This window comes from Caretta caretta, chromosome 9 (genome assembly GCF_965140235.1).
Source record: "Caretta caretta isolate rCarCar2 chromosome 9, rCarCar1.hap1, whole genome shotgun sequence".
Taxonomy (NCBI): Eukaryota; Metazoa; Chordata; order Testudines; family Cheloniidae; genus Caretta; species Caretta caretta.
The window spans coordinates 8,728,534-8,799,415 of NC_134214.1; the positions used below are offsets into that span (position 1 = coordinate 8,728,534).

The following is a 70,882-nucleotide window of genomic DNA, read 5'->3' on the forward strand; positions in this document are numbered from 1 at the left end:
CACGCCCAGGGCATGGGGTGCCCTGGGCCTGGCCCCTCCGCCTCCCCTGGGGAGCAAGCGAAGGAATCTCCCTCCAGGCAGGAGTGGAGGGGCCAGGGATGGGTGAATTAACAGGCTGAGACGGCAGAACATGGAGCCAAGATTTGAAGCGGACATGGGGTACGCATCAGCAAACCACTCTCCCACGCTGCCCTGCCCAGGCAGAGGGAGGGGCCAAGGGGTCCGGCTCAATGCAGCTGCTTCTGGAGATGGGTCTAGCAGCCCTGGGCCGCCCCAAGAGGAACCAGCACACCAGCTCCTGGGCCTGTATATTAGGGACAGCCGCTAAGAAGCCTTTCCTTGGAGAGCTGTGGGAAGTGGCAGGGCAGGTTCTGGTGTCACCTACCCCTTTATCTCATTGGCAGGTATCCAGGTGATGGAGCACTGGGGCAGCTGGGGCCAGTGCTGGGGGACCTCTCAGCCTCTGGGGGTGAGCGGGGGGTACAGTGCCAGCTAACACCACAGCCCCTGGGGGGTGGCAAGCCTGGAGAAGGGCTAGGGCTGAAAGCTCATCTTTGCTGCTTTATACCTCAGTTTCCAGCCCACCCCCCGCCCCGCCCCGGTCACTCTGGGGGGTCCAGCTCACTGGTTACTATGGCAGCACAGCACAGCACAGCCTGGATTTTACTTCCCCAGTCTCCTGTTCTTCCTGTCCCTCCTTTACAAAGCCTGGCCCTGGGAGGAGCAACCCACAGCAGGGGTTGTACTTAAACCACTGCAGGTTACCGAATGCAACTGACGCAGCACCGTGGGGCTGGAGCTCAGGACTAAACCCCCTAGCAGCTGCTCTTAGCATCAGAACAAGGTGCTCTGGGAACCAAATCCTTGCAGTATCGAGAAATTGCTTCTCCGCAGCCCCTTCCAAGGGCCTGCGTAACACAAAGCTGGGGAGTGCAGAGAAGGGGGACCTTGCCCCCGGCTTATCGGCCAGACTCTGGGCCTGATCACCCTTGCTCGCAGGACTGGGAGCCACATCCCAGGCTAGGGGATGTCCCAGCTTTAAACCTTTCCCTAATTAAACAGAGCTTCTCTGTGGCTGTACAGATGCAGCTCCCAGCTATTGCTAAGGCATTTATGTGGAGCACCACAGGCTGCCCCTCGGCCTGCAGCAAGCCCCCAGCGTAGGTGATTAGGTTGTGCAGGGCATAGCATGAGTAGAGAGGATTGGGGCTGGGAGATGGGGCAGACGGTGTTCTGAGAAGGGATGGCCCAGTGTGTAGAGAGCCATTGAGAGTACAGGGACACCTGCTAACAAGCAGCAGGTCTCTCTCCTAGCAACCTCCTTTTGCTGGGAAGCAAGAATCCAGCAGACACTGGCTGAAATGGGGACAGCACACCGGGGATAGTGAATAGCAAACAGCAAGGAAGAGCAGGACCACAGCTCCCTGGGGAGCAGCCTTATGTGGAGCCCCCTCCACTAGCTGGTCTCCCCCGAGACCAATAAACACACACAAACCAAGGAGCTCCATAGATTTCTTAAATAATTTAATTGAAAAAAGTATTTCTTTAAAAAATATTTCTACAAATGCACGATTGCATCATTTGTTTCTTTTTTTCTTTTGTTTTTTTTTTTCCTTTTTCACCATTAAATACATCTCAATATATAAAAACGGTGGCAGGTACAGTACAGGAGAACCAATTGGGGGGGTGGGGGACACACTGACTGGAGCCCCCCCCCGAGCGTCACCAGGTGCAAACCAAGCTGTGCTGAAACAGGACTGGCCGGGGGCGGGCTGGGATACGAAGCTCGGGTTCAGGAATGCTGCAGTTGTACAGGTGAGAGTCTGACTCTTCAAGGACTGCCGCCAATCAAACTTCAGGTAGGGAGTCACAGATGCTGTCCCACCAGATAGGGCTCCCACCCCATCTGAAGCCTGAGAGCTGGCGTGATGCTAACAGCGGGGTGTTCGGCAGAGGAGCATGGGCAGGTCAAGATAGCAAAGAGGATTACGGCATTGGTCACTTTGTTTTAGAGCCAGTGAGAAGTAATTTCTCTCTAGTTTAACAGGAGCAAGCGTAGCTAGTGTGAAGCTCGGAATCGGAGAGGACCAAGAACTGGTGGGCACTGAGGACGCACCGTGTTTGTTCTATAAATGGATCTGAACCATGGCCCGGACCAAGCTGGCAGAACTCACTGCCAGACCCGCACGCAGAGGTGGCATGGGAGGATGAGGCAGAGATGCAGATCTCAGAGGTACAGCGTGCAGTGACAGAAGGAGAAGAGGTGACCAGAGTACAGGACTGGGGGGGTGGGGCGCGGGGGTCTGGGCAGACTTGGTGCGAGAGGAGAGGAGACGACTGTATAAGAGAAAGGGCTGACGGACAGAGCAGAGTGAGGAGTAGAGACAGTACCAAGTTCTGACAGATCACTGTAGCAGTCAGGGCTGCGGAGTGTGCATTTGCTCTGCAGGGAACAGGGCAGCACACGGCCCCCCAGAAAAGAAAGCTCAAGAGGTAAGGCAGGGGCTAGAGAAGACCAGAGGCGGGTGGAATGAGCCCACTAGTCATGACAGGGAGCAGCTGACTGGGAAGAGCAGTGGGGCTGCAGAGAATTGGGCTAAAATGCCAGGAGCTGGAGCTGGAGATTGAGCCAAGTGCACAGAGAACCGCAGCAGCGGGCACAGGGGAACACGGTGGTGGGAGGATGCGGTGTGTGGGTGGGTGCCAGCGATGGCCTCTCTGTGGAAAGGGCCAGGCATTAGACTTATATTGGTTAGCTGGGGCACACGGTGAAGACAGGACCCAGGGCAGCAAGTGGGCTGAGCACCAGGGAGACCGTGTAGGGCACCCACACCGGAAGGGAGAGCCATTCAAGGTGGAATAAGGGACACCATGAAACAGAGGAAGATCTCTTCTGAGGCCTGTCTCCCTCCCCTCCCCACTACTGTCTCTCTGCTGACTGAGGGCTCAGTGCTTGGGGAGGGACTGGGCCAGGGGGAGGCACAGCTTTGCAGCAGGCGTTCCCCCCCTCAAGTCTGCCCCACTCTGCCCTTCAGGAGGGCTGCATGATCCCAGGCCCCCCACCTCCAAAAGGGCACAGCACGGTGTGCCTGGAGAACGGAGCTCGCTTTGTCACATCACGCTTGGAGTGCAGGCTCCGAGGCGGTTCGCTATTCGAGATAGCGGGCTCCCGGCTGCTCAGATACCGTGTGTATCCAGGCTGTTAGCGTCCATCTCCGGGGGTGGGTCCATCACGCGGATCAACGGTTTCCATCTCAATTCACCCTTGACTGGAAGGGTGGCCCCCGGGCAACATGGTCCCCAAGCCACTGGCAGCTGTTTCTGGGAACTCCAAGGACAGGCACATTCGCAGGAGTGGGACGCGGCAAACAGCCTCTGCTCTGAGGGAGGTGCAGGGAAAGAGACAAATCAACTGCTGAACGGCTGGAGGAGTCGGTGCCGAGCACCCAGAGGAAAGGGACAAAGAGGCAAGATGCCTTTGTCAGAAACAAACCAGGCCACAAAGGAGCCTAGTTCCTTCCCTGGGCAGGCAAAGACGCTGATTGGACAGACAGGGATGGCGCTGTGGGAGAGCCCACCACACATGGCGCATTTCACGCCATTTTGGAAAGGATCCGCTTGCCCAGCTCCACACCATGTGCTGACAGCTGCTGCGGGGAAGCCTGTTGCTAGGCAACTCTGGGCCCCCCAGCACTGGGTGGCGTTAAGCCAGGGGCGTATCTACTCATCGGCAGACCCATCTCGCCCCGACAAGGCCCTGCTCTGGGCCAGGCTGTGAAACGGAGTGATCTCGTTTCAAAGCTCGGCCCCGGCTTTGGTGCCTTCCCCCCGGCAACGGCGGTCGCAGTTGCAGAGCCCAGCCTCAGGGCACGAATGGGCTTTGGAAGGAGTTTTTAAAAAAGCACAGCAAAATTAAATGGACATTTGTTTCATGCCACACGGAAGAGGAACCAGTACAAAAATGGAACAGAACAACCTTTCCCACCCCTTACACCCTCCCAAGGAGCAATCCAGGACTCCCCCTGAGCTGAGACCTAAGCTATGCAATATTTCCATCAGTGAGCGGGAGGGTTAAGAGGCAAGGTCTCTAATGAAACTCAGCTGACGATGACGGGAAGGATCCCAAATGCTCAGAAGGACTGAATTAAAATATAGCCTGAGCTTGATAGAGTGAAGGAACAGGCTATAAAACAAAACCCGGAACAAAGTGCCATGCAACAGAAGTCATATAAAGCAGAATAGGCCATGATCCTGGCGCGAGAGCTGGTCCCGCCGTGGAAGAACTGCCAATATGGAACTGCCTAGTTGAGCTGTAGGACAGACTGTCACACACAAGAGGAGGGAGGGGATTGTCCAGCCCAACAGGGTGGACCGAGGGTGCTATTCAACCTCGCATTCGGTTCTGGACAAACTGAGGAGAGTTCAGAGCATGGTGACACCTGATTAAGGTTTGAGGAGTGCCAGGGTGATTCCCTGGCATTATTCGGGCTGGACAAGATGATACTGGCTCCTTCTGGCCTGGGTCTCCAGGAAGCTAGGATTTGAGGAAGAGCTGAGAGAAAAGGCAGGAGATTCAGACTGGTAGGAGGAGAACCATCCACAGATGCATCAAGGGATGTCAGAGAGGAGCAAGCCCAGTTGTACTCACTAGGCTCCAGAGACCCACCAGGCAGAAATGGGCTTGAACCGCAGCAAGGAAAACCCAGGTTTCCATCGGCACGTGTTGATGCCATCCCCGAAGCTTTCGAAGGCTATGGGGGACATTCCTCTCCCAAGGATGGCCCAGGGATCGTCAAGTCAGCGGCGCCACAGTGCAACGAGGCAGCTAATAGAGAGGCCAAGGTTACGATGCGACAGACATCTCCGCCCCAGAATGAACGGCAGCCCAGGCACTCCCAGTAAGAGGCATGGGCAAGCAGCCAGCGGCACCTGACACTGGGAAAAAATGAGCTTTGGGTTCTCCAAGTTCTGGCTGCTAGGAGAGCAGAGTGGAGGGGTCTAGAGACAGGACTCCCCATAAAGGGCAGGGAAAACCCCTGAAGAGATACCCAACTCCAAGCCTTCTATGGTGTTTGGACAGAGGTAGCTGGCTCCAGCTCAGCCTACTAGGGAGCACTTGAGGAAGGGCGTTTGCCTTGAACGACTTCACCTCCCGCTGTTTGAAGTCACTGTGTTTCTCTAGAAGCCATCTTGGCAGCTGTCCCATGTGGGAGGTGTCCAGGCTGGACAGATTTTGATTTGTATTTGGTCGTCACTTGGACTGATAATATCCAGGTTTCTTTTGAAGCTTTTTACTGACTTATCAATTTAAATTTTCACAGCTGGGTGAAATTATGGAGGGGGGGAGGGGTCAACATCACATGTCAAAATACAGGCCATCAATACCCTTAAATCGAACTCCAATGAGTTCTCAAGCAGCATCTATCTGTAAATTGCCATGATCACCCATGGAAATATTTCTTCCACTGGTCTGCGTGTGCGCGGTGAAATCGAAGTTCACTGACATTTGCCGATAAACATCGAATCCTTCCAAACCTAGATGTGGAGGAGGATCAGGCATGAATTTTATAGCTGAGTCACGGGCGTAGCTAGTTGCTGCACTCCACCCAAGTTGTCCCGTCCTTACGCCGGGCTAAGTAGTCCCAAGGGAATGCTGGGATGCTGGAGGACTGAAGTTCTCCAGCGAAGAGCAAAGGTGGGCAGAAGAGGGAAGATGGTCTCTAACAGCTCTCTCCTTTTCTGTCTAGAAGGGCTATCAGCAAGAGTGGCCAATAGACAGGATAGAACAGGGCCTGGCTCAGCAGCCAGGAAAGTCAGACAAGCCCAGCCAGCCTGGGCAGTTTCTCCAAATTTGGGGTTGGGCCCAGGCAGAGCTCCTGGCACCGGTAACAGAGGCTCTGCTCCCAGCCCACTGGCTGCACCCGCTTGGCTGGTCATGCCTGGCTTTGACTCTAGGTTTGTTTTGCACAGTTCGGTTCAGGCCGAGAGGGTTAGAAACCAGCACCGTATAGTGCCCTACATGCAGCTCTTCATGGCCACGCCTGTGTGACCCCTAAACCCAAGCCCCACTTCCTGCTAGCCCTCAGGCAGGGTCGCCCCACTCCCTATGCGGCCAGGGGACAGTACCCTTCTCCTTGCCCTTACGGACTCCCGCAGGGCAAGGCTCCCTAGTAAGCATGGCAGGTGAAGGGCGGGGAGAAGCTGGTGGGTTTGTGGACACAGCTGAGGAAGTGGCTAAGACCCTGTATGACCATCATGGCATTGGGTGGCAGGACAGCTACGCCTGATTGGCAGGGAAGGGGGTTATACTAGTGAAGCCAGCCCTTCTGCCAGCTCCCTGTGATATTTACAGCCAGGGGCCGGAGCACAGGGCTAGGGGCAGGGAAGGACCATGCCCCGTGCTCCAGAAGGGGGGGAAGAGCACTACGCCTGTACAAAGGAAGGAATGGGCTTGTGCTCCATGTCTCTTGGGTTCTGTACAGCGGCAGAGACTAAGCGAGCGAAGGAAACTCAAGTAAAATTCTTATTGCCTTTATTCTGCCCATGCCCTCACCCAGCTGGCCAGCACACATGCACGCACGCTCGTGCTGGGACTCTCCCCCCTCGCTCGGGACAAGCCGAGCGGCCAGGAAGAGTCAAAGCAGCAGAAGTGAGAGTCTTTTGGCAGCAATCACAGCGTGCGTCAGGAGATGGCCGCGCTCTGACAAGACCCGCTCCTTCTGCACAAAACAGGAGACTGGGGAGAAGCCGGGCTCCGCAGCCAGCTCGGCCTGGCCTCCCTGACGGCGCTCCGAACTCTGGCTGAGCAGGAGCAAGGCTGCCTTTGCTCCCCTGGTCCCTGTGCAAACTCGCGCTGATGGCCTTTCTCCGCAGTCCAGATTCGGCCATAAAACAAAGAGGGATGAGAGATCTGGAGTTGGTGTGTCCAACTCCCTGCATAGTAATCTCACTGCGGTCAGGTTCCGGCGTCCAGAGGCAAATGGACCGATACCCCCCCCTTCCGACACATTCCAGTGCAGATCCCTGTATGGGGGCAGCAGGGGGACATGATTGTCTGGGGCTGCACAGGAGAAGGCCAGGTCGGACCCCGCTCCATGCCCTTCACAGTCGGGCAGCTGCTGTGTATGCTTGTATCCCCACAACCCCCTCGCTAGGCCACAAGCTCGGGAAAGTGCCCGCAGCGTCTCCAAAAGGCGCGTAGCGAGAGGAGAATGTTTGTGACTTTGGGGTTAAGGAAATCCAAGAAGCGGAACAACTCCTGAACCCACGGCGCTGTGTGCAGCGGAGATGGGGCAGGAAGAGGGGGTGAAGTCTTCATCCGATAATCTGTCTTCAATATGAAGACTGCATCGCCGGCTCTGTTCCAAACACAAACACAAGGCTGGTCTCCCTCTCGGCCCAAGTGCCTTGGATTCACGGAGGCGTGTCCCATCCCGTGTGACTGTCAGAGGCCGAGAAGCTCCACGCAAAGGGGAAAACAGGAAGCCGGGCCGCACCACAAACTAGAATCTTATTGACAGATTCCCTCAGTCCATTCCAGCCCCAGAATTTCCTGTGGTCAAACCTGAACAGGGAGGGTCTGGTTCATTTGCAGCCTCATGTCCTGAATACTGCTCAGGATCTTCTTTTGATGTCCTGCGAGTGTCACCCCTATCCTGAGCAGGTCTCTGAAAGGACAAGAGGAGGCAAAGCTCGTAACAAGTCTACACACTCCTTGGAGAGCCCTGTGCAGGGGCATTTCCACTGCAGCATTAACCACTGGCTGATGGAGCAGACAGATATTCCCCAGCTGTGTTTAGAGGGGCCCAGAACACGGCAGCAGAAATCCTTTAATGCCACTTGGCCTCCTGGCCAGACACAACAACAATCTAGTCAGGGTCTGCACCCGTCCCAGCTTCATATGAATCCCCTACACCCCCAGCCATGCACTGATCTTCGTCTACTTCTCATGGCCACTACACTGCAACGAGTCTCAGAGCCTAGGTCGATTGACTCTGGATCGTGGGCCTCAAACGAGCCACATACACATTTGGCTTAGGGCTGGAGCACGGGCTCTGAGACCTGGCCTAAGAAGCTACTTAATTCTAAGAGCAGAGGTGCTGGACACTGATCACAGAGCTTTCCCAGCCCAAGAGGGAAAACTTGCGCACACTTCATTGTTCTTAGGCAGGAGGCATCTACCCTCAGAGCTGCTGAGTGCTCTTCCTCCCAGCAGTGCCCTGTGACCAGGCCCAGCTCCCAGCCCCTTCAGCCCCACTCACTCCGCTGTCATCTGTGCCACCAGGTCGAAGGATGCAAATCCAGCGTTGACAAAGCTCTCCTTGTACCGTCCCATTTTGATGGCATCGAGCCAGTCGCCCACGGTGGTGAAGGTGGTGTAATCCGGCACGGTGCGGTCCAGGAGTGGCTGAGACACGCTGCGGGGATAAGAGCGAGCCCAGAGTTAATGCGGGGAGGACACAGGGTGCTGTTGGGCTGGGGTAGGTACAGACCTCTGCCAGGCACTGGTGGATAATGGGGTTCCCCCCGGCGCTGTCTCCACCTGGATCCCCACCTCTAGCCCTCTAGGTTCTAGCTCAGCCAATGCCTGGCTCCAGCCCATGCGAAGCAGATTCCCCAGCATTCCCTGCACTGCAAAGGGACGAGCGGCCTGGCGGGGTCGCTACCGGAGCAGGGAGGGGAGGGCACTGACCCAGACTGGACGCTGGCGATGACCTTCAGGCTGGCTGCGTTCCGGATGAGCTTGTCCAGCGTATTCACTATCTGTGCAAACTTGGGCCGTAGGTTGCGGTCACGCACCCAGCAGTCCAGCATGAGCTGGTGCAGTGCCGTGGGGCAGTCCATGGGCGGCGGCAAGCGGTAATCCTGCTCCACAGCGTTAATCACCTGCCAAGACACACAGGCACGCACGCGGTCAGAGCGGCTGCGAGTCAGCCAGGCGGCCAGCCCCCCGGGTGCCACCAGAGCCTGGCTCCCACCTGTGGTCGCACTTACATCCTGGTTGGACATGTCCCAGTAGGGCCGTTCCCCATAGGACATGACCTCCCACATGACGATCCCGTAACTCCACACGTCGCTGGCCGAGGTGAACTTGCGGTAGGCGATGGCTTCCGGAGCCGTCCACCGGATCGGGATCTTACCACCCTGTGGGGAGAGACGCTTAATTCCATTATTTAGTGTCTACCTCAGGGCGCCCCCGCGGCCCTGCCCTCTGCGGCCGGGCAGAGGGTGCCGACAAGAATCTCACATACCAGCGAGCTGGTGTAGGTGGGGTCGGCGGGGTCGTCCTCCAAGAAGCGCGAGAGCCCGAAGTCCGACACCTTGCACACCAGGTTGCTGTTGACGAGGATGTTGCGGGCGGCCAGGTCGCGGTGCACGTAGTTCATCTCCGCCAGGTACTTCATGCCGGCCGCGATGCCGCGCAGCATCCCCACCAGCTGGATCACCGTGAACTGCCCGTCATTCAGCTGCCGGCAGACATTGGGGAGAGGTCAGAGGGGTCCCAAAGGTGAGCCCTTCGTTCCCTGCTTCCACAGGGGGCTTGGGGAGGGGTTCTGATCTCCCCCTAGAATGGGCCAATGAACCTGCTTAGAGGTTCTGGCTAGCTGCGCCTCTAACACTCCCACCGCAGGAAAGGGAAGAGTATATGTGGGGGGGGGGACCCTAACACACTATTACTCTCTTCATAAGGTGCCACCTACCTCCCGCCCACCGTGCTCCTCCAACAGGGCCCCTCCTCCCCATCCCAACGTTCGAACCCTGGGGGCATCAGTGTGAAATGCAGAGAAGCAAAGGCATGTGAGAGCCGAACGGGACGGGAGCGGCGAGTGCAGAGCAGAGGGCTGCCCAGCCAGAGAGAGAGAGAGAGGAAGGGGAGCGATTCCATTCTAGCCTCCTGTCCTCCCACACCCCTGGGGCACAGCCTGCCCCGCATTGCAGCAGGCCTCACCCGGAGGAAGGAGTCCAGGGCGCAGTTCTCCATGAACTCCGTGACGATCATGACTGGCCGGCTCTTGGTCACCACGCCCTCCAGGTGGATGATGTTGGGATGGTCAAACTGCCCCATGATGCTGGCCTCGCTCAGGAAGTCCCGCCGCTGTCGCTCCGTGTAACCCACTTTCAGGGTCTTGATGGCAACAAAGATCTCCCGCCGGCCCGGCAGCTTCAGGCGGCCCCGGCAGACCTCCCCGAACTCCCCTGCAGGGGAAGAACAGCGGAGCGGTTACGGACAGCGAGAACTCCCTGGCAGCCCTGCCACACGAGCCGCGCCCGGTCAGGTGACTTGCCTGCTCCAATCACCTCCTCGATCTTGACGCAGGAGATGTCGATCTCTTTGGCAAACTCCCGGACTGCCTCGTTGGGGTCCTCGTAGGTGAAGGGGTCGATGTAAACCTTCATCCCGGGAGTGACTGCGAGAGCAGAGCAAGTCAGGCCCAGTGGGAGGGCGCGGTCCCAGCAACACCCCTCAGCCCGACCTACAGCGTCATAGGACATCCTGGGGCCCAGGCCAGGAACTCTAGCACCAGACACAAAGCCCCCACAACTAAGGAAATCATCCCACTCTCGCTGCCCTGCACACGCGGGGGTGCAAGGGCCGGGTCACACTCCCGTACTGTTGCAGCACGCAGGGCTTGGGGGCAGGAGCATGCACTAGGGGCTGGGGTCACACTCACTGTATTGTTGCAGCTTCTCCGTGTACTCCGAGTCCGTACCGCTCCGCTGCTTCCTGCCCAAAGGAGACAAGAGCCATTTCAGGACAGTCCATGCCTGCTGCGTGCCGAGGGGGCCACAGGTAAGTCCGCAAGCCAGCAGCGGAGCAGATGCCCCGCTCCGGCACTGCACGGTGTCAAGGTCAGCGCCTTTCCTCCCCTTCTCCCTGTATCGTCACCCTCAGCCTAGAAGCAGGGACATAGGCATGAACTGCTGGAGGGGACATTTGCTCTGGGCTTGGCTGCCCTGATTCATACTGGCTCAGAGACCCTGAAAGGTTTGCAGCGGGCAGGGTGAGATCTCACAGGGGCACAGGGCGTGTCATGAAGCCGGCTCCACCTGAAGGCCCAATGAGGGCTGCAGTGGTAAAGGTAGGCTGAAGGCTGGCTCAGGTTGGGGGCGGGTTGCTAGTCGCGTACAACCCAGTTTGCATCCGATGGCCTCTAACTGCTGAAGAACAAAGCCGTGGGGAGGAACACTCACTGCCATGCTCCATGGGTGCAGACCTGCTGCCCAGGGAGGCCAGGTGGGAGCAATGAGGTTTGGGAGGGGCACCTGCTCGGCTGATGTTCCTCGACAGAACATCCTCCCCTGCCGGCTTAACACCCATCTAGCACCACATGCAGAGGACAATGGAGCCTGACGGGCCTGGAGCGATGGTTATTCTAGTGCAGTGGGAAGGGTTCTGCTAGAACCCCATGCGGACACTGCACTCCGCGGTGGAGCGGCCCCGGGTCTGGAAGGCCTGGCCCCCTCACTCCAGAACCCGGCATGCAGATGGGTATTTGCCTTAAAACACAGACAGTCTGAGGGATACCCCAAACACTGCAACAGGGACAAGGCCCTGCGGGACTCCTAGCCTGGGGCTCACACCCTTTCCCCGCCAGAGCTGGTACCTGAAGCAGACAATAGCAATCACCACCACAGCGATGACAAAGACCAGGCCTGCGGTGGCCGAACCCACGATCAGGGGCAGCTCCTGGAAGCTCTTCCCGCTGGAGCCTGTGGGAGACACGGGAGGCCGATCAGAACAAGGGGCTGAGCCGGGGTGTGGGATGGGAGCAGGAAGGGGTTCCAGTCCCAGCACATACCGTCTTCTGCAGGTGTCTGGAACTCCACAGGGAGGCTGTACCGGCCATAGCCGGCCACAGTGCGGGCCCGAACCTGCACTACATACAGGGAGTTGGCCGTCAGCCCATCCAGCCGCACTGTGTTCTGCTGGCTGGTGACGGTGTTCGCGATGCCGTCACTCTGGCCCTGCTGTGGGGCAGGAAGATCAGGGTCACTTACAGCGGTTGTCACAACCCCAAGCACCATCCTACCCCCTGCACCGGGGTTACCTCTATCACCATTACCCGCCCATGCACGTCCTGCAGGCAGCAGGGCTGGGGAGCGGGTGGCCTGGGCTCTCCTTTACCTTCTCAAAGTACTTGATTTCATAGTCCAGGATGATCCCGTTGGGTCTCTCTGGGGGCGTCCACGACAGCATCATGCTGCTGCCAGTACTGCCGTGCAGCTGAATTCTGGGAACGGCCGAGGGGGCTGCAAAACAGAAGGAAGGGATGGGCCAGGTTAAGCCGCAGCATTCGCAGCCCCATGCCAGCGGAAACATGTCGCCAGTCACTGAATTCATCCCCTGGGACCCCCCACAACGTCCCCCAACCCACATCCGTCTTCTACGGCTGAGACTAAACCAACAGGGCAAAGATCCCACCAACTGCTGATGAGACCAAGATCACACTCCTCCTGCTCTCCATGGTACCCTCCTCCGCCTCAGGGATGATGCCCACGAATTCTGCTCAGTGAGTGGCAGCAGTAGGTTTCCAGTGCATTGGAGCGGAGCCCGATGCAGGGGAAGGTGGAGAGGGACAGCAGAGAGCACACCACATGCTCTGAAGGTTTGGGAGGGTCCTGACCTTAGCCAGGCCCACAAGGGAGAAAGCCCATCTGCCCCTGCAAGCCGGGAGTCTCTGGAGCCAGGATTAGAGAGCTAGGAGCATCCACTAGGTCAGCCCCCTATCTTTGTTTGCAGGAGTTCTGATCTCATTCCTTCCAGGGACACTGATTTAAAAACAGAGAGAAATAGTCACCCAGGGGATTAGATGCAGGAGCTTAGAGCCAGCAACGCTGCACAAAGGGCATGAACAAAGGACAATGGCCTCAGAGAGACTTTCAGCAGGAAACCCTGCTCTGGTTACTGGGGATATTACAGGAGCAGAGCAGAGATGCACCCTCTCCCCGGGCAGCAGCGGCTCCAGCCTGCAGCTGTCTGTACTGACCCGCCTGGTTGGTGGTGATGTTGACGGAGGCGAACTGGGGGGAGTGGGGGCTCTTGTTGGACACGCCGTTCACAGCCTGGATCTCGAAGGTGTACTGGGTGTGCGCCATCAGGTTGCTGATGTAGATGTGCCGGTCCGTCAGGCCGAGCTGGCGGGGCACGAACTCCACGTTGTCATCGCAGCGCGTGCACACCCGGCGCTCCACGCTGCACTTCTTGCAGATGACGTTGTACAGCAGGTCGTCCCGGCCCCCCGAGTCCCGGGGCTCGCTCCACTCCAGCACCAGCGATGTCTCGTTCACGTTGGAGATGACGTTGAGAGGAGAGGATGGGACGCCTGCGGACGAGACACTCACATCAGAGCGGAGAGCGCCCCGACGAGCCCCCAAACCCAGCCCACACCCGGATTTGTGGGGAGGTGGCCCTTTGGACCTGCAGCTCTCAGGACTGGATTCACTGCCTCTCGATCTGGCCGTTCATCCTTTACAGCGAGACGGTTATCCAGGACACCCCACTCCCCCAGCAGAGGAGAACTCAAACCACACTGCTGCAGACTGGGACCCCGATCCTGTCCCCCAAGGTCAGGGTCTGAGTGATCCAAGACGTCCGCTACACAGGGACAGACTTACTGGTGCAAGCACTGTCTGCGGAGTCTGCATCTGCCCGGAAGTAGCCGTTCCGACAGGTGCAAAGCATCGCTGCCCCAGAGCTCGTCCGGCTATTGGGGGGGCAGGGTGAGCAGAGACCTTCCCCTTGCTTCGACTTGAAGGTCCCGGGACCACAGGCTGCACGGAGGGGAGAGAAGGGAAAAATGAACTTTGTTAGTAAAGCTCCCGGACAGAACGCCTGGCCTGGGTCATTAGCCCCGCACAGAGAGTGCGGGAAAAGCTGCGGAAACCCGGAAGCTCCCAGCCCATCTGCCCTGACAGGACAATACGAAGATGCCCCCTCAGCCTGGGAGACTCCCTCGGAGCAGCAGTGGGGTTCAGAGTTACAGCAATCGAGGCTGTAAATCTTTCCCAGTGATGTTCTCCAGAGCCCAAAAGGCCAGGATGCCAGGTGCCCGCCTCAGCAGGAGACACTGGAGAAAGAGTGATTCACCTCAGATTCCTTCTGAACAGAGCGCTGACCCAAGGGACCGGACTGACTGCTGGGAAGGAGCCCAGAACTTTCCTCCTCGGCTCTCCAGCCCCGGACGTTCACTGCAGAAACCAATCCAAGCCCTAATATGGAGCTACCAACAGATCCCGCCCCAACATCGCCCTCCCTCTTAGCAACCCCAGCCCAAACCTAGTGACTCTGCCTGTCACTGCGCTCTGGGCCCAGGGATTCAAAGCAGAGTCTTCTAATCCAGCGCTCAGCACGGCCAGCTCTCTAGGAACTGGTTTGTGATGGGAAACATGCCAAGCGCACCTGAGCTGGACGCAAGGGGCTTGCTGGCTGGCGCAGACGAGTGATTGTCACTAGCCCAGCTCAGCTGAACTCTTCTGGGCTTAGAGTAGCACCTGGGCTGAAGATGCCTCCAGGCATGGACAGAGGGCACCTTCCTACAAACATCGACACCTTTGAAACACCAAGGAGGAAGACCACCTAACCAGGAGTTACTGGCCTTCCAGGGAAGTGGAGTAAATCTCAACTGGACAGAGCCCCCAGGAAGGGTATAGGGGAACAATCCTACACTGGAAGTCAAAGATGGCAGAGATATCTAGGGTCCCCTCTAGTTCATCTCCTGGGTCAGGGTAAGACTGGTCCCTAGAGCATGTCCGCCATTGCTTTCTCCTGTCCCTTGGGAATCCATGTCGCAGATCGATATATCTCACTGACAGTCAGCCCAAGCTTCCCCTCTCATTCTCTTCCCATTAGCCCTAGTTCTAGCCCCTTGTACTGAACTGGACAGCCTCTCCCTCCTTGGCACTTAGCCCCTTCAAACACACAGGCATTCGGCGGTGCTTTGCCCAGCTGTGTTTTCAATCTTTCCTTCCAGCTCTTCGCTCTGTTCTGCTGACTGTCCCCGAATCCCTGCAGGGCATGACGGTGCCCAGAAGCGATCACAGTTCTAGGCACAGTCTCACTTCAGCGGGACAGAAGAGGACCCCTGCTCCCCCTTGAGCTGTGTCCCGAAGCCGCTGCATGCGCAGCCCCAAGGTCAAGCACCTCCCTTGCAGCTGTCCCCCCGGGACTGCCCTCTCAGCCTTTGCTGCTTTCCAAATGCCTCCTTCCCCAGTCAGTCTGCATCTCAAAATTATGACACCCCGTTCGTGCCAGCTGTTCCGTTTGCCCAGCGTGACCCCCAGGACAGTCCCAGGCACTTCAGTGGCCAGGTCATTAGTTCTCTGTTCCCGCTGGTTTTCCTCACCCCCCGAAGTTCAGTGCCCATTGCACATTTGACATGCTGTTCACCCCTCTTCCAGAGGAACTGAGCTGTTTGGACAGGACTCTGCATCAACTCCAGTGGCCCATCCCCAGCCCTGCCAGTTTTCAGGCCCCGTGACAGTGTCATTCCCCAGCCAGTTTAAAGTCATTTGTCAAGTAAGGTTAAGCCGTTCTCCTAGACGCTTTGCTAAACAGCTGCCTCTGCTGGGCTGCCCACGTCTGAAAACCCTCCCGATTCTCATCACAGCCCCTCACTGAGCAAAAGGCCTGGATCCCAGGCCTGGTTTGAACAATGGAGCGTTTAGCCCTAACAAGGGCTCTGTGAAAAGACGAACCCAGCACTTGAACCCGAAGGAGCCCAGCGGTGGCGAAGTGCCATGAAACTAACTAACCCAGGTCTCGCACTGTCTCATTCACACCTGCAGTGTGGCTGATCCTGTCCCACGAGAAGGCAGGTCTCTCTCCAGGACCCTTCCTGAGCTACCAAGTATCAACAGCACTAACAAGGCCACAAAATAAGTTCGACCTCAGTGCACTGAAATGCTGGAAATTCATAGTTACAGCTGAAAATCTCTGCAGACAGCCCCCTGCTATGCACTGGCATCATAGCTCATGGAGCATGTCAGTCACCCATCACTGAGCCACAAATGTGTCCCTCAATAGCCATGGGCTTCCCAGGAGCTCAGAGATATCCTCCCCTCCCCTCCTGCCCCTCTCTAACCAGAGAGCCCTCCCTGCGCCACAGAAGACACGCTCAGAACCGTACCTCTCTTCCCATCCACCCGCTCACCCCGAGGTGTCAAACTGCCTTCAGTTATCCCTGTTCATCTCCGGCAGCTCCATCTCACCAGACGAGCCTCCTGCTCTAGGCCTGCTACAACGCATCACCCACAAGATGAGAAGACTGAACAGCTCCATCTCTGGGGAGGCAAAAGCAGTTTCCGTTTACGAGGCATTTCCTACCACCCACAGTGGGAAGTTTTACAGCTGGGAACTGCAGCCTTGCACACAGGGTGTGGGGCATTTCGTAATCACACAATGGCTTGTTTTTATACACTTGCCCATCCAATCCTCCAGATTTACTACAGACACTAATTTCTTTCAGCAGCCATCAGCACAAAGCAGACACCTGGGAACCAATACCAACGTCTTTCCTAAGTTCACGCCACATTGCACCTTCATCCTCATTGCTGCTGCCGGAGAAAGATGGCCCAGCACCACAACCATTGACCCTTGATGCTGTAGTAGGGTCTCACGAGCGCAGAGATTCAGATCCAGAGCCACTGTCTCCCTCTCTTGGTCTTCAAATCACCCCACTTTGTGCCTCACAAATGCTGCAGAGTCTTGTAGACCCACAGGTCCAACAATCACAGGCTCGCAGACAAAACGGAGTTTTCCATTGAGAACTCCCTACACTAACCAATACTCCACATGACATCAGGGCCTGCCCTCTACCCGTACCACTCCACACCAGGGACAGTAAGGACAACCCCAGCTTCGCCTACAGCAACTGTGGCTCTCACAAGTCAGTGCGTGTATAGCCACAATGCACTGAATTGGACATGAATGTTTCTTCCCTTTGTTAAGCTCTGAAATAAACTAACGGAACAGAAGTGTTTGTTGTACTGTTTTTTAATTGCATATTGGGTCACCCCCACTGTTGTTGGTATCCAATAAAAACATCTATTTTTGGTAAACAATTCATCTTTGTTACTTCACAATATATGCTGCCTAGCGCTACTGAAAGTGCCCACTACTTGTTACTGTGCAAGGTGACAGAACTCACAGGGTCAGGGCCTAACAAGGGTAACGATTGTAAATGTAAAGCAAGCACCACAAGACTAAGAGCTACATCAAGCAGCCAGTGCGATATTCGCAGATGCACATCAAGCAGCACCCAATTCCTAACAGCCCCCAAAGCTCCAGAGCCAGATACAGCACAGTCCATCACGTCCCATGACTGCGGCTGACTGTTAAAGTGCTCTTTCAAGGCCTCCCTCAACCACAAAGCTCCTTGTTGAGCTCTTCCAATAGCCCTTGTGTCTGGCTGTTCCCACTCAGCACAGAGCTGCTCCACCTTCGCCCTCCACCCCAGAGCCAACTTTTCTCCCTTTGCTTCACAGATATTATGCAGGACACAGCAGGCAGCTATAACCATTGGGATATATTGGGGTCCAATCTTGTGAGTAAACAGCACCCACATCCCTTCCATCGACCAAAAGCACATTCAACAGTCACTCTGCGCTGGCTGAGCTGACAGTTGCCTCTTTCTTTGGTGCTGACAAGGTGGCATTTTCAACATCGTCAACACTGATGTCAGGGAAGCATCCCCCGTGATCCACTAACCAGGGAAAAGTAGCCCTTTCTGTTGGATGTACTCTGTGGCAAGGTGGGTTGGTGCTAACATAGGGAGATGTGTGTCATCTATCACTCCACTGCAGTTTGGGAACCACACTGCTGCAAATCCATCCACTGTGTTCTGCACGTTGCCAAGAGTCACGGCTCTGCATAGCCGGACCATCCCTGACAGGTGTTTGTCTGACCTGCTCTTAAAAATCTCCAATGATGGAGATTTCATAACCTCCCTTGGCAATTTATTCCAGTGCTTAACCAACCAGACAGTTAGGAATTTTTTCCTAATGTCCAACCTAAACCTCCCTTTCTGCAATTTAAGTCCATTGCTTCTTGTCCTGTCCTCAAAGGTTAAGAAGAACAATTTATCTCCCTCCTCCTTGCAACAACCTTTTATGTACTTGAAAACTGTTATGTCCCCTCTCAGTCTTCTCTTCTCCAGACTAAACAAACCCATTTTTTTTTTCAATCTTCCCTCAAAAGTCACGTTTTCTAGACAGTTAATCATTTGTGTTGCTGTTCTCTGGACTTTCTCTAATTTGTTCACATCCTTCCTGAAACGTGGCACCCAGAACCAGACAAAATACTCTAGTTGAGGCCTAATCAGTTTAGAGTGGAAGAATTACTTCTCATGGCTTGCTTACAACACTCCTGCTAATATGTCCCAGAATTATGTTCGCTTTTTTTTGCAACAGTGTTACACTGTTGACTCATATTTAGCTGGTGGTCCACTATGACCCCCAGCAGTCTGTCCTCCACAGAATCATCTTGTCCCCCGCTGCTGTGGTTCTTCGTGCAGCTCTGCAAATACCGGAGGATCGTGTACCCTGTGTTTGCAATGCTCATGAAAGCAATGCAGAGCTGGGCAGACTCCATGCTTCTGCCAGAAGCGGCGGACAGCAAGGAGCACCGTATGGCTTTGTGGGATTTTAATAAAAGGCACAAAAATTATGGGATATGGGTGGCATTACTGGATGGAGAAAGTTACACGATGGGACCTTGACCCTTTGCTCCCAGTCACGCCCGTGTGACTCATTTCTGCCCCGCTAGGCATTGCCAAATTTTCCCAAAAGACAGTGCACTGGACAATGGCAAGTTGCATGCTGTGATACCTCCTTGTGGTGTATTGCATGGTGCACTAACACAAGTATTCCTGGTGAGTATGTGCAAGGAGTCAAGCATGCACACGCACAAGCGACCTACTAAGTGCAGTAGGTTTATGCTGACGTAACACGAGTTGACCAAAGCTTGTAGCGTAGACATGGCCTCGGCCAGCAGCTACGTCACTGGAAGGAAAGCTACTTACTGCAATGGTTCTCCAAGAGTATTGCCTCTACAGACCCTCCCTAGAGGGGCCGCATGCTCTCCCACACACACCACCAGGCAAAGCAGAAAAGCTGTTAGGGGCTAGAACACCAGGGTATGGGAGACAAACACCTAGCCACTGCTTAGCTCCTCTCCCTCCCATGGAAACACCACTGAAAACGCTAATGCAGAGGGAAGGAGGGCAGGTCAGTGCGGATCTACAAAAGCAATACTTACTAGTGAGTGCGTAACCTCTCTTTCTCCTTCACTGCACTGTCTTTGCAGTTCCCCACCCTAAGAGACAATTAAGCAGCAGAAACCCTCAGGAAAAAGCCAAGTGCTACTGATTAAGAGCCTTATGCATTTCTCTGATTTGGAAATCCAATCTAGACTCAGCAAAGCAAATGCTTTTAAGTCTACCAGGAGGCTGGTTCACACTCTTACAGAGACATTATGCAGGCAGGCTGCAGAAGCTGCTATCCCTCCATCTGACTGGGCTCCAAGTCCTTTAGACATGGAGGTTCCAGCTAAGTCAGGGGTGGGCAAATTTTTTAGCCCGAGGGCCACATCTGGGTATGGAAATTGTATGATGGGCCACGAATGCTCACAAAATTGGAGGTTGGGGTGTGGGAGGGGGTGAGGGCTTCGGCTGGGGGTGCAGGTTCTGGGGTGGGGCTGGGGATGCGGGGTTGGGGGTGCAAGAGAGTGCTGCAGGCTGGGACCGAGGGGTTTGGAGGGTGGGAGGGGGATCAGGGCTGGGGCAGGGGGTCGGGGTGCAGGAGGGGGTCAGGGATGCAAGCTCCGGGCAGCGCTTACCTCAAGTGGCTCCCAGAAGCAGCAGCACGTCCTCCCTCTGGCTTCTATGCGAAGGCACGGCCAGGTGACTCTCCATGCTGCCTCGTCCTCAGGCGCTGCCCCTGCAGCTCCCACTGGCCGTGGTAGCTGGCCAGTGGGAGCTGCGGGGGCAATGCGCGGAGCCCCCTGGCTACCCCTATGTGTAAGAAGTTAAGGGGGGACATGCTGCTGCTTCCGGGAGCCATGCGGAGCCCTGGACCCCACTCCCTGGCCGGAGCTCGAGGGCCAGATTAAAATGTCTGAGGGGCTGGACGCGGCCGCTGGGCTGTAGTTTGCCCACCCCTGAGCTAGGTCATACCACACCGATTACAGCGCTCAATCCATTGTGTTACTTTCTGAGCTGAAGTCACCAGGTCTTTGGGTCCCCTAACAGCCTGGTAGATTTAGAGTTTTACCATTTAGACTTTACCCTGGCTTTTCCCTAGAAATCAGGAGATACTGGTATGTGGACGGGGTCAGATGAAAATCCAGGACCACCACTAGCCACGAATGGGGATGGTGTCTGCCATGTACACTTTTTCTTGATGGAAAGTCCAGAGGGAGGGTCTGCAGCTCGCACTCACCTCGCCAATTCCATGGCCACTACCAAACCACACTTAAGTGAAAAATGGAGACAGCAGACACCCAAAGAAGCCTCTGTGTGTTTAGATAGCCAGGCTCACGTCCCGTATGGTTACAAACCGGTGGATACAAGTTCAGATTTAAGGAACCATACTATGAAGGGATGAGGAATAACTGAAGTCCCTTGGACACATCAGGCTGAAATAGCTGCCATGTACACTTGACCTATGGCAAGAGAAGCCTGAGTCCACAAGGGGGACAGAAAATCCCAAACTGAGACAACAGGAGAAACTCCCTTAGTTTTCACAAGGCAGGAAACTCTGATGCTGCAAGTACAGCTTTACTGAGGCGATGAAGCTGAGGAGTTCTGGCTAGATCCCAAGTTGGACAGTACCCCGCCTCCCGATAGCCTCCTGCATGCTTGAGGGGACATAGCATTCTTTGCTTCCTGTTCTAAACGGTGTGCAGCATTGCTGAGGGCCCAGAAGCGGCGGACAGCATGGAGCACCGTATGGCTTTGTGGGATTTTAATAAAAGGCACAAAAATTATGGGATATGGGTGGCGTTACTGGATGGAGAAAGTTACACGATGGGACCTTGACCCTTTGCTCCCAGTCACGCCCGTGTGACTTATTTCTGCCCCGCTAGGCATTGCCAAATTTTCCCAAAAGACAGTGCACTGGACAATGGCAAGTTGCATGCTGTGATACCTCCTTGTGGTGTATTGCATGGTGCACTAACACAAGTATTCCTGGTGAGTATGTGCAAGGAGTCAAGCATGCACACGCACAAGCAGAAGCAGCTGCATTTCAGTCAAGAGAAAAGTGATTTTTGTATCTGGTTTGTACCAGCACCCACTGTCCTGGGTCTGAACTGGTTAGCCTGGGTCTGTACTTATGGTGGAAGAACGTACTTTCTTCCAAGCCCCATTCCCTCTTTTATTAATGTCCAATGCATAAGAACGGCCATATTGGGTCAGACCAAAGGTCCATCTAGCCCAGTATCCTGTTTGCTGACAGTGGCCAGTGCCAGATGCCCCAGAGAGACTGGACAGAACAGGTAATCATCAAGTGATCCATCCCCTGTCGCCCATTCCTAGATTCTGGCAAACAGAAGTTAGGGACACCATCCCTGCCCATCCAGGCTAAGAGCCATTGATGGACCTACCCTCCATGAATTTATCTAGCTCTTTTTTGAACCTTCTGATAGTCTTAGCCTTGACAACATCCTCTGGCAAAGAGTTCCACAGGTTCACTGTGCATTGTGGGAAGAAATACTTCCTTTTGGTTGTTTTAAACCTGCTGCCTATTAATTTCATTGGGTGCCCCCTCGCTCTTGTGTTATGAGGAGGTGTAGATAACACTTCCTTGTTTACTTTCTCCACACCAGTCATGATTTTATAGACCTCAATCATATCCCCCCTTAGTCGTCTCTTTTCCAAGCTGAAAATGCAGTAGCCGAGCCCCTGGTTAGACAGCAGTAAATGCATTGTCATCACTTATTTATTTTGCTTATTAAGTACTTTGGGATGAAAGGCACTTGAGTGTGAGACAATTAGTAACCGATTTGACTCATAGCATCACCTCCTCAACAAGTTTCAAACCAGCAGGCCCGGGGAGGAGCAGAGAAGTACGGGCTCTAGCAGAGTCACGCTCCCATCCCGATACAGGGAGTGCAACAGGTTTGCTTTACTCTACGGCCTCCAGAGCCTGGAAAAGAGCTGGCAGTGAGAGAAGCAGACTCGTCCTTCTGGGGTTCTTGCTTCCCCTATCCAAGCTACTTATTACATGGCTCCGTCACTGTAGGATCCATTCTCCCCATTGTATTTATCCTGTTAGCACCCATGAGGCAGGGCATGGCTACCATCCCCCCTGTACAGATGAGGGAACAGAGGCACAGTGAGGCTACGTGAACTTGCATAAGAAAATACAAAATCTGTGGCAGAGCAGGGACATGAACTCAGGTCTCCCATGTCCCCAGGTAGCACCCTAACCACTGAACTGTCCTTTCTCTGTGAGAAACTGCATGTGACAACCACAGTCTGGGCCAGTGCCCCAGGGATTGAACCAGAGCTCTCCAAGGATGGAAGCATGCGTCTTTACAGCTTGGGCTAAAGAGCCAGCATCCCCTGACCCTCCCGACAGGAGCTGACATTTCTGTAAGTGCTTTTCAGGCTGAAGAATCTCCAGAAGACTCCTGACACACAGATCACGTCTGTCAGAACCGAGATGCAGCCACCTCTAGGGGGAACGTGGCAACCATTTAACAGTCACAGCACAACTGGAAGCAGGAGAGGAAGTGAAGCAGAATCCCTGTCTAAAAATAATAATAATAAAAAAAATCAAGCTACTAGAACTCAGGGAGGGGGACAGGCTGGCAGAAAGTAGTTCCTCACTCTGGACTTTCGCCAGGACTCCATGGATGACGCTGCCATAGGATGACACCACAAGAAGTTAGGATTTCGGTTTCGCATCTGGCCTGCAAGTCAACAACTCCTCCAGAGACACAGCACCTATTGCATCAAGGGGAGCACCAGCTCAGAGGGCCACCTGCCAAAACACCACTTCCTGCAGCACCCGGGGTTTTCGGTAGAGATCTCTGCCATCCAAGTATTGACTCAGCCCAACCTTGCTTAGCCTCTGGAGTCAGACAGAATGACAATACCAGGTGGTCTGGTTGCAGAAAGCTTCTCTTTCAAAAACAAAGCCCCACCCCTGTGAATAAGGGCCATGGGAGGGAGCTAAAACACACTGAAATAAATCATCCCAACATCACACACCATGACTCACCATGTACAGGGCCTGTGATTACCGCACTGGATGTGGGCAAGGAGAAGGGAATCCCCCTCCCCCCACCCCCCGATACACACTGAACTCGATATTCTGAGGTCCCCTCCCTCTGCAGGGAGGGGGGAGGGCTGTCCCGACAGCATGAAAATTCAAAACTGCATGGTACAGGGTACTTTACTGTCCAGATCATTAGACCAGCTGTTACTCTCCACCCCAGCACCATCTCCTGTAGGACTCTCTGCTCCTTCTTAGGGGCGGATAATAGCCCCGAATTATACCGTTTTAGGGCTGAGACAGTTTTCTATCCACACTACAGTATTGTAACCCAGATAGCGTCTTTCCAATTTCTCTATTCCTTTCCCCTGCAGGACGAAAGCAAAAGCCCCACGAGTCTAGATAAATTAAACCCATCACATCCCTTTGTCCGGCAACCCTGTCATTTTGTTAAAGGCCGCAATCAGGTTTGCCTGGGACAATCTGTGCTTCATGAACCTGCGCGGTTCACGCACGTTACTCTTTCATAAGTGCCCACAGATGGATTAGCGTCACAGTAGCACTGTTCCAGCTGCGGCTCAGGTGACCACGCTCATTCTAAACCTCTATTTTCAAGGCACTTCATTTCAAGAAAAAATTACCCTTTGGGCTGAACTCTCTCATGCTGGTTCAGTCCCAAAGTGGTGCGTTGCAGGGGGTGCAGGCTGGAGTAATCTAGAAAAAGCCTTTGGGTGTTTGAATGATGCCCAAATAAAGTGTAAAACCAAATCTAAAAAGGAGAATTTAATTTTATTTTTTTACTCAAATCACAAGAATATGAATTTAAAGGGCACTGATGGGTCAGAAATAATATTTAAGAGTCAGATTTCCTTAACTATGTTGCAAATAACAGATTTTTAAAATTCTAGCTTACTTCTCTTGCTGCCTTGGAATCTGCCACCTCTTCTTTTAATTATCTAAATAATTAGTTTCACTTCCTGGTTTTCATGCAGTAACTCAGTGTTGCAACGTGGGGCTGAAAATAATTGGCAAATGCTATGATTAGTAGGCAGTTTTTTAAAAAGTCATGGTAACATATCCATTAGTCATTGGTTGCAAAAAGTTTGCTTCTACAAACTCCAGACTTTGGCCCCAATTTGACCCAATGGCACCCCTTGAAAAAGCTCAAATTTAGTACACAGGCTTTGAAGGAACACGTGCTTTGCTGAGTTTGGAAGACAGCTGGTTGAGGAATAAATTCAGGAGTGAGAACAGCATAGCACGCATGCTCTGGGCGTGCTCTCTCTCGGCATTTAACCGATTAGACATTCACATATTATTGAACTATGCAACCATTTCTCTAGTCTAACAAAAGAGAAGGAAATGTACACAAAGCCCATTGTTCCTGTAACACGATAGCTCTGATTTTATGTGCACAGAAATCAGGGAAGCTGGGCTGCTTTCTAGGCAGTGGATTATCTGAAATATATTGCCTCCAATCTTGCCTCAGATGATCATGTGAGCAGGTACGTTGAAAGTCATGGGGAAGGGGCGTGTTGCCAATGAGACTTCAAACAGACATCTCTAGAGATCCAATCAGTCTGATGTGATGGACACCAGGCATGAAGGAATCTGGATAAACTGTCCCCTACAAGAGGGTTTTGTTTGTTTGGTTGGTTGGTTGGTTGGGGGGGGGGGGGATGTCAGAAGCAAAGATACCACGCATTCTGTGTCGATCCCTCGAAGACAAGCGTCTCACACAGTGCCGGTGCTGGCCCATGGGGGGGCCCTAAGCAGGAATATTTGCCCCCCCCCCATACTAATAATTAATAGGAGCCCCCTTTGAGCTGCCCAGGGCCCTAAGCAATTGTTTAGTCTGCTTATGCCTAGCGCTGGCTCTGGTCTGACATGACCTGCACCTGGAAGAAAAAACTCCAGTGGGCGATTTCACCCTAACATTGTCCCATCCAAAGTAGGAATGGTCTGTTTTTAAAGAGACACAGTAAACAAACGAAAGTTGGCATAGCAGTTTGCTGAGGCAATGCAAGGAGGGCACGAGTACATTGCAAGAAAAATAATCACCTGGAGCAGCAAGTCTCAGAGCCCGGGTCAAGCCAGCTTGAGCTAAAAGTAGCAGCGTAGACGTTTGGCCTTGGGCTGGCTGGAGCCTGGGCTTTGACATGGCAGCAAGGGGGGTGGGTTTCAGAGCCCAGGCACTCGCTCACGCATCCACACTGCTGGGTTTAGCCCGGCAGCGTGAGCCCGAGTCAGTTGACTTGGGCTCAGACTCATTGCCACTGGGTGGGTTTGGGGTTTTTTTGTGTTGGTGGTGGTGGTTTTTGGTTGGTTTTTTTTGCAGTGCAGGTGATGCACACGAAGTAGATGTGGAGTGCACATGCTCACAGTGCAGCTGGCCTGGGACCCTGTGGAAATTAGCACCATTTGGGGGTGGGGGAGAAGATGGCACATCCCTTTGAGGAACTCAGCAATTGAGCCCAAAGCATCAAAAAGACAGCAAATCCTCCCCTACCCCTGCAACATTCCTCCTCATTCAGTGATCCAAAGGAGTCCAGAGAAGCTGGGTGGGGTTGGTGGAGCTGCAGACACAACGTAATCCAAAAACCACAGCCAAGGGTCCGCAACCTTTCTCCCCCCCGAGAGAGCTGCCTCTGGAAATCCCCATTCTGGGGAGAGCGGCAAGCAGTGCAACCCCCCTGCCGAAAGAGCTGTGTGCTAATGACATAAGGACAACGCGCCCGAGAACGAGACGGCAAATCAATGCTGTGGAAACGTAGCGTTCAAAGCATGCCAAAGACCACGACACTGCCTTCCGCCTGGCGGAATGAGCCCTCGACCCCCGAGGGAGCAGGATGCTAGCTTTGTCTAACAGATCTGAATACAGAAATCTAATCCTGCCGCGTGGAGAGGAGGATCTCTTCAAAAGCCACAGGAAGTCTGCAGTGGGGTGGATTTGCAGCAGGTTTTCCCATCTCAGCAGTAACTCAGGATTCGCTTTTTTTTCCAATTAAAATGTGATTCCTGGCCCTTATAGGCACTTTTCCCCCAGAGATCACAAAGCGTTTTACAAAGGACGGTAAATAACATTGACCTTAAAACTCTCTGTGGCAAGTGCCATTTCTACCTCTGTCTGAATAGCGCTCTGCACAATGGGGGCCACAAATGTGATTAGAACCCCTGGGTGCAACAAACAACACCCCCATTTTATGACTAGGAAAGGGAGGCAGAAAGGAGTGGAATGAGCTGACAACGTCCCCGTCTCTATAAAATCCATCTTAGACAGGTTAGGTTTGCATGCGAATGGGCACACACATGTACCAAACCTTGTACTATTTTCAAAGGATGACAGAAGACCCCTCCCTTGTACAAGGGCATGGAAGGCAGCAAAAACAGCCACTTACTTTTTGGTTGTATCCCAGGACAATTCTTAACTCACTCACAACAGAAGAACTCTAAAATGACTGGTAAAGGGATAAGAAAATGGAGCGACTTCTCTAGGTTCTCCAAATCCTTAAGCTGCTTTTGTTTATGGACACGTGACCATTTAGCGAAAGATCTCCTATTCCACAAGCAAAACGTGATTTCCCCAGAGAAATGCAAGGATTCCCCTTTTAATAACCCAGCAACTAGTGCATCACATGGAGATTTTTAGGTCTAAGGAGCTTTCCTTACTGATGAGGGAAGAGGTCTGGGCAAGAAGAAAGGGGTTGCCATGGACAAGGCTAACAGAACTGAGATCACTTCTTGATCAACTTTTGTTGAAAGAAGGAGATGGGGAACGAAAGATGCATCCTCTTTCCCAATGTAACGATCATTTAACACAAAGTTGGAACCCCTGATGCACCGGAGTGGACAGATACTATTCTGACTCATTTGGCAAAAAAAGGAGTTTTCTTTAGTCTCCATGAAAACTACACATGTTGATCTGACTTATCTGCTAGTGAGTTTTTCCCTCCTGCCCCAGAAGGCAGCTGAAAGCATTACCAGAAGCCCCATCCCTCACTATGACTCCAGGATCTCCCTGGCTGTTCAGATAAGTCACTGCTGCAGAGCACTGCTCCTTCGAACCTCTATTGCCTTTTCTCTGATCAGAGAAGCAAAGGCACAGACGCAAGTAAGGTAAAGTCTTAGCCCCACAGCTTCCTGTACAACATGAATTGTCTGAGTATTGCTGGGCAGGGCCTCTGTCTCACAATCTAGTCTCCGAGACCTCCTACTAGAAACCCCGCCATCTCCTGGAAGAATCCAGGAGAGACCCTATCAACGTTCGAATCTGAGCAACACCACAGCCAGTTTCCCCATGCTCACTCTTGACCTTAGGGTTAAGAAGAGAGAACCAAATGAATCACACCCTTATAAGTACAGGCTCTTAGAAGTCAGTTCTCTAAATATGGATACCCCTGCAGGCTCTCATGGTGACAGCTGGCTGCCACCACTGCCAGATGCTCTCCCAACACCCTCACTCCTGCAGTTTGCCCGATGGGCACTACTCTGTACAAACCAAGGTAGCCTTCCCAGTTGAACCCATGTTATTTCCTGCTTTACTGACACATGGAAGCGAGTGTCCTAAATGGCTGTGGGTCCTGAATAATCTTGAGCATTTAACCTAAGGATTGTACTGCTCAGAGACGTAGTATGGCACAGACACCAGCCCCACTTCTCTAGAGTCCCTCTCCAAGGGATACAGGACCTCACCCCATAGCTGCCTAGTGCAAGGAAGACTTGAAGTGGAATAGGATGGGGACTGGGCTCTGGCATGACCTCATACTGCGTATCCCATTCAGTAAGCGGCAGGACCCACTGATCCCAAGGTTCCCTGTTAGGCCTGTAAATAGGGACATCAGAAGCTGAACTCAGAAGGGGTTCTAGGTCCTCCAGGAAAACTGGAGCCCCTCAACGGCATGCGGTGCTCGCCCTGATGCCAAGGAAAGGACCAGGAGGTGGCAGGCCTGGGCCATAGCTCCCAGCTGCTGGAAGGCACCGAGTGCTAGCGAGCACACTACAGCTGACGTTAACTAGGTATCATCGGTGTGAGCTTTCATGTTTCGAACACCATCAGGCACCCAGGTGGAGACCCAGAAGTACAGATGGTCATTAAACTGAATCACAGAGGATCAAACTCCAATGTCCAGGTGTCACGGAGTCCCCGGGCCATGCTGTGGAAATGCTCCCCGCGAAGCCAGTCAGGACTCTGGGGAAGTCGCCTTTCTGGGAGCAGCCTGTCTGCAAGACACACAGCTCACACGGCTTCCACCTTCCCGGGTCTGACCTCAGAGCATTCAGCCTCCTCTGCCCCTCCGTGCGCTTCCCCCCAGCGAGTCTGCTCAGGCATACCTTAGACACATACCTTACTCCAGAGGAAGAGAACATGTTACGGGCCATCTAGCCACGTGCTTACCTTGGCACTGAGTATCTTTCATGGCAGGCTCATATCCAGCAGCGCATGTGCAGGCTCCCACTGGTACCATCCACTCCCCATCTCCATTACAGTACAGCTTCAGGGGCACGGACACTTCCACTGCATTGGGGATGCAGGTCCCAGGGGCAATGACCAGAGAAGTGGGCTCGGCCCCAGTTAAGGTCTCCGGAAAAACAGCAAAGCCAGCAATGGTGTTGGAGCATTTCTTATAGAAAGCGCGGACAGAGATGAGAGACATACAGGCACCCAGGTCCTGGAAGGCCAGGTAAAAACCATTCTTGGAGAGAGGCCCAAAGCTGCGCACCTTGGTGTTTACACGGCCAGACTCCAGCTTGGAGAAACTCTCATCGGGGGCAATTGTATCCACTTTGATGTAGGGGTTTTCCATCCAGAAGGGACTAGAGGCAGAGGCAGAATCTGTATCCGACTCGTAATAGAAGAGATTGAAGGTCTCTTTGCAGGAGCCCGGGATGTTGGGGATGCTGTTACAGTCCCGTACAGTGAATTTCAGCTCCACGTAGACTCGCTGGACGTCCTGGCGCTGGATGAACTGAGTACGAAGCCAGTTGTTCTGATTGGCCTCCCGCACATTGCACACCTGGTATGTTCGGATGGGGTTCATGGCCTCATCGTAACCACTGACTTCCTCCCACTGCAATGGAGAGAGATTGGCAGGTTAGCCCCTGGGGTGGGCAGACCGGAATGCTTCAAAACATGGCCCCACCCCCACAACAAACTAACCGAAACCACATTGCATAAACCAGACACGTGATTACCCCCAAAAGCACCAACACACGCACACAGTCAGTATGAACCAAGGTACCCATATGGTCCGTCCCTGCCCAGCTCTCTCCTGGCCCTACTCCCCTCGTCACGCTGAAGACTGTGAGAACTTGACTCTTCTCTGTGCAATGCCATGCACTTGCGACTCCAATAGTAATGAAGCAGAGAGCTATGAGCTGGTCTGGGGAACGGAGGTGATTTCACAAGGCACACAGCGGGTACAGGAGGGAACCCAAAGGGTGCCCTTGTCTCGTGAAGCGTCCCAGTTCGGAACAGATCAAGACCTGCAGCTCAACCTGGAATCGGAAGCCCTGCGCAGGCCCTGAGAGGAGGACCTGAGTCTTACCCCGGTCTCTGGATGAGCCGTCCACGCCAACTCGGATGTCACCCACTTCGTATCCATGAGGGTTTCTGAAGGAAAAATGGAATTGAGAGACAAGTCAGGGTTTGGGAAAGAAACAGGAAGGAAATCTTTCAAAACATTTGCAGAGCTGCTCAGCTTGGGGGGCGGGAGGGAGAGGGGCAGAGTCAGATGGACTCCAGATTGCCTCCAGTCAAGGGGAGAGGAAAGATCCCATCAGGAGAATTGCTAAGGGAGCAGAGCCACCAACGAAATAGCAGGGAGTGGAATGTGGACAGCAAGCAAGAGCAGCCATCTTCCTTTCAGCAACCTATCACTGAGCCCCGCTTGTTGGGCACCCATACAACCTCCTCCCCCCAAATACCTCCCTTGCTGTGAGGGTCTGCCAGCAGGGGAACAGCCCCCCCACCGCAGCACTGATGTCTTTGCTGTGGCTGAGGCTGAAAACGCCCGTTCCCATGACAGGGCGGTGCAGGCCAGGCAGGTTTCTCCAGCAGGGGAGGGATGGCAGGCTGCTCTCCCAAGCTGCCCCACATCACTCATTTCACAAGAGGCGAGAAGAATTTGACCGTCTGGCCGACATTCCAGGAGCGGATTACAAGCCAAACCTCCCCGTCAGCATTCCCCCGAGAGCCCCAGCCCCAGCCCCAGCCGTGGGGGGGAGCGAGAAGCCAGTCTGAGGAGAGCTGGAATTGCAGCCAGCTGGGGCTAATCCCAGGCTAGGCCAGGCAGCCCTACCGAACCTGAGCAAACTACAGTGGAAGAGTCCTGGCTGGCAGCAAACTGTCTCAATCCTGGTCTTAAAGAATTGCTAGGGGTCACGGCTGGGGTTGAGGGGGCGGCGTCAGAGGCCTGGAGGCACATGACACCCCCCATTTCCTCCACCACAACCAGCAGACAACCTAAATCCCACGCCAAGCGCCAGCCCTGCCTAGCGAAACGGGTCTTCGCTCGTGACCAACACAGCCTAGCTCCCTCCCCCAGTTACCCAGCACGAGTTCCCCAAACCCAGGGCCTTTCCCGAAGGCGCAAACGCAGACTCAGGTCAAAATGCCATTGCAGGGCAAAGAAATGCCCCTTCTGAACCGCACGTGGGTCTGTGCCTCTGCCAAATCTGTCCCACGGGCAGCCTCCACCTCAGACTGCCCCCACTCTTGGCACATCACTCACTGCACTCTGCCACTCTCAGGGAGCCTCTCTTCAGGACACAGCCCTGGCCAACAGGCAGAGAGAAGAGTCTTTCCTCCATCCAGTTCACTTGTCCCCATTCCCTTCAACCTCCCTTCCCCCCGACCCACTTTGTGCCCTTTAGCCAAGATGCCCTATAGGCCACACCCAACTCACGTCTAACACACACTTCCCAGGAGGCCTACGAATCCCAGTCCCCCAGTGCAACTCCCTCAAACATGGCGACACTCAGCAGCTAGGAGCCCAGCACCACCGCTCAAGTCCCCGGGCCATCCCACTCCCTTGCACGTGGTCTAATCGGCGAGCTCTGGAGCAGGAGCTCCTTTGCTCAGCATGGGCGGCGCTATCCAAACACGCTTTGTATGCAGGGAGTCAGAGCTCGTTGGCCCAGCCTGCGAACAGGCATCTGGAGTCTCTTGGGGCATCACTCTAGTGAGGGCATTTCTCCCTCCCTGGCTGTGGGAAGTGCAGTGGCCCAGGGCCAAGGCATGAGACTTTCTCATCCTTCTGCCTCTCCCAACTGCCATGGTGCCTTCCCCATCCATGAGCCATCTGCCTCTTACAGGAGATATACTCCAAAGCAGCTTTCCCTGCTGTAGCGTAGTCTGGATGCAGAGGCCACTGGGTCACTCTCAGCATGTGGGCAAGTAGCTCCCCTTCCCAAGCATTCACTAGCGCATCCCCATAGCCCGCTCCATGGTTCACATCCCTGTATCCCAGCAGCTCCCCGGGGCACAGTCAATGATGCTGGAACACTCACCACTATTCTTCCAATAAGATACAAGGAATCTACCCCAGGCCAGCAGAAATTGCCCCAACTGGGGACCCTTTAGAAGAGGAAGTGAGAGGCATATCAGATGCCCCAGTACTGGCCAGCAGGGACAGGAAGGTTACTGAGCAGTAACTGGAATTCTTCCCTCAGGGGCTTCTCTGCTTGAGATCCACCCGCAAGAGAACCTCAAAAGACCGGTACAACGAGTGAGGAAGGAAGAAGGAGGCTCTGCTAATGCACATCCTCAGGGGAAACTCCATTCACTGGTCAATCACCTTCCTCTTCATGACTTGCCTCAGCAGAATCCCAATCTTCTGAGGATGGGGGATTAGAGGAGATGCTATTAACAACACAGCCCTGGTCGAGCCAGTGAGCTCTGGTACCAGGATCCCAGACTGGTCTCAAGAGCTCTGACAGCCCTCTCCACTAGAACAGTCTGGGCTGAGCTGGGCTGGTCTTCCCCATAGATTGCCACAGAGAGACAGAGGAGTCAATCTGTTTAGGGATCCTCAGCAGGGCCGGAACTGCTTGCTTTTGTGCCAAACACCAGGCATTTGGCATTCTCTGGAGAGGTAATTCCATTTCAAGACAGACTATGCGACTGATGCTTCATACTCATCCTGGTGCTTGCAACTCCAGCTGTTTGCCAGGGAGTTCCTTTTCCCAGCCAACTGAATGGCGGAAAGGAGGACACAGTGCGTGTTCTTCTGTGCCAAGATAATTCTGTGGGACAGATGCATTGAGACATACACTGGAGGGTTAGGAACAATGCTGCTTTGCTTCTGACCAGCACAGAGGGAATTGCATTGCTCAAAGCTCAGGGCTACGTGTGAAGCCTCTTGGGCTTCTGCAACTGTGGGATGCGACTCCCCCAGCATGAATTGGAACAACTGTTTCCATTTTTAATTCTCTAACAGCTCCTGTAGGTGCCCTTCACTGAAGCAGTGTGCGTGCGCACCCCCACCCACCCACAGCAGGGAGTCCTGAACCTAAATTGACCTGGTGTGTAGAGGGAATTTAACAATGAAACAAGAGGCCACATTTCAGCCTTGGGGAAGCAACACACAAGGATCAGCGAAGCCTAGACAACAGATGAAGCACTGAACAAATTGCATTTATACCACCCTTGCTGTTAGGCCAAGTGAGTCTGGATCCAGATGTAGACCCTGACTCTGTTGTTGAAACATCAAGGGAAAGAGTGGAGGGTCCGCTGCCAGGAACGCAAGAGCCATGCTCCAGATCTGACCAGCCCAGGCAATGGCTATTAGACCCTGGGCTCCGCCCAGCTTCGCTCTCCTGAGGTAGGAGTCTCTCTGCAGAAAATGGCAGCGAGGTCTTGAGCATGGCACAGGACAAAGCATCAGAAATCTCCAGTGGCTCTTAAATAAGAGTACATTTGGCAGAGTCTAGAGAAGTGAGCTGTGCCCCACCCCATAAAACTGATTCTCATGGTTTCCCTTAGAGACCACCAGTGCTAGTCTGGATTCTGGTAATGCCCATTCTCTACCTGAGAGCTGTCCTACCGAAGATCGCTGCTCCCACAGACACATGGCCTCAAGACAACAGCACTTCTCCCCCCATACCCTAGTCACTCCAGGCAGCAGAGTCAAATTGCCTTAAATTCCAGCGTATTTGTAACATCCTGGATTCGCCAGGTTTCCTGCAGAACGCCGGATGGAAGAACTGCCTGAATATGAGCCATCCACAGCGAGGGGGCTAGGAGAGAGAGATCAAGGTAATTGGATCGCGCTGCCAACCAAAGCAGAGCATCCCAAACTATTTAGGGCAGGGGCAGTCAACAGGCGGATCGCAGGCCAAATCCAGACTGACAGATGCTTTTGAACAGACCCCAAAATAACTTTATTTACTCATCATTGTTGTGGGGTTTTTTTAATTATTTTCTCTGGTGTCTGGACCTTGATTATGCCTTGACCAAGATATTTGGACCTTGACAAAAAATAGTTGACTATCCCTGATTTAGGGCATCACTAGCCACATGTGCAGGCTGCATTCCCAGAGGGTAACCAGTGGTCAGCCTGGACTGTAGCTGCAGTCTGGCAAAAGGTGTCATGAGACAAGCCAGCTTCAGGGAGACCCGTCTGTTCCCCGGGGATGCAGCATCATTACAGAGATTTGCATTCCTCATTTCTAGGAGCCTTTCCTTCAGCAGAAAGGCTGCAGCCACAGGAGTCCAGGGTGCCTCCTATAAAAGTCAGCCTGACCCAGTTTGTTTGGAGTCCCAGATCTCTGCAGGGGGAACAAGTTGCGCGCAGGGATATACACCCTGTGAAAGGACAGAGCCCTGACGAGCCAGTTGTCCAAATATGGGCACACTTGTGTTCCATGATGCCTGAGATATGCAGCCACTGCCGTTAAATGTTTCGTGGAGACCCAAGTGGCTGTGCGGAAAGCCAAACAAGTACTCTGCATTGACAGGGATTGGTCTTTGCCAAGTCTGAACGTTACATCTGCCTGCGCGAGTTCAAATGGCGACAGGGAAATACAGCATGCATCACCAAGGCGGAGAGCTCCGAGCCAGGCCCGAGGGCTCAGAGAGAAGGAATTATCGCTTCCAATGGAATCACACAAGACTTGAGCTTCTGCATAGAACTCTAGCTCTCTAGCGTGATGGGGCACGAGCCTCTTTTGGGATTAGGAAATACTCGGCATAAAATCCATACTCCCCCCAGAGCGGACTGGGTATTTCTATTGTTCATCGGAAAGCCCTTCCCTGACCAGTTTCTCGTGCAAGGGGTCTGAGAAGGGAGGAGGAAACGGCCTGAAGCGGGAATGAATTTCCTAGCTGTGCTCTTCCACCTCCAGGTCCCAGTGATCTGAAGCAACTCCACCATGTGTCAAAAGGAATAAGAGTGGCTGACCCCAGAGGTGGAAGAGGAAAGGGCTGTAATGGCGGCTGGCTCAGGAAGGCTGTTGAGAAGGGCCAGAGTGGCCGACGCAGAGAGTCTCCAGGCACCAGTACATCAGGAGCGGGAAAGAGATAAAGGTTAGGGAGCCCAGTAGCTGAAAGCGACAGATTTGGGAGAGAACTTGGATTTGAGGAGCCCAGAATCAGCCAGCCATTCCACCAAGAAGGAGCCAGAGGAAACCTAAAGGTGAACAGACCCGAGTCTCCGAGCAACGCAGACATCCACACGAGTGGATGAGGGATGCCCAGGACCACTCAGCACAGAAAGCCACTGGGCGTTCACCCACTCCAAAGACTGCAGCTAAGACAGAGTCTATAGATTCTTAGTACAGGACACAGTGCCCTGATGGCATCTTCTGAAGACCGTGGAAATGCACACAGACAACAGGATCTGCGAGGCCCAGACCCTTAGCCCCCGTGCCACGCATCCCACAGAGCCAAAGACTCACTTGCTACAGTCCTCACTTGTGCCAATGACGCCTAAGGAAATTCCACCCACGGCACTTGGAGTATTCCCTTCCCTCCATCTCCATCCCCTGATCCCTAGTAGCTGGTGTGCCGGCCTTTGGGAGGACCCTCCCTCCCAGACATCATGTTCCTGCAGTTTCCACACTAACGGCAGTGGAGTTCTGTGCCTTGCTGAAACACGTGGTGGGAAGCAATATCCTGGACCCTGACTCAGGCTATGAAGCATTCAAACCCTCCTGTGGATGGCCTGCTTCGCCAGGCAATACAGGCCCCCCTGGGACAAAGCTGGCCCACCCAGGAAATGCCCCTCTCCAAGGTAGCGCAGGCAACGCACATGCTGATCTACGACAGACACATCACTCTGACAGGAGACAGGCCGCCCGCATCCTCATTACTCCAGACCCACCATCTTATCTGAGTAACAAGCAATATGGAAGAGGTGGCAGGTAGACAATAAGCAGGTAGCCTCACCACCCCTTTTGCTTATTCATGGTCAGTTGAAGACTTTTTGCGGGCATTGTGGCAGAGGGGAATTTTGAGGAAGGATCTGAAGGAGCAGCGGGTGGTAGCTTTGCAGAGCCACACTACATGGAAAGTCGTCTGCGAGTGGAAGACAGCAAGAAGAGTGTCATGGGAGAAGAGGAAGAATAGGTGGTCGAGGCTGATATTGATGGCAGAGCACTATGAAGAAGAAGCAGAAGTAGAAACTTTTCAGTACTTAAGGCTCTGACGCACCATTACAGTCTGAGTTTTGCTACTGACCAGGATTAGGGCCAGGATTTCCTCTCAGTACCTGCTCCAGCACTCATATGCAGAACTGAGGAGACCACTTCTCACAGCAATTCTGGGCACTTATTGAACCAAAGGGGGGCAAAAGAGAATTGGATAAGTTCAGAGGACAGGTCCATCAACGGCTATTAGCCAAGATGGTCAGGGATGCAATCCCATGCTCTCGGTGTCCCTAAACCTCTGAGTGCCAGAAGGTGGGACAAGCAACAGAGGATGGATCACTCAGATTGCTCTGTTCTGTTCATTCCCTCAGAAGCATCTGGCACTGGCCACCATTGGAAGACTGGATACTGGGCTAGACAGACCATTGGTCTAACCCAGTATGGCCATCCTTAGTTCTTATGCATTCTTTTCAGTCAGCTCCTCAGAAAGAGTCCAAGAATCTGATCCACTGGGTACAAAACCTTACGCTTTCTTGGCTTTGAACTTGCGACAATGCCAGCTATCATGATGCTCTGGCAAGGTAGGACTTCGGCATCTCAGCTATACCTACCCCACTGGGAAAAAAGAAGGGCTCAGATTCAAGCGAAGAGCTCCTTAGAAATATCCAAGAGAAAAGTTCATGGGTTACTCAGGCCAGAGCATCAAACAGAAGGGCTGGGCTCATTCTGCAACCCACTGAGAGAGAATACAGAAGCCAGGGATCTTTGACGCGCGCCCTTGAACATTTGGGTCCATACCAGAGGTGAGCCTCACTCCAGACGGCAGGAATGGAGCCATGGCCAAGACAGCCTTGCCGAGGCTAGGCAATGGGTGAGTGGGGCTATTCATGAGTCGTCATCCTATTCACAGCTCCTTTGCACACCGCAGCGTTTGCTGGGAGGGGGTGCCTGGCTCTGGGGCTTGGTCACCTCCCCTCCCCCACAGCCACACAGAGAGGTCTCTGAGAAGAAGGGAGAGAACCTTGGGGCCTGGGGATGGCAGAAGCTTGCTAATATCTGGTTGTCGCTTATCGGCAGCAAACAGAAGCAGAACACGCAATGATCTGTGGATGGTGCTGCCACCAAAGGGGGCATCTTCTGCACATTGTAGTTCCCTCCCCAGCTTTGAGATAATTATAGCAGGAACGAGTGGCCTTGTGAGCTTCCCATTCAGGCACCTATTGGTACAATTAATCCCAGCCCTGTTCTAAACTGCAGCACAAAGGACTTTGGAGGGAGGCCCTTTCTCGGGGAACAAAGGGCTGCCTGTGGGAGAGAACCTGAGGTTGCACTTTTCCCGCTGACGTGCATTTCACATACACAAAAGCAAAGCCACACAGAGTGCTGTGTATCAGGGCAGACCCTGCAGGGAGACCCTTCCATGCACTTCCCAGACCCCAATGCCCAACCCATTCCTAGATCCCCCCACCCCACCCCAATCCTCTAGGAGGAGCCTTCAACCAAGGCAGAGAAATGCCCAGTCAGACGTGCTGACCAGCTGCTGGAGACTATCCCAGGGCAAACTTCTGCTAGGGAATTCGCAACACCCTGAATCCCATCCAGAGAGAAGTGCCCACATCCCATTCAGCCCTAGTCACTGGCAAAGGGACACCTGTGATGAACCGGGGCAACATTTGCACAACTTATACATTCTGGCTAATAGTGTGAAGCTGTGTTATGAAAAGTTGCTGTACTGCAAGTCCCTATACGTATGAGGACCCAGCACTGCCGACAGGTCTTGGAGAAGGCACACACCAGACAGGAGCAATGGGAAATACTTCAGGGTAACTAGGTTACTTAGTCCTCACAAAGTTTATGCTAGAAAGCAGCTCCAGCCTTGGAAATCCAGTCTAGCTCAACCCTTCTGAAGGGAGAGGGGAAGGCAGGAGAAGCGGAAACTTACCAGAAGTAAAACAAGAGAGACCAAGTGACCGACAGTGGTTTAAATAAAGAAACACATAGGAACAGAGGTGAGATAGGAGAAAGAAGCATGGGGCAAGACACAGTAAGGTCACAGAAGCTGGGTAAAGGACTTGTAGGAGGGAGAGGTCCCCCAGCATGTAGCAGCCCAGGAGGGAGGGGCCCTGCCTGCTTTCCTGAGCCCAGAGGTACCAAGGACTCTGGACAAACCAAGGGACTCAGACCCCAGCCCAAAGAATGCCCTGGAGTGGGGAAGAAAATGAGGCAGGGACATGCATTTAATGTTTGTTTTGCATAATCCGCACTTTCCTGTGCTTTATATGATTAAGTATAAAAGAGCATAAAGGGGCTAGTCTCTGTGCAAAGCGTATGAGTGTGGTGCTGACTGCTTTACAACTACTGCGGGCCCCTGAGAGTTCAACTGTAACCAGAAGCTTCACACCTCCGGGGGTGGGGGGAGTTCTGGAGAGGGGTGTGTTTAAGTAACAGGGGTATCTGGGGGCATAGGGCAGACGAGCCAAGGAGCCCCATTTCTAAGGAGTAGCAGACTGGGCATCCATGCCCAGGAAGCATGCCAGACAGCGCCTCGGAGGCTGCAGCGCTGGTCCCTCCCGTGGCCTAGCAGCTTTCACACGCCCTGTGGGAGCCGGAGCACAGACTCCTCACAGCTGTCCTAGTGGGTGGCCAGCAGGGAGCACTCGCTAGGACCTGTGACAGGGCCACACCCTCCAAATGAGGCAGATCCCATCATCCCTCTTCCCCCTTCCCTGTTAGAGTCTGGCACCCCCACTGCACACTGCAGGAAATGCCCGTGCCTCACCAGGCTGCAAAGAGCTCTGCTTGCTCCCCTCCCCGCTGCACGCTCCAGAGCTGGGAACTCTCACCCCTTCACAGTGACTTTCCCGGCGAGCCACAGGGGTTTCCATGTGAGGGAAGGGGCAGGAAGGGAGAGGCTGACAGGCTGGGGGACAGGAGAGCAGAGGGAGACAGCAGCTGGGGCGTGTGTGCAGTGAGTGGGGAGAGGAGACAGCGAGTGTGGTTTGGTGCTAGACTCCCAGGCTGAAATTAGCAATGCCAGGGCACTGGCAGTAGCCACAGAGGGGCTGCTCACCCCCCAAGTATTTTTAACAGGGGAGGCCCTCTCCGCTCCTTCCCCACACGCCCCAGGAGATCAGAACGGTCAGCGCAAAGCTATTCCAGGCCCAGGAGGGGCTGTGACCCCTGAGCACAGGACGCAGCCCTCGGCAGGATTGCAAAGGCCGGAAACATTCGCTGGCGGCCTTTGATCTAGACAGATGCTGTGTGGCAGCTCCCCCTACAGGAGCCGGGAATCATTGCAGCTGCAGACACACACCAGCACTAGGGAGCCCTGAACCCTCCCAGCAAGTGCCCAATACCTCCCCGCACCCCGACCTTGGATCGCTCAGCCCTCTAGATCCTGGCCACGAGACCCCCTTGGGGAATCTGCCCAGCCAGGATCATTCCTTCAGCTCCTCGCTCCTTCAGTTACTACGTCTCATCAGACACAGAGACCAGCTTTCCTGCCTCCCCCTTCTTACCCTACAACTTTGCCCCCACAGGCTCCAGTCTTACCCCTTTGCCTCCGTGTCTATTATGTTCTACTTCACCCTGAGCCAGAGCAAGGTGCTCCACCACAACAGCGTTCTTCGTCACCCTCGCCGCAGCGGGCAGGCGGGGTCCCAACCCGAGCAGATTGTGCAAACAGATTCACTCCGCCCCGCCGGGTCCCCCTGACCTCCTGCAGAAACGGTGCAGCCACAACACAGGGGCGGGCGCGGCTCCCTCTCTTCTCTCACCGGCGTGCATGACAAGTGCCTGTTGCTGACACTTTCCAACCCACAGGTATCTGGGTTTCGCCTCCAGAGATGGGCGTGGAGGGAAAGAGGGAACACCATGGCCCAAAGAGCTTCTCCCCCTGGCTGGGTTGACGCTCGCATACATGGCTGCGGAGGTAAGGGGCACACCTCCCCCCCAGTTCAGAGCCAGCTATCTGCTGGGAGCAAAAGGAAACCAGGGCCGGTGTCACAGCTGTGGACCTTTGTGCCAAGGACATCTGGAACACCATCAAAGAAAATCAGATCTGCTGAGCCAAACACTGGCACATGCAATCCAGTGTCTTGCCTCTGGCAGTGGGCAGAGCCTGCCCCACTTAAAGTTGTGAGTGCTTAATAACAGACTCATTATTTTTGTATTACGGTAGGGCCTAGAGGCCCCAATGAGATCGGGGCCCCATTGTACAGACACAAAGGCAGTCTCTGCCCTGAAGAGCTTACAACATAAACAGCCTAGCCAAAGGAAGTGGCTTCATTTCCTGATGGGGGAACTGAGGCACTAGGAGATTCAGTGTCCCGACTCCAGGCCACACAGAGAGTCTGTAACAGAGCCGGGAACCGAGCCCAGATCTTGAGTCCCGGGTTGGTTCATTTACTGCAAGGCCATCTTCCCTCTCTGAAGCCTGCTGCTTTAGGGGAAGGTGCAGTGCCCCCCCACTCCCCAATCCTGTGCCTGGAAAACTAGCCCAACCTAGAGGGTGCAATCAACGAAACCTGGGGCAGGAAGTGGGAGACGGCAGGGGATGTGTGAGTGAGCAGCCAGCAACTGCATCTCCTCTCCCTCCCCTGTGTTTGTCCACCCCCCAGCAAACACACCTCACTGCTCAGGACTCCCCCCACCCTCACCCAGACCCCCTTGGTGATTTGCAAATATAAACCCCAGACAAAAATCACTGAACGACAGGCCAAGAGGAAGGAGGCCAGAGGTAGCTTCTCTGGGCTGGAGCATTTTCTTCAGTCCCCAGTGTCTCACCCGCCCGCTGCTAAACCCCTGAAGGGAGGTTTCTAACTGGATTCTCCCCAAGAGCTGCTCTCAGACGGTAACAAGACAGACTAGAAGCATGCCCCACTTACCGCCCTGCCCTCCCGCCGGGGGGTCTAACTTCCTCACATCACAACAGACTGAAGCTTACTAACAATTCGTGGGCCTCGTCATTTCATTGCCAGGCAGAGCTCCCTGCAAGTGCTGGACACGCAGCCCCTGGGCACCGAGCTTCAGGGAAGAACAAGAAGTTTCTTGCTGAGCAGCAGACGGTGCCTGGGAGGAGGGGAAAACCCACAGGGGGCTCAGCCTTCCTCCCAGGGTCTGACAGATGATGGGGATTCACTCCCTTCTGCAGTTGCTCTGAGCTAGAGCTTTTGGTGCCATCTCCTAAGCGGGCAGCCCCACCACAGCTCTGCCAGGCCTCGGCACCTTCTCGGGCAGCGGCAGCCACGTTTGAAGGCACCAAGGAGGAAGAGAACCCAGAGCTGTTTAGAGCCAGCTGCTCAGAGCCCATCTCAACACTGCAATTACCGTTCTATTAATACCCTGGGGATTTTGGGAGCGCAACGCACCATGTGCAACTCCAGGGTCTGCAGAGGGAGGCGGTTTCAGGTGGAAGAACAGATAGTCCCTGGCTTCAGCTCCCTTTCCCAAGGTGTGAGACCCAGAGCCACCCCCAACTGCTCTCCTCTGCAGGAGCCCTTTAACATCCCCAGATAAGGGGCATCTCTCATTCCTACAGGGCTGCTTATGGATTCATTCGCAATGGAGCCCCCGCCCAAGTCTCTGATCACTGGCTCGCTGACAGGTTTCAGAGTGGTCTCAGCGAAGCCTCCGGCTGCCATTTCTTGCCCCCAGGGCCTCTTCTCAGCCCTACAGCCTCCAACACACCACAGACATCTCCCTGCCCCATTGCAAGGGGCTGCTCTCCTTACCACTTCCCTACTCTGGGGTCCAATCTGGGCTCTGGGAGAATGTGACTGACCCCAGGCAGCAGAGACCTCCCAGGCCGGCAGGTAAGAAAGTGATTTATAAGTCACGCTCCTGGCAGAAACATTCACTCTGGCCACTCTCCGGCCATGGAAATAACTCAGAAGAGCGGATGACATCAGCCCCGCGAATACCATTAACCGGGACACGCAGGCAGCAAACTGCTCCACAAACCCATCTTCGTTTCCAGACTTTATGTCAAAATAAAACCTCTCCACACCCTCCAGCGCTGTGGCGACCAGGAGAATACAGCCTGCCGCACTCACAAGTCCCCGACAGCCAGGGGAGAGAGCCACAGCGCTGCCTCTGCATGGGGCCGGGCACAGCAGAAACAAGCAGCTCCCTGCTTTTCGATGCTCCACATCTGGTTTCATGGATTTCCCGCAGGGGCAGAGCCCGTGCTGGGAGGCTCAGGTGTCTGTGGCCGGGGCTGCACGTGATTCAGGGCCACCAAACAAGCTCCCATCCACCAAGTGACGGGAGGGGAGGCAGACGACACAGTCTCCGGGTTTGCACTGGCTCCCGGAGGTGGCAGCCGTTTCCGGGCTGGGATACCTCCCCCGAGTGCCGTTTGCAGGTTATTCTTCTGGAAACATTTCAGGAGAGGAGGGGGAAAAATGGCAAGAAGTTACTTATCGCAGATCCAGAGCCACTCAGCCCACAGACACAGCGGCTCGGAGAGGCGGTGCTCAGTTGCCAAACTGTATCCCATCCAGTCAGCCCCGAGATGGAGCCTCTGCCAAGACTTCCCTCCCCACTCCCGCCTGGGGCAGTTACCCGAATCTCCATGCTGCTCTCTGCTCACTTCCTCCAATTCTCAAGCACCAAACCCATCTGGAACTGTTTAAACCCAAATATCCTTCCCCCCCTTCCAAAGTCAGATTCTTCCGAAGTTAAAACAAGCACAGAATCGGGGGGGGGGGGGGGGGAGAGGGAGGGAGGGTGCCAGGCCTGGCCGACTCTCTCCTCTTCATTTCAGTTTAATTTCTGGGGAACTAGAATAAATCTGTTCCTGGCAATCGTTCAAGCCCTGCACATTTTTCTCATTAATAAAAAAAGGCCGTGGACTGCATGCCGTTTGTGCAGGCATGTAGGACAGCCCCCCGCAAGCGATCCCTACAGTGGGGTCTCGCTCAGGCCTCGGCTCTCACTGGGCAATTGGCTGAATTAGCCAAGTGACAAGTGGGGCTGGTTGGAGAAGTGGGCAAGCCTCCCCCACCCCCGCTCGGACAGATGTCAGCCGCTCCACCCGAGGGTACATGGCCCCACCTCCCAGGGAAACCGGTCAGAGCAAATGCTGCAGCAGCAGCTGCCACCAGGAGGCTGCAGGGTGAGGTCCTAGGACATCCGCTCTCTCCTACCATCCACCCCCCCCCCCTCTCCCCCCGAGCTAACTGCCTCCCCAACTCCATCTGGGGCAGGAAAAGCTGGGGGCCTTTGGGTGACTGCAGCCTCAACTCGACGCTCTCCAAAGCGGCTCCTCCAGACGGAATCAGGCCCGATGTCTGCAGCCCCGCCACGGCCAGCAAGGTCCAGCGACTGCTGGCATTCCAGGGGAGGGGGCTGGGAAACAGGTGTTGGTCAGCGGCTCCCAGGGCATGGGCGGGACGTGCCAGCCTGTGGCGGAGAGCTTGCTGCTACATACAACGACCAGCGAGGCTGGACGCTTACGCATGCACACAGAAACCCACGGGGAAGGTTTCCGCAGCCAAGTCATGCGACTTGGGGTAGCTGTTTGTGCCGCTGAATTCCTGCCATCAGGTGCCCCTAGTAACAATGCTGGGGGAACCCGCATCCCGAATCTCCCTACCTGGGAGCACTCAGCATCACTTGGCATTCCTCTTCATGTAAAAGCACCCCCTAACCTAACCAGCATTTCTTGCCCACCGGCACCATGAGCCACTACTGCCCCAGCGCCCTCCCACAGCAGAGGAACCCCTCAGTACAGCATCTGCAAGTGCGAACACTTCAGCAATTGTGCATTAGGGTGCCTGACCTTGATGGGAAGTGGAGATAGAAGAGTCTGATGTGCTTAACGGCAGGAGGAGGGATGGAGGAGTTGTTGGAGGGGTGACCAGTCAATCGCGCTTTGCTATGGCAACCCTATCGGCGCACAAGCAGCGCGAAGCAGAGAGCGGGGCTGCCCAGCAGCAAGGCTTCCACCATGATGAACCCAAGGCTGCGGGGAGGCAGGGTGTTGAAAAGGCCCCCGCCCAAAGGAGTTGCCAGCGCGGCTGGTCCCTGGGCTATCTGCAGAGCAGAGAGCACTGGGGGGGGGGAAATAGGGCGCTTGCGGTGCTTGGCAGATGCTCGGCATCATGGCTGCCAGATCTCCACCCCTTCCAATGCCATCTTCCCGATCGGGACGTGCCACGGCAACCCAGGCATTAGCAAGGGCAGGGAACCGTCAGCTAAGCATGAAGTGGAACGTCACCAATGCACATTCCTAGGTACGTTTGTTTTTAAAGGCACCCTTAATCAGAAAGGAGAGTCACAAGGCAGCCCTGTGTAGGTGGCCTGTTTTGCTTATAAAATGGTTCCTGGTTTCCTTCGTGGCTAAGCCACCACCCTTCCCTGCCTGTCAGCAACACTCCTGGTCTGCCCTATCTATCCGAGCTATCCCAGCGCCAGGCAGGGCTTGGCCATCGCTGTATTTCCCCGTTCGCCTGACTGGCGAATTCCCCATTTTTAAAGAAGTTCCTTTTGAGCCTCATTCAGCGCGACCTTACTGAGCGACAAAGGGGTCAGAGCGGCTCTTCAGCTTGCCTGCCTGTGCCGACACAGCGGGGAGGGAAGCCGAGACCGGGGATCCCGATCTGTTTTTTGGCCACCGAAATTCGACTTTTACTGACAATCCAAATAAGGCGATGTGGCCGAAACACGACAGCTCCGTCACCCGTCTGGGCCCAGAGCTCAACATGAGACTGAGGGAGGGAAGACGACTCGGGTGAAAGATTTTTCCCCTCCCTCCAATATGGCGGCTTCGGCTCAGAAATCCCGCTACGAGACTGGGCTGTCCCACCCCCACCGGTGCCCCATGGCTGGGGGCAGAGGGGACTAGGAGAGGACAAATTCAAGGCTGAGAACGGGTTTTCTCTTCTGTGCCTGTTTATTTCCTAGTGACATTCAGGGAGCTGCGAGCACACTTCACCCAGCTGCGAGCAGGAGCACGCGCGTCCAGCTCGCCGTCCCATAGCCACCAACTCTCTCCCTCCCAGACACGCGGCCAGCCTCAGAGGGGAGCAGCAGACCCTCTCTGTGAGAGAGCACTTCTCCTTCCACTGTTACCACATATCGCTGAACCAAAGGGCCGAGGAAGCAAAGGGCAGGACAGACCCCCACCCATGTCAAGATTGAGAGGCTAGCGGCCCTGAGCCGCCCCGCGCACTCCCTGTCAACTCAGGGCTCTGCCTGACCCTCCTGGGGACTTTAGTGACTCTTTCAGTTGCTATCTTGGCCCTTAGGGCAGAGCCAGGCCAAGAGCCCTGCAGAGAAACCGGGCCTCCATCCCACCGGCTTCTCCAGCCAAGGGGCGAGAATCCCAAACTAGTGAAGCAGGGCACCCAAATCCAACCTGAACTGGGCCGAGAACATTTTTTGCCGTGCATTGGAGGGCACTGGGCTGTGTACACACACACACCCCCGCCCACCACCCCTCCCCCTGCGCTCGGCACCAAAGAGGAGACGCTTAATCCCGACAAACCAGTTTGACTCAGCACAACAAACAACAGGAACAACTACAATTTTCAAAACATGCAAGTCTGTGATTCAGAGTCTTCTGGCCAGTTAATTAAACGCCGAGCTCCGATTTTCCAGTCTCAGCAGCAGCAACTTATCATGGAAAGAAAATGCAACAAACTGGTTTCCCCGAATATTTGGTGCAATAAGTCATCACACAGTGGGGAGTTTGGGGACCTTTCTTAAAACCAGAGGCCAATATTCCTATGACGACACACACACACACAGGCAGACCCAGAGTTTCTACCCCTCAGGCAGCTGGATGTTTTATGCCTCTAACTAGGAGCAAAGCGTTATTACGCACGCACGCACACAAAAAGAGAACAATGGAAGTGCAAAGCCACAAACATACAGACTGCCACTGAACTCTCACCACATGCACCTCTGCTGCAAGTTCTTCCTTCTCCCTAACTAGCTGCTTGCTCCACTTGACACAAAGGAAAGCCCCTCTGCTCCTCGGCTCAGGAAACAGGGCCGAAGCAGCTTGCAGGCAGCAGGGCATTTTGCGAGGAACAGGAGATTTAACGAGTGTAGCCAACACTACACTACGAAGCCCCGCGACCGGCATTCTCTCCCCACCTACCCCTAAACATCAATAAAACAGCCCGGCTAACATTAGTCACCCCCGCCGAGAAATGAGGCATTTCGGTGAAATGTAATTAAACAAAAAGCAAAGGTCTCTGCCAAGAAAATACCTGACAGTCCCAGAACTTGGGGGGTGGTTTTGGTACAGGAATGAACTTGGCGTAGTATTTGGGGGTCGGCCTTCATAAAGCTAAACCGTGGCTGTAGACCAGCAATCGGGGAAAACCCAAGCCAAGGACTGACTCCCAAATATTTCTCATTCCCAAACATTCAGGGAAAGGGCATACGTTCAGTCATTTACGTTAGGAGAGCCCATAAACCGTGCAACACAGGAACGCGCAACACCCGCTTTGGGATTACTTCAGAAATGGCGCACAAAAGTCGCCTCCCGCTCCCGGCTGCAGATGAGTTCAGGAAGCTCCCCAGCATGCGGCTCATGGGTAGTGGCACAGGAGACTATGTGAAAAAAAAAAAAAACCAAAAAAAAAAAAACCACCGGAGAGGCCGAATTTCGCCCCTGAGCGAAACGTGAGAGAACGCAGCCGTCTTGTCTGCCCGCCCATCCCACACACTGGTAAGGGAGACTGGCAGAGCTCCGTAAGCAGCTACCCACTATCCCTTTTTCCACCACCAATACTAACCCCCAGCCGCACAGTGCTGGGGACCTCGCTTGGACAGCTGGCAATCACATCAGACATGCTGAGGCATTAAACACAGTTAGAGAAAATGTGATTTATGGGAAATAAATTAATCCCATAGCATTTTGCTCGGGTCCCGCATTTGGGCCTTGGCAGGCTGCAACTAGGAGTCTTGGACATAATGGATGTTCTTGGTGCTCTGAGCTTTTTCCACAGCCCAGATTCTAAGTGACAACAGCTGGGTAGAGAGCAGGCTACAGAGGCCCAAAGGAGGCCACTGCACTCATGTCAGCCCTGCGTGGAGAGCTCTTTCCGGACCACAGGAGCCTCAGCTCCCAACCAAACCAGCGCAAACCCGTCTCCTTCTTGCATTGAAATGCTGCGCCAGAGAAAGCCACTGCTGTTGCTTCTGGACAGAGCATTCCTTCTCCAGCAGGCTGAGGCTCTGCTGAACTGGAGAAGAAAAACACATTGTGACTTCAAACAAACGCAGCGCACTTACAGGATCTGGAGAGAAACCATTTTCTTCTCAGCAGCACAAAGCCCTCACTGAGCTGCTGCGGAGAACAGCTTCCTCCCCCCTCATGGTGCCTTGCTAAGAAACAGAACTCCAAGCGATTCTGCCACAGGAAAGGGCAAGAGGGAGCCCAACGCAACGCCAGACAAGAGGGGTGACACCCCCCCACCCAAGTGACCACGAACTACAGCAGTTACTGTGGAATACAACCCAGCAAGCCAGCTGGGAGCTCCACATTCCCAGCACAGAACCTGACAAGTGGGGTGGCAGAATCCCGGGCCACTAGCAGCCGTGGTTACAGAGTATGTGCCTACAGATTTATCGCCACGGCGGATTTATGATTAGCACTGAAATATCTGAAAAGCCATACACACCAGATTTACAGTAACGACTCGAATGCTCCAGCCCAGGTCAGGAAACAGCTTTGCGAGCGGCTAAAAAAGCCAAACACAGCAAAAGTGCAGGAGCACAATCCCCGGCCACAGGGTCAGTGATCTCAGCTCCCAGAGCCGGGAAAGACTGGAGTCACCGAAACCCTCTCCTGGCCCAGCCAGCCAGCTCAATTTATATGAAGTCCAGTTAGAAAAGAAGCTGAAACAGGCTGCGGGCTGGAAGCGCCCTCTAATCCCAGACACAGCTCAGCGCCTGGCATCACCCAGCCTTGCTCCACATACAGATAGCCTGCTAACCCAGCACTGAAGCATGGCTGTTCAGGGAGGCCTGGCAAACAGCTGGAAGGTGACCTCTTGAGGAGGAGCATTCGGCCCTCTGACCTTCCACACACAGGAAGCTGAGAAAACCTTAAGTGAAAGCTGTTTATTTTCCTTGTCCTGCTCTTCATCCCAGTTCACGGGGGTTAAACTGCCGAGCCCACTAAGCTCCTCCTGAGGAAAGGTGACCTAACCTCTCCCAACCCGCTGCATCTCCAGAAGCTGTGTAGATTCTGACCATTGCCTCCACAACCTACTGAATGCTGCAAGACCCACTGTCACAACATTAGGGCTGGAAATTCAGGCACACAGGACAGCCCATCCAGAAACGCTACAGAAAGACAATGGAACAGCCTTGGAGCAGAGAACTGAACCAGGAGCAGGCAACGTGACAAGAACCTGAAGCCGAGATGCTGGCCTGTAACACACAATCAATACCCTATCACACACACAGAGTTGTAATCCTCTGCGTTTGTGCTGGGCCCCAGAATTGGCTTGGTTCTTAATTCCCAAAGGATTTATAGGAAACTAATTGTTATTAGAAGCAGTATAAGGGCAGCACCCAGACACCCCAATCAACATCAGAGCTCGGCTGTGCATCGGAAACCAGTCCCTGCCCAGAAGAACTTAATTCTGCAGTATCTATTTAATACGTAAGGTCCACAGCCACCATTTCCAGGCTAATCTTTAGGGGTCCACAGCTGGCTCAAGGCTCATCCCAAAAGAGCAGTGTGCATGCAGAGTAGTCACTGCTTCCCAGACTGCTACCGCCCGAGGAGGGGATCACAGTCTCTAGAAGCTCAAAGACTGAGCAGGCCCAGAGATCCTAGTTTGGACCTCACAGGGAACGACTCAGGGTGACTGTTGCCCCGCATTTGAAGTTTTTTTGAGAGGAAGGGGAAAAAAAAAATAAGAAGATATTTGTAACAACCCCCCTGCATCTTTTCCAATGCCTAAAGACCAAGAGAAATGTCGATTTTTCTACACTCCAGCAGAGGCAGTCCCCAGTCCTCTCAGCCCCTCCAAAAACAAGCTGTGACCCAAACTTTGCAGCATGGGGCTATGCATGGGAAATAGAAAGCAAAATGACTCCAAACAAGCACTGAGGCTCTCTTTGATTTTTGTTGTCCCAGCACAGCCATGCAAAACAGAATAAAAACGTTTTCAGTGAACAGCTGACTTGTTTAACAACAAGGCAGAAAATTCCCTTAATCTGTTATGGGGTTTTGTTTGTTTATTTTTGAAGTGGTCAGCAACCCCTTCCTTCCCACCCACCCACCCCTTTTTATCCTCTGGCAAGCAAGAGTGTTTAGTTACAGAACCCAGGGGGAGAATGAGCAATCTATAACGATCCCAGAAGGGATCAGAGACTTTTGTCACGAGACCAAAATTAGCTTTTGCAAGACGTTTAGGGCAAAAATGAAATGTCTATCATCTGCAACTAGCCTCCGTTCCAAACTGTCCACCCACAAGACACACAAATCCCAGTGTCTCCCCGCCGTGATCTTTATCTAGTTGGACTATAAAGCTGCTTTCCTCTTGCAAATATGAAGGATCACCCGGCTGCCCAGAAGATTGTGATATCACCCTGTTAGTGGAAGAAAATTAATTGCCTTTTTATCTTCAACTGAACTAGAAGAGAGTTTCTTTTCCAGATCAAGAGGGGGAGGAAGAAGTCTGCCCACAGCACGTCTACTCTTGGAAGGGTACACACTAATACACTTACCAGCTACTTCCCTTTGGGGCAAGCACGGTTAGGAAAAGGCTCCATATGGAGGGCTTTCCTTCATGTTTGGGGTTAAATCGTTCAGTGCTTTGTGACCACCATTTGGTCTCAGCCTGGGAGCCAGGATGCAGCAGTCCAACACCCAGGTACTTCTCTGGTGGCCTTCATCAGTTTCTGCAGCATCCAACCTTTCACTTAAAAAGATTCAATTTCTAGCCTTTTTGATTGTGGAGAAAAACCCCTGACTATGAACGGAGTAACCACTGAAGCACTTTTCCTTGTGTTTGCAAACAGACAGCCTGAACAGTCCACAGAAAGAGCAGCTGTCCCCACTCAACTCAGCAAGACGTTAACTCTGAAGCCTAATGCTAGGGAATCCAATGCCAACATTCTGAAACATTCCACCACCGATCTGGCTACTTGAAGAATCCAGGTAGAGTCCAAGGTTGTGAGTACACTCCCTCTCCCACACCCCACTCCGCCCCCTGGAATAAATCCTGACTTTCAGACAGAATAGATCATTTAAAAAAAAAACAAACAAAAAATAGAGGGGAATCCCCCCCCCCAAGAGTTTCTGACAAACAGCTTCCACGTGTGCCCTTGCAAATCTCCATCTCAGCACCCCATGGATGCTCTTCGGTTCATACCACGGACACCAAGCCCTCTGGAACCCCCTTCCCACAATCCGCATCTCCCCTGGGCCCAGTGACGCCCCACCACTTCAAGGGCAGATGCTCCTTATATCCACGGGGACGCCTCCGCCGCCCCAGCCCGCCCCACGCAGACCGGCTGCGTCGCCCTGCAGGCGACCGGCCCCACGGCGCAGAAACTGGCCGATGGGCACGGGGGGGCTGGATCGTCTCCCTCTGCAAGGGTCTGGGCAGCCTATGGCGGGGGGGGGGACCCAAACCCACGCCCCCTAGCCGTGCCCTGACCCCCACAGCCCAGGGGTGCCGGTGCCCGTGGGCCCGGAGCCGTCCGGAGCAGCAACTCTGCATTCCCCGGTCCCTCCCAGTCTCCGCACCCGTGCCAGCACCTCCAACGCCGGGCACCGCGCGGGGGGCTGCCCGCCCGCCCGCCGAGAGCGGGTCACCCCCCGGCCAGGGGGCCAAGGTCCCGGGTACCCCAGCCAGTGCCCGGGAGGGGGACCCCACCCACCCCGGCCAGTGCCCGGACACGCCTGGAGGGTCCCGGCCCCAGCGGGGGAACGGGGACTCGGCGGCCGGGGCGTCCCGCGCCCCAGAGAGATCGGGGCAGCCCGCCCGCCCCGGGGGCTCCCCGCACCCCAGCCCAGCCCGGGCCGGGGATCAGCGCCGCCCCGGGCCGGTCCGGCTGGCGCCCCGGCGGGTCTCACCTTCCAGGGCGCGGCGGCCGCCGGGCAGGAGCAGCAGCAGCAGCACCGGCAGCAGCGGCGGCGGCGCGGCCATGGCGGGGGGCGCGGGGCCCCGGCGGGCGGCGCGGCAGTGCCCGGACTCGGGGCGGCCCGGACGGGCGGGTCGCGGAGCTCCGGTGCCGGCTGCGGGGGGGGGCGGCTCCGGTGCCGGCTCCGGGGGTGGGGGCGGGGGCGGGGGGGGCCCGGGCTCCGCGAGGCGAATCGGCTCCGGCGCGGCTGCGGCTGCCCTGGGGGTCTCGCGGCTCCGCTCGCCGCCGCTCACGCTCCAGCTCTGGGGTCTCCGGCTCCGCCGCCGCGGCTCAGCCACGGGGGGCGGGGCCCCGCCGCCAGTCACCCTCTCGACACGCCCCTGGCAACCAAACGCCGCGCTCAGCGGGAGCGCCGCGCGGGGGACACGCCCCTAACAACGCCAAGCGCGCAGCCCATTGGGCGTCGGGGGGGGTTCTAAACCCCGCCCCTAGCCACGAGGCGGAGCTTAACCGAGGGGCGGAGCGTCAGGGAAAGATGAATTAGATGGGGAGGGGACTCGGTGCCGACTCGCAGCAGGCCCCGCCCCTGAACCCGCCCATTGAGCCGCTCGAGGCAGAGCGAGGAGAGCGCCCCACCTAGCGGCCACAAATGGAACTGGCCTCTTAAAGGGCCTGCACCCCCTCCCCACCCGTGGGGGGCCACGAGAATGGCTTAAAATCAAGGATTCGTCGTGGGCTTAGCCCCGTGGGAACCCGCCATTCCCCACGTGCTGGAGCACGACAGCCCCCCCCATCCCAGGCTCCTGCCACAGGCTCCTCCTTGCCCCCCAGCCCCTTGCCAGGTGCCTCCTACAGCCCCTGATCCCCCCCTACCTCCCAGGCTGTAACCCACAACCACCTCCTCCTCTGCCCCCGCTTGCTCCCCCAGTTCTCTTACTTCACGGCAGCTGGCCCCTCACATTCTCTTGCTTTGCCATCTGGTGTTCCCCTGCCCCTTGTCTCCTCCTATCCCCCACATCCCTCTGCATCCCGTCAGACTCCCTCCTGCCCCCCACATCCCCATTCCCTCTCAGTCTACCATCTGCTCTCCACATTCCCCTGCACCCTCCTCCCCTTAGTCTCCCTCCCAGCCCCCACATTCTTCTGCCCCTTCACAGTCTCCTCGCCTAGTTCCCAGGTGGTCCCATCTTTCCTGAAGGCAGCCTGGCTTCAGTCCCACTGGAAACAAAGGCTGATGCGTGTCCAGCGGCTGCCCCACACCATGAATCCCTTAGTCCCAAGACTCCAGGTTCCTTTAAGATCAAAGGGCTGCGGGGTCTACAGGGCCCACACTCACCAACTCCTCCCTGCTCACCCCACCCCTGAGGCTGGCATGCAACCGGAGCGCCTCTGCCCACCTCCCTACTACTCTGCTGTTGCCCTCACCTCACCCCCCTTCTTGCCAGGCTGGGCCTTGCGGCTGGCCCAGTCCTGGAGAGCTGCAGCAGTGTAGGGCAAGAGAGCTCAAAGTCAGGGCTAGGGCTGAGAGTATGTCTCCTCTGTCCCTCGGCTGCTGAAGGATGCCTGCTGAAGGACACGTAGCTAATATGTAAAGGGAGTGACCCTGAGCCTCCCAACCCCCGGAGTGAGTCAGCTCCCCACTTTCATGGAGCGCTCAGCGGCATTAGGCCTGGTGTGACCCCAGGGAGAAATGTCCAGACTTTGTAGCATTTTACAGGGCAGCTCCTTTGATCTGCTCTGCTCCCTTGGCACAAAGTGGGAAGAGACGGGCTGTGCCCGTCTAGCTAGGGATTCTTCTGGCATAGGAGAGTTCCCAGATGGCATGCAGCTGGCATAACTGGATCCTGTGTCACCCTCCCTGCAGCCCCTCTTGCAGGGTGAGTGGAGGGAGCACAAGTCACTCTGGTTATCCCTAGCTAGTGGTCCTTAGGGGCCATCACCAGCTGGCATAAGATAGAGCACCCTCCAGGTTTCTCTAAAGTGCACTGGGACCAGGGGAGGGGCAAAGAATCAGAGAGCTGTAACCAGCCCCTTGGTACCTCCTGTCCCCCTTGTTCACTGGCTGTAATCGTCCATGGTCAAAGTAATTAATTGTGAACCCTCCAGTCCCAACGCAAGTGGGTTTGATCAGTGTCCCTCTCCAGGAGAAGGGAAAGCTGAGACTGAGGGGGGGGGGACGTGACTTGCCCAAGGCCAGACAGGGAGTCAGCGTCAGAGCCAAGAACAGAACTCAGCAATGCCTCTAGTCAGGCTGCCTCCAGCACGTTATCCCCCTATCAGGAGAACAATATCCTTCTGCTCTCCTCCGCCACCCCTACCCCAGCTGCAGCCCAGACTGTGAGTTCTCCAAGGCAGGGATCGCCTGTGCCATGACTTTGCATGGTGCACAGTGGGGCCCGATCCAGGTGCTCTGGGTGTGGTAATAAACAGCTGGTTGGACTTCCGGTCCTTTACAGGCTGCTGTGGCAGTGATCCACCTGCTCCCTGGATGGGAACTGCATCCCGCGTACCCCTCCTCTTCCTCCCCTCATCTGCCGAGGGAAGTTGGGGCTCATCTCGCTTCTGTTTGTGCCCGACTGGTTCAACTCAGCCTCTCCACTCTGTTAGGAGGCCAGAGGATTGCCCAGCTCGCTGGCCAGGAAGGGCAGGGGGGTGAATTTACTCAGTGCTTCCCAGAAATAGAGCCCCAACCCCAGTGGGGCAGCAGTGAACGGCTGGGCAAGCCTCTCCTCTGCAGCTCCTCACCCACCAGGGCTGCCCTAGGCTGCTTTAGAAGGCAGGGGCTACAAAGCTTCGGGCCTATGTCATGCTGGACACACCACAGATCATCACCAGCATCAGTGGGAGGTTAGCCCAAAGCAGAATGTAGCCCCCGGGCAGTAACTGCACCTCCAGCCAGTGCCAGGCTGCTGCAGTCAAGGGCACTTGGTTGCAGTGGCAATTGCATATGCAAATTAAGCCCCCCTGTTACTGGAAAATCTGGCCCCGGTCATCCTTAGGCTTAAGAGTCAACATCCACTTTTTGGTATAGGGGGACGCAATTCCCATGTCTCCGTGTGTCTCACACAGGGCTACAAGAAGGCACGGATGGAAGGCTCTTCGCAACCATTTGGGTTGGAAACATCCTTGGAAGAACTAGAAAGCTCCCATTCTACACAGCCAGGATCTGCCTCTGCCACCCCACTGGGCAGGTGACTGACAGCTGGGCTGCAAAGAGTCTAGGACCCAGACAGAAAACAGGTATACAGCGCAGCATTCCCCAGCTGCCACTTTCCCTGCAGGGGCTTGGGTCTTATTGCCTTTCACATCCCTGGAGTGAGGGCCTTGGACTGGGCCACTGTCTAAGCTCTTCAGGCGAGGACTGCGTCCTGCTGCGTGTGTGGACAGCATCAAGTAGAGCAGAGGGTGCTGATCGATGCCCAAATCCCTCTCTGTTCTCTACAGGGCATGTTGTCCCCCAGGTTGCAATGGCTCGGTTGCATTTTACAGTCTTATTACCGTGGCGCCAGCAGTGAGGCCGGAAGCGAAGGTTAAGAAGTATAGTGGGTCGAGCAAAGGGAAACAGGAAGAGCTTTGAGAAAAGATATTCATGAATCAATGCGCCAATTGGCCTGGCTGTTATTCCTGGGGTCGCTCCATTGGTCACCCATGGGGATTTGGACATGAACTGAGTATCTGCGTGAAATGCTCACACAGCCCCACAGGTTCTGGCATTTTAACACCCCTGATTCATACAGGGAGGTCTGGTATTCAGCATTCCCTGTTTATTACCCAGAGTGCTCCAGGGAGCTGAAACAATGGTGTGACTGTCCCTTTGACATGGCAGATCCCGTGTGTTGTGGCTTTCTCTTCCCTCCTCATGGAATGACAAGGAGAACAAACACAACCAACAGGCTGGAATACCCCTTAGCTACAGGACAGCACACGTTTGTCACACTTGCTATGGTGTTCTTGTTTGTTAGGTGGCTGCAGTGCATCATGGGAGATGAAGGCCAGCCGGGGAGTCTGGCGCATAGAGGAGAATGGGGGAATGAGGCACCCAAACTACAACCCCCATGAGGCACTGCACTGGCATTTCAGAATCAACATTTTTCGGTTTTCAGGCAGTCAGTTTTTCAATGAAAAATTGATTTTTTTTTACATAGAGACGTACACTTTTCACCAAAAAATGAATTTGGTCAAAACCCCAATTATCCATGGCAAAACAATTTCAATGGAAACAGTTTCTACCAGCCCGGGGCTGTGAGACCTCACTCCCTCATGGTGGCTCAGGGAGGAAGTGGCTGCCACGTTGGCCATCTATCCTGAACAACTTGACCTGGAAGAAGCAGGTCGGATGGAGGGGACTGAAAGAGGAGAGGGTAGCAGGCTGGCGGAGCTTTACGGGCAGAGGGGGCGGTGTGGAAGGAAGTGCAAAGCTGGCTGACGGAGAAGCAAACAGGGTCCTGAGGCTGGCATCGTTAAGTAATGCACTATGAGAGACGGTCCGATCCAGAGGGGGAAGATCAGTGTTATGGAGGGCCTGGGTGATGAGGACAAAAAATTGACCATGAGAGAAAAAAGGAGAGAAAAATTCTACTGCATGTGGGCGAACTTGCTAACTGTAAATACTCCACTTTTACAATACTGAGCCATGTGGCTTCCCAGGCAGCTGGAAATGCACATCTCAAAATGATGCAGAAACCCAGATTACTTTGTAATTTCAGATGTTTGAGTTACCCAAGCACAAAATTTCTGACTGGAACACATGGGAAAACTGTTTATTCACACTTAAATAACTCAAAAATGGTTGAACTGATTTTAATCAAACTTTCCAAAAGAATTCCCTGCGGAGATGAGACCAAGGCTGGAAAATTTCAACCCAAAAGGAATTTGTTCAAGAAAGTTATGAGCAACTAGAAGGATGGGGGGCTAGAATGGAAGTAGAAATTCAACGTTAACTACAGGATCGCACATGTTTGCCACACTTGCTATAATGAATCGTCAGAACCTTGAACAAGGACTGTACACCTGATTCAGGAAACACCGATCAAGGGTCCTTCGCTCGCTGGGCATAAACTCCTAGGTTACACTAGATGGCCAGGGGCTTCTGTTTTTCAGATGAAACATGCTGACCACTTGTAGTAATTAAAGATCAAGTTCAAGGAGGTTAACTCCAGTGTCCTGACCAAATTCCTGCGTCATGCATGGTCCTTCATGGAGCCAATCATTCAATGTGGAGTACAACTACCCTCTGCTCCTTTCTATTGCTGGAAATCCAGAAGAGGGCTCTTGAGGTAGCATGGTCTGACAGCTACAGCACAGTGCTGGGCATCCAGAGAACTGAGGTTTTGGTCTAGGTGCTCACACGTCTTGGAGGGTGACGTCAGGGAATAACCTCTTCCCCGCTCTGTGCTCCATCTTCCTCGTCTGTAAATGGGGCGAGGGATACAGACCCAGCTTTGAGAGCTAGGGACGAGAGGCGGTGTAGGAGAGCTTAGTGTTGTCATTAGTGGGAAAATGGCAACGAGGACAGGAGAGTATAACTGCCAGGGAACGGGCAAACCCCAGCCACTGCTAACTAGCCTGCCTGCCTCTTCAGTAACTGCATCCGCTGGTCCCTGTTCTTGGGAAACAGACCATCAGTAACAACCTGCTGGTAGGTTCCCTCCACGTAGAATAGGGAACGGGGGGAGGGGAGGGGAGAAAACCCCGGTGAGATCGGGGGGGAGGTGTTGACAGAATATTTGATCCATGAGCAGCTGCACATGGCTCCTAGCGTCAGCAGCCGTGCATTAACCCTTCTCTATTATAGGCTACATTCTGATAGAAATGAGTCGTTCCTGAGGGAGAAGGGTTAATGTGCGGTCAGTCCCAATCAGCTACTCCGGCTTGCGTGTGCCCTGGTCCCACTCAATCTGGTTTGTATGCACAGAGCCCAAACATTCCCTTATACTGTGAATAATGGCAAAAAGTGATGTAAAATCCCACATTTTTATAAATAAAAACTACCTGTTGAACCAGAGCTAGCCAGGATCCCCCTCTCTACCAATTTCTGTCTTTTATGAGATACCTGTCAACACAGAGAAGTAGGACTGCCCATAACAAATTTCAACCAGAGCCCAGTTTAAGAGACTTCCTTTGAGCCATGTATGAAGAGAAACCAAACGAAAGTGACACAGAAAATTCAAAGGACAAAAAAAAAAACCCTCACCGCTTGTGAAATTTCACATCAATCAGCACCTACCTTTAGAGCAAAGCCAGCATTTACACTCCTTTTTAAGCCCAGTTTAGAACGTAGTTCTGAAGTCACCACGAGACGCTTCCGTAACACCCAAGCGGGGTGAATTTTTTCCGACAAAATATTTATTCGCCGAAAAATGCAGCTTCAGTCAACCTGAAATGCTTTGCAGATTTGACAGGAATAGTTTCTGCCACTCACGAAACAGCCAGCATGGAGGCAACCCTTAACCCTGTGCCTGGGGCCTGAGGCGAGGTTGTAGGAGACCTGGGTGTGAATCCTCACTCTGGAACAGGGCCCCAAACAGACATTGCAATTGCCTGAAAATTCTGAAAACTTGCAGATTTGGTTCAACCCAAACTGAATTTCCCCCCGCCCCCTCCACACACACACTTTTTAGACCAGCCACCAAATCGAAAAATCAGTGATTCGCCCAGCTCTGCATAATACACATTTACACCAATGCACTGAATGGCTCGTCTACATTTCAATTGCACGTAGCAACTTTTACTGCAGCAGTACTCCTTTTCTTTTTGCGAATACAGACTAACACGGCTGTTACTCTGAAACCTGTCATTAAAGTTTTTTGTTTGGGAATTTCTTTGGTTTTTAAATTAGCTGAATTACTCTGAAGCCAGGCTTCTGCTGCATCACATGAGTAGCTTGGTGCATTATCTCCTGAGAGCTTGAGTTCCAGCCTGATATGCAAAGTTTTTCCCAGAGCAGGTATAATTGTTTTAGCAGCTACTTGGCTCCTGCCAGTTTCTTTTCCGAGGAGCCCACTGTGCTGTACCCCGAGTCGACACCTCCCTCTGCAGGAGGGAGTCCTGCTCCATCGGATTTTAGTAGGTCTGCTAGATACTTGCATATTGGATCTAGGATGTTATGTGAGCCGGTACGACATCATGCATCAACTATGGGAAAGGGACTGAGAGACTTTTTCCATGGGACCATATGAACTGGAACCATAAACTCACTGAACATTAAATCGCACCAAATGAGCGTAAATCCATCCTCATCATCATATCCACTCATTATACTCCACACCTGAACATAGGCATTATATGAACAACATATCCCCATATCTCAATGTCTGTACTTTGACCCGTTAAACTTTTACCCCCAATCAGGGAGATTGCAGATTATGTATTTCTTACGCCACCCGTTCCTAAACCGAATTTTGCACCCCTTGATAATCTGTACCTTATTCCTTGATAACCAGAAACTTCTATGCTTAAACTCTGGACCGTTTTCTTTTTACTTCAACATCATCTTAATAAAATTATTAATTCCCTCTCCATCTTCTCATCCCCCCTCCACCTGAATACTCTCTCATGACTCATCCTGCTCTGCCCCACCAGCTCCAGGATGCAGGTAAGCACTTTTCAGAGTAGCAGCCGTGTTAGTCTGTATTCGCAAAAAGAAAAGGAGTACTTGTGGCACCTTAGAGACTAACCAATTTATTTGAGCATGAGCTGGTAAGCACTTTAACACTTACAACTTCAAGTGCTAATTGCTTAGTAATTAAAACTTTAATCACTGGGCAATTAAAACTTTAAGCAACCATGTCAACAAGGATGTATCCATCCCTTTTTTCCCCAGATGCCCCATTTGCAAGAACCCCACTCCATCCAGTCCTGCGGAGAGCTCTCTATGCATATGTATGATATAGGGAGATCTTCAGGATTTCCTGTGCTGAGCAAGAGGTGGACAGAAAATGATCAGTCACTGCTGTTAAATTTTAAACCCAGACAATTTTGCATAAGTAGCATATGAAAGGGTTTTGTTTCTTTAAATCTCCTGCTTTCCAAGTTCCCAGGATTAAAATTCTCTTAATCACTTATTTTAACCACATACATTTGCAGACAAATTGCTTCGCCTAATTCAAAATCTGAAGGAGGCTGATAATGGAAGTCTGGCCGCAACCTTCACTGTGCAATCACTCCAGTGACTCCCTGATACCGTCTTTGCTCCTAGCTTTACGGTCCAAATTTGTAAGAGCGCTCAGCTCCCATCTAGGCACTGAAATAAGTGGCTTGACCCCCAGAAGAGCTCAGCATGTTGGGTGCAGTGCTCTTGTGAAAACCCAGCACAGCTGTGAGATCCACAGCGGGAGCTGTGGGGTGCTGAGCATGGCTGAAAACCAGGCTTTTACTGTGGGACCTAAATGTGATCTCAGCTCTTTAGAGGGGAAACAAAAACCTAGTGTGGATGCCAAACCTTTGAAAATCCAGACCCTCCTGTCTATTGTATCATATACACACACGCTCATGAACACACACACACACCTTCCCCATGTAACTTTATTTGCTATTTTCAGGTGACACCCGCCTCTATTCCTACCTCAAATGCTTTCGATCAGAAGTTGACAAATGTTATGTCAGTTTCCATGTCAAACAATAGATATTACCTCCTGTTTTCCCATGTCAGTTTCGAAGAGCAAAGAGCAGCCAGGCTATCAGAGGCTCGTTCACCCGCACATCTACCAATGTGATATATGCCATCATGTGCCAGCAATGCCCCTCTGCCATGTACATTGGCCAAACCGGACAGTCTCTACGCAAAAGAATAAATGGACACAAATCAGACGTCAAGAATTATAACATTCATAAACCAGTCGGAGAACACTTCAATCTCTCTGGTCACTCGATCTCAGACCTAAAGGTCGCAATATTAAAACAAAAAGACTTCAAAAACAGAGTCCAACGAGAGACGGCTGAATTGGAATTAATTTGCAAACTGGATACAATTAACTTAGGCTTGAATAGAGACTGGGAGTGGATGGGTCATTACACAAAGTAAAACTATTTCCCCATGTTTATTCCCCACTCCCCCTCCCTGCGCACTGCTCCTCGGACATTCCTGTTAACTGCTGGAAATGGCCCACCTTGATTATCACTACAAAAGGTTTTCTCCCTCCCTCCCCACCCCCCCCGCTCTCCTGTTGGTAATAGCTCATCTTAAGTGATCACTCTCCTTACAGTGTGTATGATAACACCCATTTTTTCATGTTCTGTGTGTATATAAATCTCCTCACTGTATTTTCCACTGAATGCATCCGATGAAGTGAGCTGTAGCTCACGAAAGCTTATGCGCAAATAAACTGGTTAGTCTCTAAGGTGCCACTAGTCCTCCTTTTCTTTTTGTGAATACAGACTAACACGGCTGCTAATCTGAAACCTTGGAAAGGGAGGAGCCATGAGAATTCAGGGCAAGAGGAACACCTCACACTTTGCAGGCCTGTCAAGTTGAGGGGGGGCGGAAGGGTAACTCTCAGAAGCTGCAGACTAGCTCCACCAGCCAGAAGGTGTGGGAAATACATCCACCTCTCGGCAGCAAAAGCCCCTGCTTAGTCCCTCCATCAGAGCAGCATCAGTGCTTCCAGGCTGGGACGTCAGTTCCCCTTTGCCCGGTCAGATTGTCCCCTTTCCAGGCTGTTTGTGTTGCTGCTGGTCATTCCCAATATGCTGTGCTGTGCCTGAGGCGATACCCTGGCCATTAGACCTGACTTCTGTGGGCTTAGCAGCTCAGTGAAGCAAATCCAAATGTCCCCCAGGGCGGGCAGAGAGGAGGGAGCCTGGGGCTGGGAGGCAGCTTCCGCCTTCACCTAGCGGATCAAGACCAACCAAATCACGTCCAGCAAATGTAGCAAACGTGGCCTGGCGAATGATGCTAACGTTATCCAGCCAAAACCACCGACAAATCGCAGACCACGCCGTCAGCACCGCCCAGCAAACACAGCCAGCGCCATCTGGCAAACATTCCCCCTGCCTCCTGGCACCGCCCAGCCAGTGCGACCAGCGCCACTTGGCAAACACGCCATCTCAGTGAATTTCCTGTCCTCTCTGTTTAAAATCTTAAGCTGTGGTTCTCCCACAACTGCCACTCGCCCACCCATATGCCCATGCAGATGCTGTGCTGCTGGCCCCCTTGTTAACGAGTCAGGAAGTCCCGAGTTCAGGATTCTCCAGGAACGTTAACTCAGCTATGCTGCACATGCTGCCTATTTCCTGTTCAACAACACACCCAAGGCCCAGCCCTGCAATGCGATGAGCCATGGGCGCACCCCGGCACCTACTTCTACCCCACGCAGAGAGGTTTCAGTTCAGGCAGCACAGTTTGAGCAGGAAGAAAAGGTCTTGGCTTTACCTATCCCTAAGTATCCCTCTCCCCTTGCTCCAGCTCTACTGCCAGGTTATACGCCCCGCCCTCTCCCGGGGAACACGGATGATGCTGATTTGGTATTTGTGCGGTTGAGGTCAGTGCCCCATTGTGCAAGGTGCTGTACACACGTCTAAAGAAAAGATGGGCTCTGCCCCCCCCCCCCCCCCCCACAATTCAAGTATAAGACAAGAGACACAGCATGTGGGTGCAGCTCACAGACTGAGGGAGCACAAGGAAGCATGTTAGGATATAGATATTCAGGCCTGTCTGTAAAGGCCTTTACTCTAATTTAGGTGTATTCTTATCACTTAGCTAGTTATAGAGGTATAAAAGAAAGAATCAAAATCACTGTCTGCCGGTGTAAAGGCCTTCTCTTACTGTGACAGTCTGAGGCCCTGTGCTTAGGCTAAGGCCTTTGGCTAAGCAGCAGAGGCAGCCATAAGCTGGGAAGCGAACAGTCACATCCTCACATTCCAAACTAGTCACAGTGAAATAAGGTGCTGTTGGGCTGTTAGGAATACAATCCTGTCCTGATAGTGCCTATCACCTCCAGAGAAAGGGAAGTGCCTAGAAGATGTAAAAGGAAACTTAGTTTGATAGCATCCTGTCTGGCAAGAACTCGCTTATCAATAGCTTGGATGTGAAATCCTCATTTCTGTGTTGTTCTATCATTGTAGTCCCCATTTCCCTATTGTTTGTCTGTATAATCTCTGTCTGGCTCTGTGATTGTTTCTGTCTGCTGTATAATTAATTTTGCTGGGTGTAAACCAATTAAGGTGGTGGGATATAATTGGTTAAATAATCATGTTACAATATGTTAGGATTGGTTAGTTAAATTTCAGTAAAATGATTGGTTAAGGTATAGCTAAGCAGAACTCAAGTTTTACTATATAGTCTGCAGTCAATCAGGAAGTAATGGGGGGGGGAATGGGAATAGGGAATGGGGGTGGGGAAATTGGAATCATGTTTTGCTAAGGGGGGGAATGGGAACAGGGACACAGGTAAGGCTCTGTGGTGTCAGAGCTGGGAAGGGGGACACTAAGGAAGGAAACTGCAATCATGCTTGCTGGAAGTTCACCCCAATAAACATCGAATTGTTTCCACCTTTGGACTTTGGGTATTGTTGCTCTCTGTTCATGTGAGAAGGACCAGGGAAGTAAGTGGGTGAAGGAATAAGCCCCCTAACAAAGCAGTGAGACAATTGTGATTAGCATAAGGAGTAGTGCTTTCAGCACACCAGCTGCCGAGCCATTGTCCAGTATTTGTTGGCATCACAGGCAGGTTGCGGATGTATGCTGCTGATGAAAGGGGTTTTCTCATTCACAAAAAGCAAGACAGCCTCGATGCCTATTTTCAGACCAAGGAAAAGAACCAAGAAAGAAAGAACTAATATAAAGTCTCCAGGCGAGCGAGTGAGCTCAGTCGCTGCATGCCAATCACGGCTCCCGGAGACTGTATGGGTATGCAAGGAAAAGGGTGGAACAAATACCCTTTCCCTCCCATTTATGGTTACCTTCCTGCCTCTTTCCTTTCCGTTCACACCTCAGGCATCTTTGGTTCCTCCTCCCTGCCTGGCTTCAGCCCCGCTCCCAGATCCCTGCACAAGAGATCTCCCTCCCACTATATGCCAAGGACTGGGGCAGGATTGGTACTAACTAGGCTGCTGTCCAGTCTAGTTTTAAATGTGCCAAGGGGATGGGTCCCCTCATTGCCTCCAGAGTCCTTCCCATGTTAAACTGCTCCTATCCAACTCTCCCTCATTTCTTGGTTGCCATGGCATCCTCCTCCTCCTTTCTCAGGTTGCCATGGCTCCTCCTGCCTGTGGCAGCAGCAGCATCTTCATCAAAGGGAAAGCACTGTTTTTTCTTTTAGTGCTTAGCGCCCCAAGTACCACGGCGAACTGTGACATGGCCTGGTGAAGCCAGTCCTCCCTCCGTCACTTTCAAATATTCACAACTTTGTCCTTCTACCTGGAGCTTCCCCACCCTCAGCACAGGCCATCGCACTCCTCACGGGCACAAACTGCCTCAGCTTTGGGCCAAAGTGAGCGTGGCGTCACCAGAGCAGCTCCCCCACCCACGCCCTGCCCAAACATCCGAACTGGCTGCATTTCTCTGCTGCTCAGAGAACATCTAAACAGAGTCAATTCAACCCCCGCCTCCCAGAAAATGACACCCTCACGTGCATAATCGTACAGCGCCACACACCCCGTCACATACCCCAAATCTCTCCCCCACACACGCACACGTGCACTGCCTCACACGCACAGCCCAACCAGGAGACACTTCCAAGACATCCTGAGCAGAGGAGAGGAGTGGCTAGAGTGGCCCTGCCATCTCCTTCCCTGGAGCTGCCACACCATAACAACAGGGGTAGCTCAGTGGCTTGAGCATTAGCCTGCTTAAACCCAGGGTTGTGAGTTCAATCCTTGAGGGAGCCATTTAGGGATCTGGGGCAAAAACTGGGGACTGGTCCTGCTTTGAGCAGGGGATTGGACTAGATGACCTCCTTCCAACCCTGGGATTCTACGAACAGGTGCAATTGCAGGCAACACACCACGGCATGACAAGGCCCCAGTTTATCCTCACTGCATTCCTTAGGGGAACACACCACTCACTAGATGAGGCTTCTGCATTTGTCACTTTCTTCAGTGCGGTATTTTCTGTTCTCTCTAAGGGATTAAATCTGGCTGGGGGACTCACCCCACGCCCAGCCGAAGGACACCCACCGCTCCAGAGGCTCGCAAGCATTTCCAGGCTTAACGCCGGCACTGCTGCTGCAAATGGCTCCCTTCACTGCGCAGGGGTCGGGGCTATTGTTTTCCTCAGACGCGCTGTACAACAGGCTCTTGGCGAGCTGCACTAAATCAATACAAGCACCGTGAGACAAGTCAGCCAGGAATAAACAGGCAAACAAAATAATACGCGGGAGGATAAACAACTTCAGGAAGTGCCCTGGAGCGGGGCAAGTTTCCAGCTAGCCCTGCCAGGCTGGGCCATGGCCCAGCCCAGCCCTCCCCAAGGGCTGCAGGCGAGCTGCCCACAGGCAGCACTGAGGTCAAGCGTGGGCCATCTCACCCGCACCCAGCTGCAAGAATTCCCCTTTTTAAAGGGTCAACACCTTTGATTTCCACACACCTTCCCACACGGTGTCTGGTGTTTGTGTCGAGGGCTGGGAGGGTCACGGGATTAACCCACGAGACGGGGATAATCCTAAACAAACAGCCAGGAATCCACTTCGTTGGGCGAGCTGGCCGGGCACTTGTGGCACAAGCACCTGACTTGGCATGAACGGGCTCAGGCTTCTGGAGACAGCTGCTTCTCCCTGGGCCTGCTCGGGGTTCAAAACAATATCATATAGTCCTTTCTGGTCATTAGCATAGCCTCTCCCCTTAGTGACAGCATCCTAGCCCCTCCATGGCTCCTTGGAGTGCTGTGACACAAATGCTTTTACAATGGATGTTTTATAGCGCTCTGTAATAAATACGGGTATAAGCCACACCCCTTACACTTTGTAGAGCTCTACAGTAAATACGGGTATAAGCCACACCCCTTACACTTTGTAGAGCTCTGCAGTAAATACGGGTATAAGCCACACCCCTTACACTTTGTAGAGCTCTGCAGTAAATACGGGTATAAGCCACACCCCTTACACTTTGTAGAGCTCTGCAGTAAATACGGGTATAAGCCACACCCCTTACACTTTGTAGAGCTCTGCAGTAAATACGGGTATAAGCCACACCCCTTACACTTTGTAGAGCTCTGCAGTAAATACGGGTATAAGCCACACCCCTTACACTTTGTAGAGCTCTGCAGTAAATACGGGTATAAGCCACACCCCTTACACTTTGTAGAGCTCTGCAGTAAATACGGGTATAAGCCACACCCCTTACACTTTGTAGAGCTCTGCAGTAAATACGGGTATAAGCCACACCCCTTACACTTTGTAGAGCTCTGTAATAAATATGGGTATAAACCACACCATTTATACCAGTGAGTAGCAGCCCCATCCCTTTCCATTGCTGCCACTCAGTCCTGGCATGTGTCCACTCCAGTAGCCCTAGCTGGCTGGATTTAATGCTGTGTCTGGACCTGAGGCCAACAAAATATCTGCACAGAACTGCGCCGTGAGGAAGAGCTGGTAGAGGATGACGTGGAGGGTAGACAGGAGCTCTCCGAGGCCCGGCTGAGCCCAGAGAAAGAACCCGTTGAAGGGGACTCAGGTCGGTGTAATTTACTGCTCCCGTTAATGCACACCTTGTCGTGAACTCTTTTCACAGCCCCTGACACCTCCCCTCCTCCCTCCCTTGTCCTCTCAAACTGGTGGTCAATGGCACATGGGCCGGGAACAAAGGGATTCTGTTTTAAAGCAGTTGGTTTATTTTAAGAGCAAGTCTAGTACTCATCATGGATGCACAGGGTTAGATCTACCTCTGCCCTGTCCATATAAGACTGTGCCTGAGGGTATAACCTATGCTCTGACAGTAACAGGGAAAAAATAACACAATGCTTGCAGCAAGGCAGAAGCTTTCCAAAATATACATTGTAACAGAAACCCGGGATAGGTTTTTTTTGCAGGCAAAGAATAATTTTAGTCAAATAAAAGCAAGGTGAGTACAATTCAATGCATTCAGAATGGGAAAAGGAATCCACACACACGAATACCCGAGCCTTCAGATGAAACAGCTCCAAAATACAGAAGAATGCTCACGAACAACCCTGTGACTGGGCAGCCAGACAAAATGAGTTTGCAGAAATGGCTTTGTAAACGTATTGGCTGCAGGCTTCCTCGTCCAAAACCAAGTATTTTGCTTTCCCACTCTGAAAGGCCGAGTCCAAAACAAATGAACTTGCCGACTGTGCTTAGATTCAGGAAAGAAGGAGCAATGTGGCTGGCTTTTGGGGCGTGGCTTGGACCGGCTCACAGGACTAGCCAGCGACCACAACTCTTCTCCGTTCGTGGCACTGGGGGGTTTAGCGTGGCCCTTTTTTCTCTGAAGCTCATGCGTGCTATAGCCACTAGGATCACGACTGCCTGTACGTTAGCTGTGTTTCCTACGCTATTCCCTGCAACGACCTGGAGCTCCTCCCGCGACCCCCCACCCCTCATAGAGGCTAGAGGGTTTGAAAAGCGTCCCCGTATTGTGCTGCTGCATGGCCCTGAAGCAAGCGGGAGGAGTGTGTTCCTGCCCGTATTCTCATGCAGATCTACATGGGGGAAATTTTAGGGATTTCTGACACTTCTCTTTTGAAGCCTGCTAACCCCTTCAATCTAACACCAGCTGGGGGGCTGGTTGTTTACTGGTGACCTTGTCAGAGGGATCCTAAGGGCCACCCCTCCACAACTGCTGAAAGACTGACCAGGATAAGGAAGAAAAGAAACGCACAAGGAAGGACACCTTGGAGCTGCTCCAGAGTCCAGAGCCTGTGAGACCAGGGAATGGATGAATGCATGCTGGAAGGGAAGACAGGAGGGTCGAGAGACGCATTGAGATGTGCAACAAGACATCACACAGGTCCTCAGACAACAAACTCAGATGCTCCAAGCTATTATGGAGCAGAACGTCCCGGTCTGTACCCCAGCAGCCTGGATAATTCCTTCTTCCTGGCGTCAGGGGCACACACCTTCCGCCCATTCAAGACACCAGAATTCCTTCCACTCAGCCCCAGTGGACCATAAGGAGAGCTGCTAGGAGTACACACACTGACCCGTGATGCAGCCCTGGGTGACCAGCGCCTTGCACACTCCTATTTAGTCATGTGCGTTGTTTGTTGCTGCACAATAAAGTTGTATTTTTTGAAAAACATACTTTAATTTTCCTTCTCTCACCGTGTCGCGATGTGAACCCCTCATCAAAGTCATAAAAGGGTATAACAATTCATAACCTGGCCTGGCCTACTTATTCCCCCAATGCAACACAAAGCAGCACACTCCAGTCCTGCCACAGCACCTCGACGGGCTCTGGCAATTGCTCACCGTCAGCAGGCAGCCTTTCCGCTTCCCCCTCCACCCTGCTGGGAATGTTTCCCCATTGGCCTGACACATACTATGTAAAACACACAATGCAGCAATAAGAATAGGAATATTTGACTCACTGAGATCCAGACCAGTCAGGAGACATCTCTACCTCTAATCTGCCCAAGGCACACGCTGTGGTCATCCTGCACTTGCTAAGGCGATAGCCAAATCTTTTCTTGCTGTTGTCCAGGAGTCCTGTGTACTATGTGTCCTCCCTACCCATCCACCATTAATGGCAGTAAAATGTCCATGCTGACCTACCAACACCTGGATAACCATGGAGGAGTCCGCCTTTCTGTTTATGTGCTCAGGCACAAGTGGGGGTTTAGAACCGGGACATGGGGATCCCATCTCTCACCCTACACAATTCGGGAAGCCCATTTCATTGAATCACCTGTTTTGCCTGCACATTGCAGGGAGACACAGTCCTGGGCAGCAGAACGTGCTCACTGGCCGGGCACACTTGACTGATGAGCACCCCCGACCGCAAACTTTCCAATGCCACACTGATGGCCCACCCACCAACTGCAAGCTTCCGGAGCGCAATGCCCACCAGTTTCGCTATTGTCAGAGCAGCTCTCATGTTGACGTCTCTGCGCTGGAGGGCTGGGGTGAGCCCAGCACCTAGTGCCAAGAATGCGGCCTTCTGCCTCCACTGCCGAGCAGCCCAGATCCGATCACTTGGTGCTGGTTTCGCGGGCCCAGAAGCTCTGCTCCCCTGGGGGCAACTTGTCCATGGACGCCTGCAGCAGCCGGTGACCGTCATTCCCTGTCTGCATCTCCCACGCCTCCTCCGTTGGCTCATTTTCACTGCAGACCGACCAGCCGCTGTGGTAGTTGTCATTCTGTGAGCAGAGAAGAATCAGTCGCCCTGTCTCTGTACCAGACAAGACAGCTCTGCTGATCTCTTCAGCATCCACGCTGCTGACAGCAAGATGGGGGAGAGATTGAAAACTAGCACAAGGAGGAGCAGATTCTGGGATGGAACAAAGACGACGGTGGGAATTGTACAAAATGGCATGAAAAAAGGAAGATTATGGGCTGAAAGGGAGGGAATTGTGGGCTTTTGGAGTCAAGTTCCCACAATTCCCTGAGAGGAGCGCTATTATCCCACAATGCGCTGCAAAAATTCCCAGGAGGCAGTGCTCCAGACGGCGGCACTGGAATGCCTACTCACGTTGCCGCATGTCTTCTGCCAGTGCAGCCTGTTACTGTGAGGATATGGTACACCGGCAAGAGCAGCCTGACGAGAACATGCTCCAGAGCTGTAGCAATGGCTGTGGCTATGTGCCGGCAGAAATGTCCCCAGACAAACTTTCTAGCGCAGACAGAGCCTCAGCAAAAGAGGGGACATGCCAAGGCAAGAGCGCTCATCTGGGCAAGTTCACTCTGCTGCCAGCCCCAGCCAGCAGAGAGAGAGAAGGGCACCTTGCCCTGAATCCTGCTCTGTGCTGAGACGGCACCTCCATCTGCTCAGCCCCTGACCCTGACCCTAAGGTAAGCTGGGAGCTCCTTGCTGACGCAAGGCTTGCACCGCCGACTCTCCATGACGTGCAGTGCCGGTTAACATGAGGTACCAGTGCTGAGAGCCACGGTCACTTGCTCGGCTGGAGAAAGAGCTGCCAGGGCAACCGAGAGGTACCTGGGGCTGCGTTTTGAGCAGGCGTGGCTGGCTCAGGACCCTCCCCCTGCATGTAGGAACCTGGCCTGGAGGAGCCAGCTTGGTTATTTTCTTTTTTTTCTCCCCCAAAGATGAAGAATTTAATTTTAGTTTTTACGGCTCCTTCTAGATGGATAAATCCCTTCCTGGCAAGTCCAAGCCCTGGAAAATCTTGTGAATCCAGCACTGGCCTTTCTGGCAGCTGCTGCAGCGATTCCTGTTTCTCTCCAGCCGCACTCTGTAAAGTTTTATAGTTTCCTGGTTCTAGCTGGAAGGCCCCAGCAATGCCGATGGGGGTGGCAGGGGGAGTGCAAGCATGCAGGAAACCTGAGGCGAGGGAGGTGGAGTGGGGAATGGCACCGATGTGGGGCGTACCACTGGCTCACTGGCCACCCGGCCCCTGGATCCAAGGAATGGCCAGATGCCATTGTGGATTTCTCCAGCACCATCAGGCCAGGAGTTGCCTGGGGATCCCCTGTCCTGGAATGAAAGCCCAGGGTCACGCCAAGTGCCAGGGGAGCTCATGCACCCCAGCTGAGTGTATCCTGGTGCTGACAGCCAGAGGAGCCTGAAATGCAGCCTTTGCATGCAGGGCACAGGATGGTGCTACTGAGTGAGAGCCCTGGGCATGAGGTAAATGTGGTAACAGTGTGAGGCGGGGGTCCTAACCCTCCGCCCTGCCTAATTCCGCTTTGCTTCATGCTCCTGGGTGTAGGGGAAGGCTAGCTCCCAGCCCCTCCCCTTCTGCCCGAGGCCCTTCCCCTCCTCCTCCCCTTCTGCCCCACTCCCCCGCAGGAGCCCAAAGCACCCCCACACTGGCCCCAGAGCTGGCAGTGCGGCCGCAGCGCCCCCGGCCCCAGAGCACCGGGCGGCGCAGTCCGAGCGCCGAATGGGCAGCGTGGACCCAGCGCCAGCCGCCCTCGTCCCCGCAGCTGGTCGGCCAGCCCCAGCCCCTGCGAGCCTGGGTCAGGGTAGAGCATCCCGGGAACTGCAGGAGGGGACCTGGGGGCAGAGCGTGGGTGGGGCCACACCAGGGGGGGCGGAGCGTGGGTGGGGCCACACCAGGCTGTTTTGGGAGCCCCTGCTGGCATAATTTAGAGCAGCTTTAGGTTACACCAGGAGCTGTAGTCCTAGGATCGGGGACTAGAAAAGTGGCTTATCTAGTGTAGGTGCTTCTATGCCCCTCCTTCCCCCACTTATCACAATGTGGACACCCCCACACCCCCTGTCACTCTACCAGCACTCCCAGCCTTTACCCCCCGCTCCTCAGATTCTCCCACATGGGAAAAACTTCCTGATGAAATCCAAACAGCCACCACTTTGTCCTCTTTTGAATCCTGCCTTACATCCCACCTCAGCCATGAGGCTCCTGAACCCAGCCTGCTGACCACCACTAGGCAGGTGGTGAGCTCGGACTGTCCCTCTTCCCCACCTTCCTTTTCCTACACCTTCACGCTTACTAACGTCCCATTTCTTCCCATTCCTCACCCTGCCTCTACAGCCAATTAAATAAACCCAGCAAGTGCAGCATTACCTCTAAACCACCAAGCTGGGCCAATTCTTCACCCTACTCATTTGCTTGTGTGTTACATCCTCATCCCCTATCTGGGGTCTGTGTTGGGTCTTTTAGATTGTCAACCCTTCAGAAGGGCAGGGATTGTCTCTCTTCTAGGGGTGTACAGTGCCTTGCACCATGGCGCCCCCATACTGGTGACTCTGTGCTCTGCCCCAGTACAAATGTTCACTGCTACCACCACCAATCAGAATCACAAGAGCAACCCCCGTCCAGTTGACACCACTTCCTGCTCCAGCTGGAATTACAACTCCCTGTGGCAGGGCAAGAAGCAAGCAGTTCAATGGTCCAGCTCGGAAAATGTTTGGACCCTGCCAAATATTACAACCTACGTGTAGACACTATTCTTATGTCCCACCACAACAATCTGCAACCCACCCAT

At 53.7% G+C, this 70,882-nt stretch overlaps 1 protein-coding gene across 2 annotated transcripts; it reads right to left on the bottom strand.

The window, feature by feature from the left end:
- Positions 1 to 6,515: 6,515 nt before the first annotated feature.
- On the bottom strand, positions 6,516 to 50,942 carry EPHB3 (EPH receptor B3). 2 transcript variants are annotated; one of them, XM_048865455.2, is made up of 16 exons: positions 50,858 to 50,942; positions 29,763 to 29,827; positions 28,613 to 29,285; positions 13,618 to 13,773; positions 12,990 to 13,325; positions 12,128 to 12,252; positions 11,802 to 11,970; positions 11,607 to 11,712; positions 10,674 to 10,726; positions 10,287 to 10,409; positions 9,950 to 10,197; positions 9,252 to 9,467; positions 8,995 to 9,144; positions 8,693 to 8,886; positions 8,262 to 8,417; positions 6,516 to 7,667 (listed from the first exon to the last, which is right to left on the bottom strand). In XM_048865455.2, exons 1-16 carry the CDS (start codon positions 50,928 to 50,930, stop codon positions 7,559 to 7,561), a joined length of 2,952 nt encoding a protein of 983 aa, XP_048721412.1. In that variant the 5' UTR covers positions 50,931 to 50,942; the 3' UTR covers positions 6,516 to 7,558. The 2 variants fall into 2 exon arrangements, with proteins under 2 accessions (XP_048721412.1, XP_048721411.1); XM_048865454.2 differs by having other exon boundaries at positions 8,995 to 9,159.
- Between the last annotated feature and the right edge of the window lie 19,940 nt (positions 50,943 to 70,882).

Bases quoted from the DNA above. Each gene is read 5' to 3' on its own strand.
- EPHB3 (XM_048865454.2), bottom strand. From the start codon at position 50,930: ATGGCCGCGCCGCCGCCGCTGCTGCCGGTGCTGCTGCTGCTGCTCCTG. The intron at 29,828-50,857 runs GTGAGACCCGCC...TTTTTCCTTCAG, and splicing joins CGGCCGCCGCGCCCTGGAAG to AAACCCTCATGGATACGAAG. The intron at 13,774-28,612 runs GTAAGCACGTGG...CCCTCCGTGCAG, and splicing joins GAAAGATACTCAGTGCCAAG to CCTGTGGTCCCGGGACCTTC.